General features: G+C 37.4%; 1 long non-coding RNA gene across 3 annotated transcripts; it reads right to left on the minus strand.

Moving 5' to 3' along the window:
- Positions 1–12,127: 12,127 nt before the first annotated feature.
- Positions 12,128–53,870, minus strand: LOC131423026 (uncharacterized). Of its 3 annotated transcripts, none has more exons than XR_009224184.1 (5): positions 53,747–53,870; positions 31,418–31,518; positions 13,616–13,738; positions 12,890–12,983; positions 12,128–12,366 (listed from the first exon to the last, which is right to left on the minus strand). It is a non-coding gene; the product is annotated as an uncharacterized LOC131423026 (long non-coding RNA). The 3 variants fall into 3 exon arrangements; XR_009224185.1 differs by having other exon boundaries at positions 31,414–31,518; XR_009224183.1 differs by having other exon boundaries at positions 13,616–13,743; positions 31,414–31,518.
- Positions 53,871–72,089: the final 18,219 nt, after the last annotated feature.

Consider the following 72,089-nt stretch of genomic DNA (forward strand, 5'->3'; position numbering starts at 1 on the left):
ATAATCCCCAAAAAGTTCACAGTATAAAATTCTTTCTGCATTTACAAATATGTAATTCCCTTTGGCACTGTGCAAAGTTATCACCTTCACGGTTCTGGAATCCAGAGAATTTATGCTAGATTGTTTGCAATGCTAGACAGAAGTATGGAAGAAACAGATGGCCACCCTCAGGCCTAGAAAGGAGAAAATGGACCCTGACTAGGGAGAAAAATCAGTATTATTTCATGTAATAAAAAAGGCTGATACTGTTTCCCTGACTCAAACACATTCTAAACAAAGTAAACCTAGGATTTTTCTCATCTTTTTCTAATTTGGCGCTATCATGAAGTAGAGTTGTCTTTTAATTTGATTATAGATAGAGTCAGTTTGCAAAGGATTAGTGATATTTCATTACTTTTAAATTCTGGCTCAGTTGTTTCTATGCAAAAGCATTTATCTGAGGAATAATATGTGAGTTTCATTTTGGTAAAAGACAGCAAAATTTATTTTTAATAACGGCTAATAGGTTGACATATAAAACGAAAACCTACTTTGTAAGATATGTGGAAATTTCTTCAAATTTTTTCCTTCTTTTGTTCCTGGCCCAGAGGTTCTTAGATAGCTTTTAAAGGTGAGTTCGCCACCTGTATTGGACACCTGTTGTGCCCCGCTTCACATCCATTCAGCTCACTTTTTCTCCAGTCCTCGCTACAGAAACCAGCTGTAAACAGGTATAACCTGACAGCACCAGGTCTCCACTGCACCACAAATCTCTCACTTTTTGCCCTGGGACTTTTTGATCACAGCTCAGACGCTTGTGGGAACCTGCCGTTACCCAGATATGGGCAGCCTGGGTATGCAAAGGAGTCCACATTCTTGACCAGTGAGTAAAAAGGTGTGGATAAATGCTGTCCTCTTCTATCACTGAGGTGGGGAATTCTGAGGCAAATTCTGCAAGGCTTCTTCGAGGGTCCTGATGGAAGGGAGCCCCCTCTGCCCTCAGGGTGACCAAAAGGAGAGCACTCTTTTGCATCTGCTTGACCTCCTCCCCTGGTTCACTCTCCCCAGCCCCCACTCCTGTTCCCTGGAATCACTCTCTAAAGTAAACTCCCGTACACAATCCCCGGCTCAAGCTCTGCTTTCTGGGGGAACCTGGACTAAGATAGCTGGTTTTGCAAGTGACCCTAGAAAGCAGACCCTCAGGATGGGATCTGGATTGGGACGTCTTCTCAGTTAGATGGGGATAAGGGCTGTATTGCTGATGTAGGCCTCCTAGCCTGGCCTACTCCTGGCCTGCAGTAGTGACACAATTCCTAGAGTCTCAGGGTGGTGGAAGGGGAGAAGGTACAGTTACCAGTGAAGCCTTGGCCTGTGGTACTTGAATGGTACTAGAACAGAGATTATCATGGGATTGTGGAGTTGGCTGGCTTCCATTAGTTTCTTTTAAAACCTTAAAAAATATAAATAAAATATACAAGATAGCCAATGATCAACTCAAAACATTCTATCAAATCAGAAGGCCTCCATGGTAGCATTTTAAGAGATCTTCATTTTTGTAGCAGCAAGGCAGGCTCTGCTGAAAATCAGGCTGAGGATTTAATTATTAGGTTAGCAGAACAAAAAGGGGACTGAATATATCTCCTCAATAGGTCGCCTTTGCAAAATCAGGATTTAGGAGCCCTGAGGGGAAAAGAGTGGAACCCTAAGACCTAGGATAGAGACACTTGGGTGGATGAGCCTGAACAAATTGAACCTCCACATTCCCATGTAACCTCTAGGCCAGCAGAGGCAGCTTATTTCCCCTTCCTAGAGAACAGCAGCCTTCTCTTTCCCAGCGACCCTGCAAAGACTCACGTGGGGCAGTTATTTGTCCTACTTAAAATCTCCTCATTCCTCTCTTTGGTTCTTATAGGTTGTAGCACAGCCCTAGCTGAGAAATGTAGCTCCTTCTCTGGGAATAACTTGCACATACACCCAGAGAATTGCAAGACCTAATTACTATTTAACAGTAGGAACCTGAGAAACACATATGGCAGTGGGTCTTTAGGGTGCTGAAATAGGGAGGGGTCAACTATAATCCTGGGTAGGGAAGAATTATGATATGGCGTACTCTCCTGTCACTTGGGCTTTAATATCCCAACAAAGACACCTGGTTGCTTCTAATACATAGGAGGAATGGCTTTTCAAAGCTTGGACACATTGATGGCTAGAGAAAATGAGGTAGAAATGGCAGAACTGTCATGTACATTATTGACACAAAGGGGTCAGAAGGCTCAGGGAGGGGGGAATATGAGAATGCAGTTGTTATGTGAGATAGAGAAGCCATGCTTGGGTTCTTTCAGAAGCTCAATGGTGTCTGTTTGTAGGCCAGGGTGATGGTAGGTGATACTGGGACCCTTGGTATTAATGAGTATGTCAGGATTCTGAAAGGCAGAGGCCAGTTGGTGACACGACCAAAAGAGGTAATATAGGCATAATCATCATAGTGGCCCCAAGACATTCATCTGTAGAATGGTGATAATTCTTGGACCATGGTGTTCTGAGAGGTAACATAGGTAAGAAGTTGACTAGCATTACTAGAAAAAAATTGAGAGTTAGAGGGCAGAGGGCTGATGTCATCCACTGCAATGGAAATGTATATTCTTCTGCTCAGTTTCCAAATGTAAGGCAGTTCACAGACCCAGAACCTTGGCTTAAGGGAAATTTAGGTCCCCTTGAGAATGGACCCTGCCATGATATCACAAGTGTATACAATAAATATAGCCCCAGTTTTTCCCAAAGGGACCTGTGTCCCAAGAATAAACAATTTGGGACTCAAGGAGTAGAAGAAGGATTTGTCCTTCTCACTATGACTCCTGTGACCCATCCACCTGTGACCCACCTGTGGCATATGTGCTCCCATCTGTGCTACTTCAGGCTCTGTGGGGTGAGGGAGGAATACTTCCACCTGGGGATGCTGTAAGAGGTCGACTCACCTAAGGCTGTGACTGCTGCCTGGTCATTTTGGGCTCATCATGCCAACAGAGCAGCAGACCAAGAAAGGAACTGCCATATTGGAGGAGGTAAGTGGCCTCACTACCACGAACAGTGAGAGTTCCTATGACACAGTGAAGGTATGAAGCAGCTCATCTAGAACCCAGGGGGTTGCTGCAGTGCCTCTTGCTGCTTCCAGGCCTCTTGATAATTGTAAATGGGCAACTGCAGCAAGCATGGTCAGGCAAGGTGACTGGTAAGGGACTAAGCCTCTTAGGCGTGAAGATCTGTGTCTCCCCATCCGGAAAGCAACCTAGATCAGCTGAACTGTGGGGGCAAGAATGAGGGAAACCTAGAATGAGCAGTAGTGTAGCGAGATAGTAAAGTTTCAGGGTTAGTTGTAGCAGATCAGATAGAGTGCGCAGCATTAACCTTCCTGTCTTAAGGTTTTTCACAGAACGTGGCTGGCTGCCACCTTGAAAACTTGATGATGGGTTGGGCTTAATGGGAAGCACAAGTGGCTCTAAGCAGTGCAAAGTATGGCCAGCACTGGCCCCTCTGTGCCCCAGGGCCTCCTGTCTTCAAGACCCATGGCTTGCTCTCACTATTGTTATGGCAACCAACTTCACACAGATATAACCTGACAGCAGCCCACCTCAGCTGCACCTTGTACTTCGAGCTTTCTGCCTGGAGCTGCTCTGACACTGTGAGGTGGACTCTTGGGGACCCCTTTGGCACTTACACACACACGGCCTGGAATTGTGAGGGAGTTACAGCTGCACGGGACAACTCTTGACAACTCAGCAGTAGACAATGCTCCACCCTTCCCTCTCTTGAACAGACAGTTCTGAGCCATATTTCAACAGTTGCCTTAGAAAGTCCTGGCGGGGGCGAGCCCTCGTTGACCTCAGTGGTGACCAATCTGAGAACAATTCCTTGTATTGGTTTTACTTTGTCCCTTATTTTCCTCTTCCCTGTGCTTCACTCCTGATCCCTGGATCACCTCCCCAGAAACAAACTACCTGCACACAAACCCTTATCTAGTCTCAGCCAAGGGAAACCCAGGCTAAGACACCACTTAATATATTGCTGTGTCCTGTGTCAAGTGATGCCAACCCAGAGATAACAGAAACATGCTTAAGTCAAATTTGATTTTCCTGATAGTGGGCACCCACCCACACACACTGTCCTTCACTCACACTCCTACGGTATCTTTGCAGATTTTTCATTTTAAACTGTAAATGGGAATTTTTTAGGTGGGTTTTCATGGGTGCAAGACTCAAAGGTTAAAGTGGTCCCTATTGATCACAGGTGGAACCTTACACTTTGAATCACTGGCAGGTCTCAGATAATCAGGTGTCCAAGCCTGCCTTTCATCTGCCATATATTGTCCCTAGTTCTCCTTTATGAAATAGACAACTAGGGTTTGCTGACTAAACCTGGCATGGCATGGAATCTGCCGTGTAAAGATCACATAATTTCATAGTTGAGCCTGCATTCGCTGTGTAAGATAATAACATAGGAAGATATAGCTTTGTTACATATTCTGCTATGCACAAGACTGTTTTATAATTTTTCAAGGCAACAAAACATGGTAGATAAGAACAGGTATGCTGAAATGGGAAAGAAGCAAAAAATGCAATAAGTTTTTTTTTTCTTTTTATTATTATTGCTTTCAGTAATATGCTTAGAGTAAACTGGCCCTATTTAATAGCATAATGAGATAGCTCACAACGGCCCATATTTTATCTGTTTCTTGAAAAATTTCTCCTAATGCTTGCTAAAAAATAGAAAAAAATACTTATTTTCATCTCAGATTTTGCATTCTTAGAACCTACTTTCTGACATAACATCAGACAAGCAAAACAGATATTTTGCTTAAAAGCTTCCCTCCACATCCAGAACTCTCATGACTATCACCTTGTGCTATCTCCTAGGATGTCTTGGAGGTGCTGATGTGGGTCATGATGCCATCACGTAATAGAATCAATGGCCAGTTATTTGTACCTAGGTTACTTGAGACAGGATGGTATGCAATCAATGATTCAGTCGAGATCAGGAAGAAGAATTAGCCATGAAATTGAACTTGTCCATCATACAAAGCATATATTACAACAAAAATTTATAAATGGAAATATTAGTTGGCTATTATATTTATTTCCTAAGGCGACCATAACAAAATACCACAAAGTGGGTGTCTTAAGACAACAGAAATTTATTCTGTCATAGTTCTGGAGTCCAGAAGTCCAAAATCAAGGTGTTGGCAGGGCCATGCTCTTTCTGAAGCCTCTGGGAGGATCCTTCCTTGCCTATTCCAGTTTCTGGTAGCCCTAGGCATTCCTTAGCTGTGGCAGTATCACTCCAATCTCTGCCTCAATTATCACTTAACTGTCTTCTCCCTGTGTGTCTCTGCATCACCTTCCCTCTATGCATGCCTGTCTCTGGGTCCAAATTTCCCCTTCTTATAAGGACACCAGTCATATTGGATTAGCACCCACCCTAATGACCTCATCTTAAGTAATTACAGCTGACCCCATTTCTAAATAACATCACATTTTGAGGTACTGAGGATTAAGACTTCAACATATCTTTTGAGGGGACACAATTCTGCCCATAATAGCTATAATCTTTGCAAGCATCTTAGAAACAATCCTTGCAGTTTGAAGTTCTCACAATGAACTCCTCTCAACCTGTGAGGACTCCACTGTTCACATGAGAGGCTCTATGTGAAGATACTTTGAAGGGCCATGGGAATGCCAGAAATTAGGGTACCATGATTGTCCTTGGTCATGAGTTTATGTGCTGCCTGGCATCTCTACCCAATGAAACAGAGACCATTCTATTGATGCAATAACTTGTATTTTATTGCCAGAGAACAAATATTACTACGAGTTTACTTCTAATTCCTCATTTCTTGTCTGTTGTGTGGCTCTTGCATTAGCTACACTTTAATGCCAGTGGATCTGAAGATAAGAAGAAATCACTGATAATGTGATGGCACTCTAAAGAAAAAGAAAAAAACTCAAGTCTGTGGTTGCATCAAGACAGAAGAGTTTCAAGGTGAACTGACTGGACATCAATACCTATGCACAAAGACAGAGTTACCAGAATGTAAGTGAATTCAGATTTTTAAAAATGAATTTCAGTGAAAAAGTAAGGAAACTTTAAGCATCTTATTGATACAATTGCAATGATGTTTGTACTTATGATATTGTCATATTTTTTCTCCTTCAATTTCTTTTTTCTACTGGATCTCACTCACAATGAGTTTCTTGTGGTATGAGGATTAGTGAATGCTCATTCTGGGACCTTCGGATTTCTTATATAGATCATAGAGGTCTTTGGTAGAATGTACTGGGTATACAGTCATAGCAGAAGGAAAGAAGTCTGCACTAAACCCAAATTCAACTTTAACCCTAAACAAGTGACAAGAATCACCATTAGATAGTTTGTTGGAAGATTTCTGAAAAACCCAAACCATGTATGAAATGTAGTGGAAAATGGAAATATAAACACGATAAACTGTGTAAGAAGGACACTTCAGAAAATATATATATGAACATATGTGTATATATGTATCTATACATACATACACACACATTTATATACATATACACATTATACACACACACCCACTAATATACGGGGTTGTGAGTGCCAATTCTCAGAAAACAAGCAAACAGAGTCATGGCCTATTCTTTTCTTTCCCAGTAGTGTCAAAACTTGTTTGCTTGCTTTTAGAGTTGAATGGAGCTTGACATATTTTTTTGAGAAGGGTCCTGGGCTGAGGCAAGCATTAAGGTTCCTAATTTTGAGAAGAATTAATTACTAAAAAATAATTGGGACTACTGCAATGCACCAGGAAACAGTCAATACGAACTGTTCTGAGATATTGTCATGTATATTTATCCTCTGATTCAACTTATTGAGGAAGCAGTGTGAATAAGGCAACTATACTTCCCAGGGCAGTTTGCTCAGGGCTGTCCCCATTTATGCTTGTTGTCCTGGCATAATTATCAATAGCACCCTGCTTTACTTCTAAAAGTGTCCCAATCTGGACAATAAATCATTGGTTACCCAACAGATACAGAATGTGAAGGCAAACTGCTTGAGTTAAAATTCCACCTCATCCACACACCAAATAGATCAATTAAACTCTAAACCTCAGTTTCCTTATCTGTAAAACAGAAATACTCATAATAACTATCCTTACATCCTAGGGTTGTTGTAAGGACTACATGCATTGGTTAATTAACAAAGTACCTAGCATCGTGCGTGGTTCAGTTATTGCCCAATAAATATTAGCTGTTATTTTTACATCACTGTGTGATGCTTTCTTGATTTAAAAAAGGTTAGTACAAGAGCTCATCCTCCCATTCCAAAGCCACATCTTGAAGATGTACCTCTACGCATCCCCTCCACATCAAGCCAACATTCTCAGGACCTCTCTTAGGGTATCCCCAAAGGATTTATAATCTGGGTCTCTATCCTTTGTCAGAAGTACAGCCATTTGGCTTCTCTTCCAGTTGTAGTTTTAAGCATGTCACTTTTGAAACAAACCCCATAGTTGCCCACTAATTTTAAACTGAATTTTTGAAAATAGCTTATTGTTAGATTTCACAGGAAGTCACATCCGTCACTCTGGGATTGCCAAGGAGGGTGCTGGAACTATTCCTAATCTGTCTTCTATTCTTTTCTGAGTGGGCTTTCATGCTTGTACAGCCTGCATCTTGGCCAGGAAGGCTTACCTCTAGCGGGAAGGTTAGGTGGGAAAGCAGTGAAATTGTAGCTGGGAGCGAATGCCAGTGTGGTGGTGGCACAATGGTCCTGCAATATCAGAGTTCCCGCCGAGAGAGATGGCAGTGGAAATGACGCTTTAATTGTCCTCGACACCGCAGCTCAGTTCATGGACAACAGAAAACTATTATTTAAACAGATGGCAAACCTGCCCATCCATAACCAGGCATTTAATGAGATAAAACAGAGCAGCCAGGGCTGTAGGTTTGTGAGTCCGGACCATTTTGGAAGACATCAATTTAATTGCTCTTCTATTTTTGTGAAAGCTATTCCCAAATGCCTACCTTGTCCTTTATTCTACCTTCCCTCTTCTCTTTATTTTTATCTTTATTGCCTTTCTGGTGTTTGGATCACAGTCAGATGGATGGTTTCCTTCCTTGACTCCCAGTGCCACACTTTTTAAATTGTGAATATAACTGGGGCAGCCTGGTGAAGGTGAAGGCATATGGACTCTGATGCCAGAGAGACCTGGGTGTGAATCTCTGCTCAGCTATTTAGTGGAACTTTCCTCTTCCATAAAATGGCGATAGCACTTTTGTGAAGTTTGAAAAACGAAATATAAGAAAAAAATGTCAAGTATAGTTCCTAACCTTTAGTGGGTGCTCCATAAAAAAAACAGTGGCTGCTATTATTATTATGTCCAATTTTTCTCACATGATGTTGAATTTAGGCTCTCCTGAGTCACTCTTCTCGATTCATTTTAGGCCTTCGGCATAACACCTAGGATCAAAGCTCAAGGAAATATAGTTATACAGTAGTCACGACAACTTATTATTTTTACTCATTGCCCCATCTGAATTTCTCCTGCCCCCACATAAAAGCATTGCCCTTTGTACTGCCTCAGAGGGTAGAAAACCTACTAATTGATCCCAATCAGTGAATAAGTCCTATATATTCAATTCAAGTCAATTAGGTTTAATTCTATGAATGTCTACATGTGTAAAAATTGAATGCTACAGATGCAGTGAGCTAGGCATAAGTTATGGCCCCTGCATTTTAGGTACTACCAGTCAAACAGCTATACCTGAATAAATATAAAATAAAATATACCTAAATGATCCTCTCTTGAAAAAACAAGACCTTTCCTGTTTCTATTCTGTCTTTGGAGTTTTATAATCCCAAAGGTACCCTATGATGTTTCTGAAGTATTCTAGCATCATTTCTGAAGTATTCTATGTCAGTCTGTAGAGAAGAAGCTCTTCCATCATGGAGATTTAGTACAGCTAGGAACAAATAACTAGCTATACTCTATTTTCCAAAGCATAAAAATAAAATTATAAAGCAAATCAGAAGTCAAAGGGAAAAAGAAGTGATAATATATGACAGTTTACAAAGTGCCCATCTGGGAAGAGCTAGGCTAAAAATGACGCACAGGTCAAGGTTAGGAATCAACTGCGTAACATGGGTCACCAAAGGAAAGCCTGAATCAGGAGGAGGGGCAGAGGGAAGAGGGAGGAGACCTAGGGTTCAGGGCTGTTTGATCATGAGCGGCTCAGTGCCTGCAGGTTGAACGGTGTTGTTACCCCACAAGAAGGCAAACTGGGCACAGGGACTCCTCCTGGGCAGGAGAGAAAGCAAGGGGAGGGGAGCATACAGCACAGGTGCGAGGTCAGCACTGCATGTTTTGGACAGCGGGCTGCTGCGGGGGCTCCTTTTTGAACACCCACTCACTGACCTGGCTGGTGTGCCTCTGCTGGTCTTCATTAGTTGCTACTCTCAGGCTGTGTCTCACCCAGAAAGAGTGCCATGGTCTGTCCACTCCTAGTGAATGTGGCCTCTGATTCTCCCAATTTGCACCATCTCTAACTAGCAAAGCAGGACCCTATCACAAGGTTCTAATTTAAGAGATGACTTTATTTTAGCAATAGTGAGTGCTATAGATAAAATATTGATTAAAAAACCTTACAGTTTTATTAATATTTTAAGAGTTCAAAGAATTACAGTTTTTAACATCCAGATTTTTTCTCTTTTATGTTTATTGTAGGGAAGGGATTTGTGTGTATGTCCTCTCTTTCCAAATCTTGATCTAAATCAAACCACAGAACTTTCCTCAGAGCAAATCAGCTATAACTCTAATTAGCTATAGCTTTATCTTAACAGTTTCAGGCTAATGCTGAGTTCTCTCTGAAACGGGACAGCTTTTTGCCCTAAGGCAGAGAGGAACTTGTAAGGCACCAGACCCAAATGCAAATGCTTTTAGGGATCAGACAGCAACACAAATGGCAGAATTTAAGATAATAGGGAAGAGTTGGTGGCTAAACAAGAGAATGCAGGCCCTACCTAAGGAGATTCAAATCCAATTTTTTTTTTAATGTGAAAAATAAAACTCTTCTGCAGGCTGAATTTGGTCAAAGGCTTTCATTTGCAAACCTTACTTAAATGATTCAATATATTGCTTACAATCTAAATTGCTAGGCACTTTAAGCTTTGTTTATAAAACACAAAATGCTGTTTCCTTTTCAAAATTTTCTGATTTCAGTAGATCCAACTTAATGTTCATAAACTTAGAACTATTTTTGCAAACCTCTATATGAACTCTATTGTTTCCACTGACTTTTTCACACTGAAATGCTGAGTGTAGCCTATTGAGTAGAAGGGCAGTAGGTTCAGGGACAACTTGCTTATTTATATATGTTCAAGTATTTGAAATTTACTTGAAAGCATAATGTACACATCTCAACATTGAGCGAACTCATTCATTAAATCAGTTTTCTATTAACTCTTAATTCACCAAACATTTAAAGAATACCTCCTGTGTAGGGACACTGGGTGACTTAAGGGTGGGGGCCCTTAAGTGACTTTTAACACAATGTGATAAATTCTATAAAAGAGAAGTGGATAATTTGATATGATTAAAGAAGAGGTATTTTATTTAGGGGAATTGAGAAAGATTAAGCTGAATGAATGAGACTCAAAATTGCTTTTGAACAAAGAGGAGTTTGCCAGGCTGGCAAGTGGGAGAAAAATATTCCATCGATCTCCAGAAAATACTATAAATCAATATCTTAGCATATAAAATTTGATTAAATTCTTGGTCTTCATGCATAACCCTTGTTTGTAATGGAAATTGGTGCTGTGGTTTCTAAGATCGGAGAGTATAGTTTCAAAAGTTAGGCATTTCTTTTGGAACAATAATGAAATGTTCTACCCCAGTGTCTAGAACAGTACCTAGCATATGGTAGATATTCAATCAATACTTGTTGAATAACTAGGTAAATGGATTGTTCAAGGTTCAGTTAAGAGGACTGGAGGGCTTTGTCTTGTATTTGACACATAAAACCCCTGAGAAATACACTGGGCAGTTTTCACAGTGTCTGATAGGCATCATTGAGCTCATCAGGCTGCTTCCATTTGTGAAGAGATACCTCCATAATTATTTGACTCAGGTTAGGCAGATGGTCAGTAATAAATACAAGTTTTGGGGGAGTTCATTTTTCCCTTTCAATAACATAAATGCTTCAACCTATGAAATTAAACTGGCTGATTAGCATTAGACTGTTCAGTGCATCCCAGAATAGCTATTTTAAGTACAGTGTGCATCCAAGTTTTAGAGTGGTAGGGTTGATTCAGTTACTTAGTGTTAGTTTTTGAAATTGAATTTACAATGTACATGCTTTCCAAATTTCTTTAAGAGAATATTTGGCTTACACCAATACTAAACATGCAATGTTGGTATTCAGTAACAATAAGAGAGAGATGATATCAACCAAGTCATGTAATAGCTAAAAAGCACATAACTATGGATTCCGGGCTGTTAGGAGGCAGTTAAGATTCAAACATTCTGTTCTGACCTTCTCATAATATGTTGATATTAGCTATCATTGATTGAGCACCTATTCTTTGTGAGGCCCATGTCAGGGGCTTCATTTGTATTGTCTCTCATTTAAAGTAGCTATTGTTATATACGTGTTCTGATAAAATAACCAATGTACAAAGAGAAAAGGAGCTTGCCCCATACCACAAACAAAGTGTCAAAATCCTTGTGGACATTTGCACTTCACTGATTTTGTGCTTCGGTTTCAAGTCCAGAAATTGTGGTTACTCTGTACTTCATTTATTCATCACACATAGTTACAGCTATATAAAAGGTATAAAATAAAACAGAAGTTAAGAAAAAAAAGCACAACAGGATTCCACCACAGTTCTCCTCTGGTGTTTACACTTACAGGCACACAAGCCTTCTGTCAGATTTCTCCATACAAAAACTCTTTCTACTTTCGCACATGTTGTTCCTTCTGCCTAGAGCACTGTTCCCTAAATCATCATCATCTTTCTATGACACCCCAATTTAATCAGGTCATTCTCTTATTTTTCCTTGGCACCCTGTTATTTTTCTTTATAACACTTTCTACAGTTTCATTTTGTATTTAATTTTCTGTTTATTTCATTAATGTTTATTTCTACCACAAAGGCAGGCACTACATTTGTTCATGTCTTAGTCAGCTCAGGTTGCTATAACAAAATACCGTAAACTGGGCAGCTTAAACAACAGACATTTATTTCTCACTGTTCTGGAGGCTGGGAAGTCTGAGACTAGGGTGCTAGCATGTTTGGGTTCTGGTAAGAGCCCTCTTCCTGGCTTGCAGATGGCTGCCTTCTTGCTGTGTCCTCACATGACTGGGAAAGAGACAGAGAAAGAGATAATGAGAGAGAGATTATGAAATGGAGAGAGTGCTCTCTGGTCTCTTTTTATAAGGGCAGTAATCCTATCATGAGGATCCTACCCTCGTGACCCCATCAAACCTAGTTACCTCCTAAAGGACCTATCTCCAAATACCATCACACTGGGGATTAGGGCTTCAACATATCAATTTTGAAAGGACACAATTCAGCCCATAGCAGTTCACATAGGAGAGTGCTTGGCATATCACAGGCTCTGAGTATATACTTAGTGAATGCATGAATGCAAAATGTCCAGAGATCTCTAGGTCCCTTGGGAAGTTGCTAAATTACAACTAGAATCCAGAGTAGAGGGAGTGCTCCAGCATCAAAGAAAGTAGGGCCTCTCTAAGCAAAGAGCTAAGGAGCTCAGGAGCTGCTGAGAAATCAAGGCTATAAGTGAAGAGGGCAGGAGAATGGCACCTAGAAAACTCTGAAGAGATACAGAAGCCAGTGGGTTACAGCCCACTTCTGGGCCTACCATAGTGGAGTTCTGATTTTTCCTTTGTCTTCTCTCTCAGCAGGGCCAGCTACATGATTTGTGCGGCTCAGTGCAAAATGAGAATGCAGGACACCTTGTTCAAAAAGCAGGAAAAAGTGCCATTACAAGTACTAAAATATAAAGTCTTTTCCTTTTCTCCAATCTCTCTTGACTTATTGTGTTGTTTTTATTTGCTATTCAATGTTGCTCTAAAGTAAGGAAAAATTAAACATTTTACTTATTAGCATGAATTTTACCATTGTGCAATGAGAGTTTTAGATGCAAATATAAGAGCATTTAACTCTTATTTTCGAAATCCCCAAAATTACGAAATTCATATTCCATAACTAACACGTTCATATGTATTTCATTCTTACCAGAACAGTAGAAATGCTACACAAAACTAACTCAACTATTCTTATTTTATTTTTTGATATGTGCACATTTTACCAACACTCTCTACCTTTGGCTTATTGATGAGTAAGGAAAGACAGAAAAGAAAAAGATCTATAGGTTGCCCTATTTTTCCCTTTCCTTCTATGCCATCATTTTCAGTGTAAGTGGTTGGCTACTACAAGGAAGTACCAGGAATAAGAAACGATATGATAAGATCCCTTATTGTTTGTGTCTTAAAATGCCATATTACTTTCTTTCTGGTTTGAGGAGAAAGCACGGCCTCTTGTGGCTATCAATGCCTCCACTTAGCTGTAAACATAACATACTTACCTTGTTCACACGATGAGCCTCATCAAACTCCCCCACATGTGGGTCAACTGGAATTCTGTGCCCATGGAGCATCTGAATGTGAATGGGGAGGTAAGGGACTCATCATCATGATCCATGGTCCCACTGGACTTACAAAACAGAAGTTCACAATGAATGATGGCAGGAAGGAGAAGAACATGGAGAAGATGGTGGAGGGAGATGAGTGGGGAAGGGATGACCAAGACTAAGCCAGCTATCTGAAATTCCATATATCCCTTCTTCTTTGTCTCCATTTTTTTCCCTATCGTTTTTCATTTTTCAGTGGAAACAGAGAGCACTCTTGTTTCTATTTCATAACTGAATCACACTGTGCAAAGCAGCCTGCAATGGCCACGAAAAGCTGATACCTTTTGCTCACTTTTCTAGCTAAGATCAATAAAGCAAAAGCAGTAATGGGGCTGATAGAGACAGGGCACCCAGGAGCTGGCTGCTCACCGTGGTCTTACAAGACTCACCCTTTGTAAAGCCGCACATCTTCTCTTAATGGTTTAAACTAATTTTTTTAAAGGTCACATGAATTTAGGCATTAAACAAATTATTAGACTAGCAAACATCAGAACCTTATTTTAACAACAACGAAAGGCTCTTATAGTTAACACCCCTAAATAAAGAAGTATTTTAAATTAAAGATTCATGGTTTAAAAATTCTGCCCTATAAATAATAATCATTGATAATTATTCCTCACCAGAAACTAAAGAATTGGTGTATTTTCCATGCATAAATATTGACAACTAGTCTATTTGCACAAATAGCATTACATAAGCAGAAATAGTTTCATTATTTAAACATTATATTAAAAAATCCTTTTAAAAAAAAAGGATTCCACTATACTTTACATCACATAAAAATGTAAGGTAGCATGTGCAAACTGTTTAAAGAGCTTGTTAAAGATTCTTATAATAAGAAAGGCTGGGAAAAGTAGAGTCATATCTTATCAAAACAATCTAAGAAATCTTAAGAATGCTGCTTTTCTAGTAATACATAAATATACACGAACATGAGCAAGAATCCAAGTAAAGAAACAGTTCTTATTCATAGGATTGACAGTTTTATTATTACACCAGCCTGAAATAACATATAATGGTGTGTGAGTGTGCACTGGAGTTTCTAAAAGCAGCTTTTAAGATAGGCTTAATGGGAGAAGGGTTCAACTTTCTTCTTTAAATTCTGGAGGATGGGGTCTCCTGGGGATAAAGGGGAAAAGTGGAGATAAACTTTTAATGCAATCTCTATTCTTGCCACAGTTTGTTGTATTTATTTGTTCAGCTATATTTATTGTATAGCCACCATATGCCAGGTTCTGTGGATACAGTGAGGGCCTTGACAAATACACACTCTGCCTTCAGGAAGCTCAGCGCACAGGCAAGAAACAGTAATAGCGTGGAGAATGTCAGAAGGAAGTACTTGGTGGGGGAACCTAACAAGACCAAGGGTGGGTGGTCAGGGAATTTTTCCAGGAGAAAGAGACATCAAAACTAAGGGCCCAGGGATAAGTAAGGCATAACCAGTTCCGCAGTGGAGGAGTGGAGAATGCTCAATCAGTAGGAATTCTGAGAAATTCCTTTTGGATCTGGCTCCCTCGCTTTTTATTAACTTTGAGCTGAGATTCCTTTTAGATGATCAGCATAGGATTGGCTAAATTAGTAGAAATTTCCAGGACTAAAAAAATTAAGTGCTTGTTATGATATTGTAAGTGTTGGTTTGAATTTTTAATATGTATAAATAACGGATGAAGTTGAATCAGAGAGGTAAACCAGCTGGGCACATTTAGTGGGGACCAATAGGAACGACAGCTTTCCCAGTGAGCTGCACAGAAAGGAAGTGCAGTCCTTCTTCTTTGGGCCACACCTTCTGGCTCCAGGGAACTCCTTCCTCTCTGGGTGAAGGAGCTGGCAGTAAAAGCAGCTTATGAGTTGGACCTGTGTGTGTGAGTGTTTCTTGGTGTTACATACAACTAAAGGAACCTAAGACACATTTGTATTGAGGTTTGTGACTGTATTAGGGTTCTCCAGAGAAACAGAACCAATAGGAGATACATATATATAGAGAGAGAGAGAAAGAGATAGAGAGATCTATATCTATCTATCTATCTATCTATCTACCTACCTACCTACCTACCTATCATCTATTCAGAAATTTATTATAGGAATTGGGTCACACAATTACAGAGGCTGAGAAGTTCAGCCTACTGGCTGCAAGCTGGAGAACCAGGAAAACCAGTAGTATAATTCAATCCCAGTCTGAAGGCCTGAGAACTAGGGGAGCTAATAGTATAAGCCCTAGTCCAAGTCCAAGTCCAAAAGCCGGAGAGCCAGGAGTGCCTATGTCCAAAGGCAGGAGAAGATGGATGTCCCAGCTAAGAGAGCAAATTCACTTTTCCTTAGCCTTCTTGTTCTATTCAGGCCCTCAACCTATTTGATGATGCCCACCCACATTGGCAAGCGTAGTTTTCTTTACCCAGTCTACCAATTCAATGCTAATCTCTTCCAGAAACTCCCCACAGACACACCCAGAAATAATGTTTTACCATCTGGGCATCCCTTAGCACAATCAAGTTAGCACATAAAATTCACCATCACAATGACCCAAATGACAATCCTTGGCCATCAGAATACTGTGTTCCAGGCAAAGGAAACAGCACATGAAAAGACCCAGAGGCTAAGAGGCACCAGCATCTTCAGGTGACAGGAAGTATTTAAATAAGGGTGGGGACAAGCATAAGAGGGCCAACAGAGAAGGGGTAAGTCAGAGAGGTAAGCAAGCAATTTCAAGTATGCTGAGATTTTTGAATGCTAGAAATGGAAAGCCATTTAATATTTTAAGCAGGGAAATGATATGATCAGACTTGCATTTTCAGAAGAATACTCTGGCTGCAGTGTGGAGGACAGACTTGAGTGAGGACAAGACTGGAAGGAAGAAAAGTAATCTAGCAGGTAGATGAGAGTGTCCCGGAGTTGGAGAGTGGCAGTGGGCATGGAAAGATCTTGGACTGAAGCACCTTGGTGAATTAATGGGTAAGTATGTGTGTCTGTGTCTATGTCTGTGTGTGTATGTGTGTTTGTGTGAGAAAAAAACAGAGAGGTGAGGTTGACTTCATGTTTTCTGTTATGAAGACTGGGTGAATGGCCGGTGCAATCACAAAGAAAAGGTATATAGAAAGAGGAGTTGATGTCTGTAGGGTTATTCCAGAGATTACTACAACCTGACATGTCTACTTATGTGTGAAATGGCACTGAATATTCCCAGAATAATGATCACAGCCATTTGAGGGGAGTGTTTTGGAAAATAAAAACATTTTTTTAAGAGAGAATGCACTGAGAGACTTTACAGCTAGAAGTGACCTTGAGCCTGACTTCAGTCCTTCCCATGTCAATATCCATCCTCAATCTCACCCATCTTAATCTTGTCCCTTTCTGAGCTCTAGGTATGAATCAAATCACTATGAAACATGGCAGAACCTTTGAAAGGAAATGGCTTTTCTTTCCCCAGTGTAAAGCATAATGGACCTCCAAGGACAACCAACTTCAAACAGATCTAAGAAAAAGATTCAGCCTCAACCAAAACTCATTATTACTCATTTTATTAATAGCCTTTTTTTCAACACCAAAACTTAAGCCTAATATCCTGAGAAAGGAAGATTCATGCACATACTCTCAAAATCAAAAAGTATTTTTTGAATCAATTGACAAGAAAGTGTTGTCATAACAACACTAATAATGATAATACTTTTATCTGCCTTTATTTATTATCTACTATGTGTTAGTTACTTCATTAACTTTATTTCTGAACTCACATAAACCCTACAGGTTTATTATCTCCATTTGCCAGATGAGCAACATGAGACCAAGCTAAGTGGACGACAAAAGGAGTGCAGAATTTTGTTTTGGCCTCCTTTGTATGGTCTAACCAATTGACCTATACCTATAAGACAATAAGAGCATATTTTGGAAAGAGATCATTTGAAGTAAATAGATGTGGGCAGTGCTTTTAGTACTGTTTTAATCTCTCCTTTAAGCCTAGGAGTTTCTACATAAAAGGCTTATTATGATTGTTCAACTATATACCACAATTTTTCATTTACCTGTTGATGGACATTGGGAATGATCTATTGATACAAATAATAACATATTAACTATTCATTCCATTTTATTGATGAGTCAGACTCTATTGTATGGATATGCCAGAATTTCTTGGTCAGTAGGCAGCCTTCTTGAATGCAGTGAGGCCCAAGTCTTTTCATTTTGAGACTCCACAAAATGTCCCCAGGTCTGATGCTTATGCATCCAGTTGGCAACACTTGTAGAGAATGAGGAGCTCCATAGTCACCTTGGCCCAGAAGTAACTCCTTCACATACTCATACTCCTTTGGTGAGAAACACTCATGTGGCCTCACCTTGATGCAAGCATGTTGGAAATGTAGCTGGATCGACAGATGCTTCCCAGCAATCACTCAATACTATGCAAAGAGGAGGTTGAGATTGGTGGATAGTTACATGTCACTGCCATGGATGTTTAACCCATCAGTCTTTTCCTTTATGTTTTTAAACTTTGGAGTTATGCTTTAAAAAAAGTTCTTCACTCAGGGATTAGAGAAATATTCACCAATATTTTTCTAACATTTACATGATTTTTTTCACCAGGTAGCCAAAACTTAACACTATCCAGATGAATAATGCATTATTTCTCCCCACCAATTTGAAAGGACACTTTAATCAAATACTAAAATAATACTAACACACATGTACACTTGGTGCTCTTTCTGAACTTTGTCGTGTTCTATTTCTTTTTTGTCCTGGGCTCATATCAGCACTAGAATATTTTAATTATAAAAGTTCTATAATTTAAAAAAAAAATTCTCTGTGCCTCCCCCTCAGAAATTAGTCTCATTTTTTCAAAAAACATTCATATTATATGCTCACTTATTCTTCTATATTAATCTTTCTCCAATCTCTACCTCAACTCTAAGATAATCAGTGTTAGAATTTAATTAGTAGATAGAGGATAGATAGATGGATGGATGGATGGATGGATGGATGGAGGGATGGATGCACAGACAGACAAACAGATGGGGAAGAACTGATATATTTTCAATGCTGATTTTTCCCATTTAGGAACCTAGTGTTCATTTATTCAAATTTTCTTATGTGTCCCTTAATTATGTTCCCACTGTTGGAAACTCAGTATTAAATATTTGCTGAATGGATGATATTACCATATTGTGATGCCTCTCATTAAATGTATTCCTAGATATTTTACTTTATACTTTTGTTGCCTAATAAAAATATCTTTTTCTATTATAGTTTTAACTGGTTACTGTTGGTATATGAGAAAGTTAATTACTTACTTTGGAGCATTTGGCTTGTAATCACTTAGAAGAAATACAATACTTTGTAAAACCTTCATGACTGAGAATGTGTTTCTGTTGCTTTCACACAAGAATGGTAGTTTCAATGGGTATAGAATTCTGGGTTCAGAATATTTTTTTATTGAAAACTGCAGGCATGACTTCTACGGTCTAATGGCATTTATTGTTACCGAGATGTCTGACACTAACCCAACTTTTTCCTCCTTTTGTCTAGTAACTTATTTTTCTTTCCGTTGGATGCTTATACAATTTTTACATTATCAGAAAGGAAAATATTTGACCCAAATATGTTTATGTCCAACACTCTTCATTAATTTTTTCCTCTGCTATATCCTAAAAATCAAATTTTTAACTCGGGGAATTTTTTTTTCTATGATTTAATAATTTTTGCTCCTTTTTCACGAAACTTGTGAATAATAAGAATTTTTATTATAAGTATGCTGATCTCCTAGGTATTTCCTTCTTGTCTCTTATCTTTTCTCCATCAAAATTATTTCAAACTTTCCCTCTAAGTTACAGAAAACTTTTGAGAGCTAGACATCTATTTCACTAGTTTATTTTTCTGAAGTATTGAGTCTACTTTTCATTGCCTCTATTGCATTTTAATTTGGGGAATTTTAAAAAATCTAAAGGCAAGTTTTATTTTATGCAATTGATGTAGTTATGCATCAATTAAAAAAACAATAAGATATTTTTAAAACATTTTCCTGTAAATCTTTTAGTAGGTTTATTTCCTAGGGGGATATTTGCTTTAAATTCCTTAGATTGGTGCCTGTATTTGGAACTAATAAATGTTTTCAGAAGAATGATGTTTTTATAACTAAAAGTTTGTACCGTTTTATCAACCTCTCCCTATTTCCTCCAAACCCAAGCCCCTGGCAACCACTTTTCTAGAAGTTCAATTTTTTTTTAGATTCCACATATAAGTGATACCATGCAGTATTTGTCTTTCTCTGAGGATCTAATAGATAACATAGTGACTATATTTGATAACACTGCATTGTATAATTGAAATTTGATGAGAGTAGAATTTAAATGTTCTCACACACACAAAAAGTAAATATGTGAAGTAATGTATGTGTTAACTTCATGGGAGGAATCCTTTCAAAATGAATATGTGTATCAAATCATCATGTTGTATACTTTAAATATCTTACAAATTTATTTGTCAATTATACCTTAATACAGCTGGAGAGGGGAAAAGAATGATGTTTATTTTTCTTGCAGTTAACTCATCCTTAACATGGCAATCTATGTTTGTTTAGTTCTGTTAGTTAAAATGAATTGTACCAGAAATTCTCCCAGTATACAACATATAGTCCAAAACAAAAGCAGAGGGCCACTACTTTTATTATTATTATTATTGTTATTTTTTAACTTGGCAAAATTTTTATTCATTTTTTTATTGAGGTAACATTGCTTTATAACATTATATAAATTTCAGGTATACATCATTATATTTTGGCTTCTGTATTGACTGCATCCTGTTCACCACCAAAAGTCTAGCTGCCATCCGTCACCACGCGTATGTGCCCCTTTACCCCTTTTGCCTTCTTCCCACTCCCTTCTCCTCTGGTAACCACCAATCTATTCTTTGTATCTATGTGTTTGTTTGTTGTTGTTTATCTTCCACATGAGTGAAATCAGACAGTACCTGGCTTTCTCCGTCTGATTTATTTCACTTAGCATAATACCCTCAAGGTCCATCCATGTTGTCGCAAATGGCAAGACTTCATGTTTGTTTATGGCTGAGTGGTATTCCATTGGATATATATACCACATCTTCTTTATCCATTTGTCTGTCGATGGACACTTAGGTTGTTTTCAAGTCTTGGCTATTGTGAATAATGCTGCAATAAACATAGGGATGCATATATCTTTTTGAATTAGCGTTTTCATATTCTTTGGATAAAAACCCAGAAATGGAATAGCTGGATCAAAGAGTAGTTCTATTTTTAATTTTTTGAAGAATCTCCATACAGTTTTCCAAAGTGCTGCGCCCTTTTCTCCACATCCCCTCCAATACTTGTTATTTCTTATCTTTTTAATAATAACCATTCTGACAGGTGTGAGGTGATATCTTGTTGTGGTTTTCATTTGCACTTCCCTAATAATTACTGCTGTTGAACATCTTTTTATGTGCCTGTTGGCCATCTGTATATCTTCTTTGGAAAAACGTCTGTTCAAATCCTCTGCCCATTTTTTAATTGGGATGTTTGTTTTTTTTGTTGTTAAGTTGTATGAGTTCTTTATATATTTTGGATATTAACGCCTTATCTGATATATGATTTGCAAATATTTTCTACCAGTTGGTGGCTTGTCTTTTTGTTTTGTTGATGGTTTCCTTTGCCACGCAGAAGCTTTTTAGTTTGATGTCATCCTATTTCTTACTTTTTCTTTTGTTTCCCTTTCCTGGGGAGACATGATATTCAAAAAGATACTGCTAAGACTGATGTCAAAGAGAGTACTGCCCAGGTTTTCCTCTAGGAGTTTTATGGTTTCAGGTCTTACATTCAAGTCTGTAATCCATTTGGAGTTAATTTTTGTATATGGTGTAAGATAATGGTCTGCTTTCATTCTTTTGCATGCGTCTGCTCACGTTTTATTTATTTACAACTTTTACTTTTAACAGCTTAATTTTATTCAACATCCATTTTCCATTTGTGATTAGTAGTGAGGGAACTATAACCAGAAGAATGCATTGCTACAACTCATGGTGGGGACCCAGAGTTAGCTGGGCACCACCCACTTCTCTAACCAGTGTGACTGTGTTAGTGAGCAGACCCTGTACAAAGGTCCCTCTTCACTCAACAGGCCTTCCTCACCAAATGAAAGGCAGAGTTCCCACTTCCTAAAGTTTTGGGTAAAAGAAAGTTACCTTAATTTTTTTTTTTTAATCATATTTCTTGCATATTTCATATTTCTAAATAGAGGAAGGATTTTATACCATGAATCTAAAGAAAAGAAAAAAACAAAGGGAGGGAAGAAAGGAAAGAAGAAAAGAAGGAAGGAAGAAAGGGCGGGAAGGAAGGGAGGGAAAGAGGGAAGGACGGGACGGAAGGGAGGGAGGGAGGGAGGAAGGAAGGAGAAAGTACCTAGACAGTAAAGCTGTCAAAACACCACAGTGACTGGCAAATTTACAATGATTAACTTTTTCTGACAATAGTTTGATAGCCAATAAAAGCAGTGGTGGACACCTCGTAATATTAAAACATTTTGAAGGAAAAATTACAGTGAAAAGAAAGGTACTAATGTATATCTAATTTCACTATCCAAGATAAACCCTTCAATCTGCCAAATTCATCCTCTGGGTTTAGAACAAACCGAAGTCAATGCTGACCTTTGAGTAACCTCATGTTGACATCCTTGGTCTTTGTGGAAAACACTGTACCTTTACTTTAAAAGTTTCTCTTTCCACAGCATGACAACTTGTTGAGGTGTTGCAGACCAAGTCAATCCCTCCAGCTTTACAATGCAATATTTTAGATTACAAAACTGCACTTAAAAACGAATGAAGCAATTCTGGGCACTCTTACTCAGCTCTGTGGTCTGCTGGCACGAGAACTCTTGGAAGACAGATTGGTGTCCTGCAGCAGTTCACTGTGCTGGATGGACTCAAACACTCCCCAGCACTTGCTCCAGCTGTCCTCCCTTCACACATGGCTACCTGGCCCTGCCCCCAGAACTCTTCCTGCATTCCCAGTTACCTGGTATACCCTTTATTCACTTGCCTCTTAAAGAATTCCCATTTTACACAGTCAAATGGAATAAACCCTCCCAAAGTTTACTTGTAAGCAAACACCATTAAAAAATTAAGTTCCATATAGTTTACGAAATTATGTTATGCTATGATGCAACCATTAAAAACACTTATGAAGAGATTTTTAATGTAAAATTTTAATGATATGGGAAATCCTGTAACATAAATCAAAAATAAAGTGTATACAGGGCCGGCCCGGTGGCACAAGCAGTTAAGTGTGCGTGCTCCACTGCGGCGGCCCAGGGTTCGCTGGTTCGGATCCCGGGCGCGCACCGATGCACCGCTTGTCAAGCCATGCTGTGGCAGCATCCCATATAAAGTGGAGGAAGATGGGCATGGATGTTAGCCCAGTCTTCCTCAGCAAAAAGAGGAGGATTGGCAGATGTTAGCTCAGGGCCAATCTTCCTCACAAATAAATAAATTAAAAATTAAAAATAATAAAGTGTATACAGGGAAGTATACAATATTATATCAACTGTGGAAAAGGAAAATGTATTCAAAAAAGTTAAAGAGAATATACTAACATGCTAATAGTTGTTGCCTCAGGATGGTAGTATTATGCACAATAGTTTATTTTTTTAAATATCTCCAAATTTCTATAAAGTGTAGTTTTTGGACAATTTGTATTTTTTAATAAGTTACGTTTTTAATAACTTGAAATGTCAAGTGTATAAAATTGTCTACATAGTATGGTTTTAACTAAAAATAATGTATGGATAAGAGAATTGATGAAAATATGGGAAAATGTTAATAGGCATTCTCTCCTCCAGGTGAAATGAGGGATTGCTATTTTCATTTCATCTCAAAATATGTCTCTATTTTCAGACTGTGCTCATTGGTGATGTATTAATTTTATATTAGAAAACAATGCTTAAGTAAGACATAAGAGAAACAAGAAAACCACTATGCTCCTAATATTCATAATAAACCAGTGTGCTCCAAATACTTTGGATAAAAGTTACAGACTTGTCTTCAGAAATTAAAGATTTTCATTTCTCATATCTTAAGATAACATATTTCACACTCCCTAATTCACAACTGGCAAATAGTTTCTCACAAATATTCTTATCCTAAAGTGAAGTCAACCCAAATAAGAGGAAATCCTGTGAGAAAAGGAAAAAAAAAAAAAAGATCTAGTCAAAAGCTCATCATAGAAGAAGGATCTTGGCAGGACTCTGGGATGGAAGGAAGAGTTACTATGAATACATGAAGTTAGAATACTGGCCCCCACTGCCTTCCTTTTCTACTGATTTTTGTTTGTTTGTTTGTTTACAGCCTTTGGGAAGACATTTTGATCCACAGAGGCAGATGAAGACCTGGATCATCCGTAATTCTTTCAGAAATGGAGATGGGTACGCTCTCCGCTTCCACCGTCCAGGGAATTCATTGGTAACGAACTGTGTATGTGCCTTTCACCCGGATAGGTGTTGTGGTGTGTGTTTGGGTGGGTGAGGGAGCAAGGTGAAGGAATGACCCAAATTAGGAAATACTGTTGCTATTACCAAAAAAAGGAAGTGTGAACATCTGGTAGAGCTACCAAACCATCAAAGTTAGACATTATTCCAGATATTTGCAAAACCTTGTGGTGACTTGACCATTTGTGTGGAACTATACACAGCCTCTATCTAAAACAGAAGAAATAGCTGATTTATCCACTCGGGAAGACCAAGACATGATATTCAGAGGATGAAGATAAGATGCAAACAATTAAGTATATTAGGAGATGTCGGGTGTAGACCATAACTTAACTATGTCTATACAAAGCAGGAAAGGAGAAAATAAATAATAAGTCCACTTCTTTATCTTGTCATAACCCTCAAAGTAAAGAAATTAAAATCTTTATTTCATTCTGAGTAATTTCTTTTGGAAAGAGATGTTTTAAGAAAATACTGAGAGTAAAGCTAAAATTTCTTTTCCATCTTAAATGAGAATTTGTTTCCTGATTCATTTTAAACAATTTGACTCTAAATTGTTCCTTTATTTTTGTATTTTCTTTTTGTGTGTGTGGGAGGAAGATTTGCCCTGAGCTAACATCCGTTGGCAATCTTCCTCTTTTTTTGCTTGAGGAAGATTAGCCCTGAGCTAACATCTATGCCAATCTTCCTCTATTTTGTATGTGGGATGCCTCCACAGCATGGCTGATGAGTGGAGTAGGTGCATGCCCAGGATCTGAACCTGTGAACCCAAGACACTGAAGCAGAGCGCACGGAACTTGAACCACTCGAACCACTGGGTCGTGGGGCCGACCCCAGTATTTTCTTTTTAAAACAGGAATTAATACATTTAGACCTGGGAAAATATGACAAGTCACATTTTACTATTTTCTGCTTTCATATACAGAACACTATTTTTTTTTAATTCCAAAGACATTTCACCATCCAAAACATAAATAAAAATATATTTAAATACATAGAGAATTAAATAATGAAACTGACAAAGCAAACACTTGCTAATGTGCACATCCTACACACTTAAAAGTTCCATACTACTTGAAGGATGTCATCTATATTGTATATTACTATAAATGAGAAAACTTAATATGGCTTAGTTTTTTTCAAATTTGAGAAATATACAGAGGGAATATGGTGAAACATTAAGTGTACAACAGAGTAGTTGATTTTTATTGTCAAAATAATCTGTTCATTTGCTTCAAAATTGCCAATTTTCAGCTACAGATCTTAAGGGAGCTCAAGGTTGCTTTTTCTGTTATACTTTTAACCAAAATCAGAAAAAAAACCCAAACCAAAACAAAACCATGAAACCTTCAATACTTTCAAGCTGAAATTTCAGCCTAATGTTTATTTTTCTTTGTGCTCCCACTAAGCTAATTAAAGAGCTTGACATTCAAAGCTGGTTTGGGAAAAGAAAGAAGGGGCACAACCAGCTGAGATTTGGTCCAACTACCAATAAGTATGAAAGACAACAGTCATCATGATGGCTTTCAGTATGACTTTATATTTATTCACCAAACTTTTCAAGATAGTAAATGGATTAGTGGGGAAGGGGAAAAAAGAAAATCTCATAATTATCTCATTTAGTGTTTAGGTTAGAGAAATCACACCTATTTAAAACAAAAATTCAAAATGATTACATTTCAAAATCCATGAGTTTTCAAAGAGGGATATTCATTTACTGTTTATTTTCAAATTGAATTCTACTGCTCTATATTTTTTCTTAATACATTAATTTTTCTACTTTGTACCCCACCCCCCCAAATCATAAATACACTCAAATAAATGATTTAGGAAGCTTTTTATTTCTTTCTAATATTATACTTAAAAGAGTTTGTGCTAAATTGAGACAAACATAATATTTGTGAAACATTTCATCAAGAGAAGCTACACATTTTCTTCTCACTCCCTTTTAGTTCTCTAACTTTTGCTTTAATATTTTAAAATAAAATACTGAATTAAAAAATTAATATATTCTTATTATTCAAACATTCAAATGATACAGAAGTTTTAAAAAAATTCCTATCCTTCATTTCTTCTCCTTTCAAATCTAAGAGTTAGCTGTGTGTCTGTCCACATTTCTTTTTATAGTATAGAAAAAAATATATATACATATATATACACACATACACACACACACACACACACAGATAGGCGTATGTATTTTTATAGGTAATGCTCTATACATGATTCCACAACTAAATTTCTTCATCTCTTTTCTCATCCTTTCATCATGGACATACTTCTGTATCAGAATAAATAGATCAATCCTATGCTTCCAGTGGAGGTCAAGTATTCCATTTTATGATTGTACCATAATTTATTTAACCAAATCCCTATTGATGAGTGTCAAATTTAGTCTTAAATGAGTACATGTGCACATCTAAAAGTTCAAACCACATGAAATAGTCTAAAACAAAATGTTAAGCCCTCCTATTCCTCCACTAAAAGATAATCAATTTTAATCAGTTTGTGGGTTTGCGAGGAAGATCAGCCCTGAGCTAACATCCGATGCCAATCCTCCTCTTTTTTGCTGAGGAAGACTGGCTGTGGGCTAACATAGGGGTGATGTGGAAAAAGCAGAAACAGTTATTGCAAATTAGCTGTCTGGCCTCAGATGCTGCTAAAGCTAAAGAGAAGGAGGAAGAAGCTGGTGAGGAAAAGTAGCAGGAGAAAATAAACCGATTAAAAAAGAAAACAGTATAGAGAGGCATACCAAAAATGGAAACCAAAAAGAGACATTTTTGCAACTAGAAAAATGTCAACCTCAGATATTGTGAATGTAGTAAAAAATCCTTCCCTATGGCCCATTTGTACTAGGACTAACATTGTTTAAATATGAAATCATAGGAAAGGGAGAGACCAACTTTGGGACAGAAATCATATGTGACCAGTCTTGGTTATGATAGACTTCTGGTTCAGGCCTTATTTAAATTTGTCAACTGAGGTTGAAAATACCTAATTTGAGGCCAGCCCAGTGGTGTAGCAGTTAAGTTTGTGTGCTCTGCTTCGGCGGTCCAGGGATCGCTGGTTCAGATCCTGAGCGTGGACCTACACACCGCTCATCAAGCCATGCTGAGGCAGCGTCCCACATAGAGCAACTAGAAGGATGTACAACTATGACATACAACTACCTACTGGGGCTTGGTGGAGAAAAAAGGAAAAAAGGAGGAAGTCCGGCAACAGATGTTAGCTTAGGGCCAATCTTCCTCAAAAAGAAAGAAAGAAAGAAAATACCTAATTTGCCTTGCTCCCTAGAGTTGTTAATGACTTCCAATGAGTTGCTGACTGTTCAAATGCTTGGAAACTCTGAAATATTCTACCAACATAAGAGTTCATCATCTTCTCTTGATTTTATCATTATCAATACTTAATATGCTTCTCTTTCACTCTCCCAATATCCTTTGAACTATTTTTGGAAAATTCTCTTTTTTCCATTAATTACAGGATATTTGGACTCATATATTTTTCTCACAGGAACAACTGAGATTTATAATCAAACAAGGCTAGATAACTTTTATCTGTCATAGTTATTACCACTAGAAATGAAACAAAGTTGGAACCTAATTCAATTCAAATATCTCTACCTACATTTAATCAAAAATTTCTGTATGCTGTATATTGATGGATTTCTTTTTCTCTGAACTAAAATGCCCAGGGGACAAAAAAGCAAAACAAGGAAAGATAAAATATATATTGTATAAATGTGTGTAAAAGCATAACAGTATAGCTGAAAATGACTTTTGGGATCAACTAGTACAATGTTTTTTACACTTTAATTTGAGATGGGTCATCTGGTGATCGTGTTAAAATACAGATTCTGATCTGGAAGGTCCAGGGTGCAGCAAAACTGCAGTTCTAAAAAGTTTCCAGGTATGCTGATACTATAGGTCCTTGAGAAGTAAGGTCTATTACAGTGGTTTTCAAAGATTTTGAGTTGTACATCACTTTCTTTCAAAAAAAATCTGATAAAACAAACCTTACACCTAAAGGAACTAGAAAAAGAAGAATAAACAAAGCCCAAAGTTAGTAGAAGGAAGAAAATAATAAAGGTCAGAGTGCAAATAAATGAAATAGAGACTAAAAATGCAATAGAAAAGATCAATGAAACTAAAAGCTGGTTCTTTGAAAAGATAAACAAAATTGATAAACTTTTAGCCAGACTCATCAAGAAAGAGAGAGGGCCCAAATAAATAAAATCAGAAATGAAAGAGAAGTTACAACTGACACCACAGAAATACAAAGGATCATAAGAGACTACTATGAACGATTATATGCCAACAAATTGGAAAACCTAGAAAAAAGGATAATTTCCTAGAAATACACAACCTTCCAAGACTGAATCATGAAGAACTAGAAAACATGAATAAACTAATTACAAGTAATAAAATTGAATCTCTAATTTAAAAACTCCCAAAAAACAAAAGTCCAGGACCAGATGGCTCCACAGCTGAATTCTATCAAACATTTAAAGAGGAGTTAATACCTATCCTCAATTTACTCCAGAAAATTGAAGAAGAAGGAATGCTTCCAAACTCATTTTATGAGGCCAGCATTACTGTGATATCAAAACCAGACAAAGACACCACAAAAAAAAAGAAAATTACAGGTCAATATCCCTGATGAATGTAGATGCAAAAATCTTCAACAAAATATTAGCAAACTAAATTCAACAGTACATTAAAAGGATTCCACCATACATCAAGTGGGATTTATTCCAGGGATGCAAGGATGGTTCGACATCCACAAATCAATAGATGTGATACACCACATTAACAAAACAAGGGATAAAAATCAAATGATCATCTCAATACACATAGAAAAAGCACTTGACAAAATGCAACATCCATTTATGATAAAAACTCTCAACAAAGTGGGTACAGAAGGAAGATACCTCAACATCATAAGGCCATATATGACAAACCCACAGCTAACATCATACTCAATGGTGAAAAGCTAAAAGCTTTTCCTCTAAGATCAGGAACAAGACAGAGATGCCCACTCTTACCACTTTTATTCAACATAGTATTGGAAGTCCTAGGCACAGCAATTAGGCAAGAAAAATAAATAAAAGGCACAAAATTGGGAAGGAAGAAGTAAAACTGTCACTAATTGCAGATGACATGATACTATATAGATAAAACCCTAAAGACTCCACCAAAAATATATCAGAATAAATGTATTCACTAAAGTTGCAGGATACAAGATTAATATACAGAAATCAGTTGAATTTTTATACACTAATAACAAGCTTTCAGAAAGAAAAATTAAGAAAACCATCCCATTTACAACTGCATCAAAAAGAATAAAATACCTGGGAATAAATTTAACCAAGGAGGTGCAAGATCTCCATTCTGAAAACTATAAGACATTGATGAAAGAAATTGAAGACGACACAAATAAATGGAAAGATATACCATGCTCATGGATTGGAAGAATTAATATTGTTAAAATGTCCACACTACTGAAAAGCAATCTGCATATTCAATGTAATCCCCCTAAAAATATCAATGGCATTTTTCACAGAACTAGAACAAAAAATCCTAAAATTTGTATGGAACCACAAAAAGTCCAGAATAGCCAAAGCAATACGGAGAAAGAAGAACAATGCTGGAGGTATCATGCTCCCTGATTTCCAATTATACTACAAAGCTATAGTAATGAAAATAGTATGGCACTGGCACAAAAACAGACACATAAATAAATGGAATAGAAGAGAGCCCAGAAATAAACCTATGCATATATGGTCAATTCATCTATGACAAGGGAGGCAAGAATATATAATGGGGAAAAGACAGTCTTTTCAATAAATGGTTTTGGGAAAACTGGACAGCTACATGCAAAAGAATGAAACTGGATTAATATCTTACACCATATACAAAAATAAATTCAAAACAGATAAAGACTTGAATGTAAGATCTGAAACCATAAAACTCCTAGAAGAAAGCATAGGCAGTCAGCTCTTTGACATGAGTCTTAGCAATATCTTTTTGGACTAGTCTCCTCAGGGAAGGGCAACAAAGGCAAAAATAAACAAATGGGATTATATCAAACTAAAAAGCTTTCACATAGCAAAGGAAACCATCAACAAAACGAAAAGACAACCTACTGAATGGGAGAAGATATTTGCAAATCATATATCTGATAAGGGGTTAATATAGAAATATATAAGGAACTTACACAACCTAATATCAAAACTACCTGATTAAAAAATGGGCACACAACTTGAATAGACATTTTTCCAAAGAAGAAATACAGATGACCAATAGGCATATGAAAAGATACTCAACATCACTAATCATCAGGAAAATGCAAATCAAAACCATAATGACATACCACCTCATACCTGTCAGAATGGCTATTATCAAAAAGACAAAAAATAACAAGTGTTGGCAAGGATGTGGAGAAAAGGGAACCTTTGTACACTGTTGGTGGAAATGTAAATTGGTACAGCCACTATGGAAAACAGTATGGCAGTTCCTCAAAAAATTAAAAATAGAACTACCATATGATCCAGCAATTCCATTTCTGGGTATTTATCTGAAGAAAACAAAAACACTAATCCGAAGAGATATGCGCCACTATGTTCACTGCAGCATTATTTACGATAGCCAAGACGTGGAAGCAAACTAAGTGTTCACTGACAGATAAATGGATAAAGCAGATGTGGTGTCTATATACACAATGGAATATTAATCATCCATAAAAAAGAATGAAATCTTGCCATTTGCAACAATATGGAGGGACCTAGAAGATACTAACTGAAATAAGTCAGAGAAAGACAAATATTGTATGATTTCACTTATATGTGGAATCTAATGAACAAAACAAACAAAACAAAACAAAAGAGAAACAGACTTACAGATACAAAGGAAAAACTGATGATGACCAGTGTGGGGAGGGGTTGGGTGGTGGGAGAAATAGGTGAAGGAGATTAAGAGGTACAGACTTCCAGTCACAAAATAAGTCATGGGGATGTAATGTACAACATAGGGAATACAGTCAATATTATTGTAATAATTTTGTATAGTGACAAATGGTAACTAGACTTATTATGTTGACAATTTATAATGTATATAAATATCAAATCACTATGACATACACCTGAAACTAATATGATATTATACATCAATTATACTTCAATTAAAAAAAATCTGATAAAACAACTAAAAGTACACCTACGCACACTGAAGCAATGGTGGTGGGCTCAGAGACCTGGCCGTCCTCTCACAGTCCCCAGAGGCTTTTGAGTCGTTTTCTAGGCACTTCCATGGAAAATCTTGAAATCTGTGGAACATGAAATGAAATGCACAGTCTAATCTAAAAACTTCTTTTAATCATAAGGAAACAGGGACTCAGGCGAGTTTAAATATCAATAAATGAATTCATAATATTCTATATCATAAACATGGACCCAATATACATACATTTAAAACGTTCACACGAAGACATTTGTATATGCATTGTAGAGAACAGTTGCTGCTTTTCAGCATCCAAACTCTACTTGGGAGGAAGCCAACCAAAGGTTAAAGCTGACAGTCCCTTCTCTATCCATTGGCAGGTAAACTGAGAGCAAGTGACTTAGGCTCATCCAATCAAAAGCTCATTCCAGTGACATCTGATCTAGATGGAATGAAGCTAAAATTCAGCAACAGCTAGATATAATTTATGGTGGTGAAATTGGAAGAAAAAGCTTAAAAATGGAGGTTTGAGGAGTTCCTATTCCAGGTTAATCATGGGAAATGATTATAAATAAAACAGAGTGGCCAACATGATGGAAGCAGAAAGACATACCAAGTGGAACAAATAGAATATAAAAAAGTGGGAGAGCAGAAGAGCTTAAGATAATCGGAGAAAAGATTTCATATCGCTAAGTACACAGAAACGAGGCACACATTTGGGTTGTGTGGGTAGCCCAGCTGCTACAGGGGCTTAAATGATAACTTGGCACATTACTTTGGATAGTCTCTAAATTCCACAAGGGCTGGATTTATACCCAATCCTAGGCAAAAAGTAAGCCTTTAACATTTGCCAAATGAATGATCGATAAATATGTATCTAAACAAACATATATTCAGCATTTCCTATATGGTGCCCCTTAGAAACATGTAGGACAAGTAGAAGTTTACAAGGTGAGATTAGGACAATGATTAAAAGATCATGAACTTCAGAAGTAAAAAGAAATGGAAGTCAGAAAAATCCTTCCTAAAATATCTATGACTTTTTGACTGCTGTTGGTAATCTTGAGGGTAACAGAAGTAGAATTATGGAGAACTGTGGAATTGGAATGTATTGTTTCCCTCAAGCGGCTTTCCAAATAAAAGGAAATATAAAATGTATCAAATTTGAAATAAAGACATATGGTTGCTAAGGAATTAAGGGGAGAAGATCATTGTATTTAGTTTTTAGTAAGGGGAGTGAGTTGGGGCCAGAAGTAAAAATTCATCAAATTTTAGCCACGTTATTTACTTACGTGTTTCATTTTATTTTTATTTTTATTTTTATTTAGATTTTCAGTTTTATTTTAATGATTCATCGAAAAAAGTTTTTGCTTGTTATTTTATTTGTATGTTTTCATATTTTTCCTTACATATCCAAGTTTTGTTTCTTTTACTTCTTATAATTTGGAAATCATTTTTCCCAACTAATGGTTAATTTACATCTAAAATACCTTTATATATCTTTTATTTAATTCTATCTCTATATATCTTTATCACTTCAAAAATAAAATACATGTATTTGAGAACCCACACCCACACATAAAATGAAACATTTTGCAAGCAATTATTCACACTCCTACTCTAAGATTTTGTTGGTGTAATTTGGAATTTCATATCCAGAATATTATCATTTTTAACATTTTTAGTTTCTTTTAGAAGAATTAACATTTTTCTATTGTTTTTAACTTCTCACTATATTAACAACAGTGATTTAAATATTGATTCTTTGATTGGTTTTAATTACTCACTATTCTTTCTTTTACAACATAATCTAATCCCCATTGGTTTTCATTACTCATCGTACTATCTTTTATGACACACAATCCTCACTATTTAGTTCTTCAGTTTGATTCATTCCTCAGTCAGCTGGAATACTTTTTCAAGTTTTTTTCTTAATCTTTTTTTTTTTCCAGAAAAGGAATGTGGGTAAAAACATTTGGAGTCCTTTTATGTCTATTAATATCTTTCTATTACTCTCAAATATGAATGATAGCCTGTCTGGCTATAACATTCTCAGCTATAACATTCTTGAGTTTCAATATATTTCTCTCAAGAGTCTTGTGTTCATTTTTCTTCTGTATTTTTCAAATTGCAGAGAGTCTGACGTCAATTTGATTTGTTTCCTTTTATAAACAAAATTTTTCCCGTCATCTTGATGCTTTAATTTTTTTTTTTAATTCAGGACTTTCACCATCATATTTTTAGATAAGTGATTCTCCCTGGGTTTTAAGTCCCTACCACCAAGAAAACATTCTTCCATTATTTCTTTGGGAATTGCTTTTCCTGTAACTGGTCTGTTTTCTCCTCTATGTACTTTGACTTCTTAGAGTTGTCATTGATGTCCTTTATATTTCTGATTAGTACATTTATCTCCCTATTCTTTTATTCTAAATTATGGGACAATTTCTCAATCTGCTATAGGAATTCACTGATTCAGTTTTCTGAAATATTCAACGTATATTTTCTGCCTGTGTGCCGTTACAAACCTTTGTTAATCATCCTTTTCATTCTGAGAGCTATCTTTTCTGATAGGTGCCTTGTTCAGAGACACAACAGCTCCCTGAATCAGAGAAATTTTAAAAGATTTTCTCTCATTTCTTGCAGTAAATCTGTTCTATAGATTTTCAGAAGTATTTATTCTTCTACAAGTTTTCTTCTTTTGAATTACTGGCTGTTTCATATATCTGGTCACATTTCTCTGTTTGCTCATCTTTACAGTTGGTTGTTTATGTATTTCTATTTTGTTTTTCAGTACTAAGAGACTAAGATGGTAAGTAAAATACATTGTGCTACTCTTTTATACCATATTAGTGAGAAAAGAAAAGTTTAGGGTTGTAGAAGATTTATTTTGTCACTTTAGACTTTCCCTTGACTGTGGGACAAAGGAAGGTTCAATTAGGGAAGTCATGCCAGGTGGACAGTATCCATCCACACTATTCCAGAGGATTTCTTCCCTGTAACTCTTGCAGGAGCCCTTTCCTCTAAGTTGTATGACTATATTCATTAGGCACTGGAGGAAGCAGCATGTGTCACAAAGCATGAGGTCAATGCCACACATCGCTGAGAGAGAACACTGCACTGGTGCGTCAGTGAGCTAGTATCATTGCACTTTCCCAGGAATGTCAGTACTGCCCATTGACTTCTCAATGGCTCACCTCTGCCTCTGGCACCCATTGCAAATTTCCTGAAACCTGTGGGGTTTTCCCATCATCTCAAATTCTTATTCCTTAGGCAAATTTCTCTATTGTATCTGTTGACTCATAGATTGATCAGTCCTATCTCAAGTCTGTCTCTTCTACACTATGTTTTATGAAAATTCCTCCCAGTATCTGACATAAAACTGTTATCTTCCCCTCACTTTTAGTTCTTTATGGGTTTTACTCAACGTACATTATCTTTTTGGTCATCTTAATGGTAAATGGTTGAGTTACATAGCGGATGAAGACTGTCATCTTCATCCTGATTTTTTTGTTTCTCTCTTTTTTTTGCACATTTCTGACAGTAAGAAAACAAACTAATGCTGTTTTTTAAAGCTGATTAGTGTACTTCTGAGATTAAATTGGGATCTTGGAATCTCCTAGATATGTTCTGTCCAATAGAAGTTTCTACAATGAGGGAAATGTTCTTCTGAGCTGTTCAATTCAGAAGCCACTAGGTTCATGTAGTTATTGAGCACTTGAAATGTGGCTCATGCAACTGAGGAACTGAATTTTAAATTTCATTTAATTTACATTTAAATAGCCACATGTGCCTAGTGGTTAGTGTATTGGACAGCACAGTCCTGGATAAACATCATTTAAGGTTCAACATCTTTGAAAATGAAAGTCTCTAGACCTCGTGCTAAACTCATAAAATCACAATCCTGTGTGTGTTGGCACGGGGGAGGAGGGCTGCATTTTAAAAAAGTTCTCTCCATGATTCTTAGTGTACACTAAGATGGTCTTAGATGGTTCGTTTGGCACCAGGAATAATGGAAATGAGGATTGGAAGGGTGATGACCTTGTGTTCTACTGAGCTTTAAAACAAACTCAGTAGCAATGGATTATGTATGTTAGAAGAAGTTTGACTGGAAAATGCTGAACCTGTGCCATCCCCCTCCCTTGTCTGAGACAGACATTGCCTGTCAATCACTGTGGACTTTTCTACCCAACCCACAAACAGAATCCTTCTCACAAAGAGAATCCTTCTCAAACAGGGTCTTAGCAACCCCTGAGGATCAATCCCAGAGAGTAAACATATTTGCTATCTAGATCAGGGGTCTACAAACTTCTTCTGTAAAGGTCCAGATAAATATTTCAGGTGTTGTGGTCCATACGCTCTTTGTCATAACTACTCAATCTGGAACATGAAAGCTTTCACAGACAATACATAAACAAATGGGTGTGGTTGTTTTAATAAAACTTTATGGACAGTGAAATTAGAATTTCATATAATTTTCACATATATTGAAATATTATTCTTATTTTTACTTTTTCAACCATTTAAAAATATAAAAACTATTCTTAGCTCTTGGGCATAAATAAATAGACATTGGGCTGGATTTGGTCCCAGGTGGTAGTTTGCCAACCCTCATCTAGATGACAGCTAAGGTCTCTTCCATTTCTAATATTTTATAAGTCAGAGACTTTTTGCTATACATTTTTTGGAGTAGCACATTAGTATAATATGTTTTGGCTGTTTATATCTCCTTATAACATAATATCAGGATCTGTGCAATTCAGTATATGTAACACAGACATAATAGTGATAATTACCTAAGGTAAAATCTCTACAACATGAGTGGTTAGACTGTATAACAGGTGTAAAGAAAAATATAGTGATGTCTTAGATTTTGCTCGTCAATCTACTTAAAATTTTTAAAAAGATTTTCAAGTAAATTTCTACTGAATTTTATTTCAACAAAACAGATCAACAAAACTTTTAATTTGAAAAAGTTCTAGTCATGCTATTTTTTAAAAAGAACAAAGATTCTATTTATATCTAAATTGCATTTATGTTCTAAGTTGGAACAATATTTATTTCTACAACTCTACTAAATTTTAGTTAACATTTAACTTCCTTCTATGCATATTAAAGTGGATGAATAAACACCAAAAACAAAAGCTTCTTATAGATGTACTGGGAGATTATTGTGAAGATTCCCCCAAACATCAGCTGCTATCACCCAATAACCCCTCTCTACCTTACCCTCCCATGTCACTCACGTTTCTAGGTCAGAACATGTTATTGTGACAGAGCATCAATCTCAGCAGGGCTCTGAAGCCAGGAACCACATACACTTCACACTTCCCAAACACCTATACATTTTCCACTTCGGTTATTTGGTTACCATTATTATTATTGTCTCCACCTACATTTATACTTCTCTTCATATTTCACTTATTACATAGTCAGGATAAGAGTGGGCAGTTAAATATCAATATATAATTCCTATGCATTCAAATTTTTTAAATAAGGACATTCTACTCTTTTTCAACTATTATTGTGGATTTTTAAATTTTGTTTTGTTTTGATTTGTTTTTCTAACTAAAGACTTGAAACATTCTCTCACACATTGGGAGGTCAACATTAGTCTTTTCTATAAAGTTTGTCTTCTTTTGAAAACTCCTATTTTCTTAAGTTCAAGACTTGAATTTTAATTTTATTTTGCTCATTTTCTTTGTTATATATACTACTATGTTGAACACAATTTCAAAAGTCTTCTCTACCTAATACTCAAGATTCCAACTTTTATAAAATCTTCTTTCCAAATAAATGGGAAATTAATAGCAACCTCTGACTGGGCTGTTAATTACTATCCTGGGGCCAAGTTGACGCAGCATTGTCAACAATACTAAAAAAAACAAAACAAAATGAAACACGAATGAAACATACCTACAGATTTTAAAATAAATACACCAAAGTTATAATAAAAAAATTTTCATGTATACTTATTATTCAGCATTTTTCTTAAATAAAATTTGCTAAAGGACTGAAAATGCTCAAGCAGAAAAATCTTCATTAAAAGAAAAATACAGAAGCAACACTTCTCTCCTTCACTACAAATTCCAAACATAAAAAAAGACTTAAGCATTATATAAAAATAAGAGGAAGAAACCATCATTATATTTTAAGTAAAAATGCTTAATGTTTTGCCCCATCTTGATTAATCTACAAGGCGATATTTATGGGTTCAAGATAAGAATTTTATAGCTTAAAGAGACTTTAAAATTCTCTTTATTTTATAGATAAAAAATAAAGTTTGGAAAAGCTGGAGGATTGGTGTTCATTAGCGAGTAGAATCAGTACAGCAAAGCTTACAAATAGTTCCTTGGCCTGCTTGTACTGGTCAATGAGTTCCATTAAGATGATGTGATTTCAGGTGGCTTTTTTGGGGTCAGTAATAAGTTTGATATAAAAAATAGCTCACATTTGTGGTACGTCTGCTGTTTATATTACTTGTAGACTGAGATAACCAATATGTTAATATTTCACCCTAAAGCCCAGAATATAAGTAGCAGCACTCATATGGAATTATTCTATTTGACCCATCCATTGGGTCAAGAAATATGAACAGATGACAACCATTCATCATCATCATCATCTTCAAATTTTTTTAAAATAGGAAGTAGACTTTGCTACAAACCAATATGCTGATATACAAGTGACCAAGACTATGAGAATATTTTCACTTGAGTAATAGGTATGGTAAGTCGACATTGAGTAAAATGGGGAAATGGTGCAGACTTCAGAATCTCAAATATCCAGGTCTAAAATGAATGCTTTCCAACACAGCCTATGGGCTTGTGAATCTTTCTCACGTGTCAAATAAATTTATAATAAAAGATAGTATAGTACTGTTTGTGACGATGAGTGAAATTGTAGGTAAAATACCTGGTAGAGCATGCAAAGTAATATTCATTCAATGACACTATTCTTTCTCCTGTCTGTTACTTCCTGTAGAAGGTCCTGTAGTAATTTGCTAAATATTACCATTTCGGTCTGACAGAATTATTACAACTTTACATACCTAACTGCTACAGTTACTTAAACAAGGATGATATATAATTGCTGAATTATAAAACCGTTAGCCCAAGAGATTAAAAACCATCACAAGAAACTCAAACTTCTCATCTCTCAAGATCACTGAGCCAAGTGTGGAATGAGTGATTTCCCTTCTGCATGTTATGAGAAGCACAGAAATAGAAGTTTGGAAGAGTCAGACTTCAGACTTATGATGAAATGAAACTAGTAGGCTACTTTTTTTTTTCTTTTTAGAAAGAAGAGGTTGGGGATTTGTGCTCTGACAGCTCTTTCAATGATTCTCCAGAAAGCGGTAGGGAAAGAATTCGAAAATTTAAACTTCAAAGGGAAATAATATGAACATATCTCAATGCAATAAATAAGTAGCCCTGCTTTACACACCAACCCTGACAGCTATAATTAGACCCCACTGGTTAATTAGACAAACATATTTGGCTAATTTCCCTTCAAATTCACCATCGATGTCAACACATTTGGATAATCCTAAAAGGCTGGGAATTTACAAGTCATAAACATTTAACAAAATAGCTAAGCTTCTTAAAATACTTTTCCCATCTGTGTTAAACCACATAAAATCTAACTGGAACAGCATTATATCTCCCAGCCTACATGAGTTTTTATTAGAGATAGTAAGTCACTTAAAGCTCTATGCTTTAAGTATAGGGGGAGAAACACAACACAACACACTACAAAAAACCCAGGTTTTGGTTATGTTAATAACCTAAGATTAGTAGGAAAAAGCATGTATTGGCTTCAAGTTAAGTGGCCATTTTTCACTGGGCCAAAATATACATACTAAACGCTTAACATCTTAGTTTTTGTTCAACGACCCAATTGGGAATCGTGAGTCAATAAGGTTCTCTACAGTCTGGCTCCCACTCTCTCTGTGCGGAAGCCAGCCTTGCCTCTACGCTTTTCACCAGCTCTTTCCCTCCCTGGGGACTTCACATATGCCTGGAACTCTCTTTGTCTAAATGCTCCTTCTTCGATCACATCTTTGCTTAGATGCCACAATCTCAAAGGGGCCCTCTCTGATTAGTCTTTCCCAGGAGGTTCCTCCTCCCTGGGAATTCTTTGTCGCTGCACCATATTCAGTTCTTTATTGCACATCCCATAACTTGTAATTATACATTATTAATTTGTTTTCTTGTTCAATGTCTGTGCCCCACTGATCAGTCTATTTTATTTACCAATGTTCACTCAAACCCTAGCACAGTGTCTGGTGCATGGACAGGTGCTCAGCAGAGATCTATTTAATGGATCAATGCACAAAGAACACAATGGACGAAAGAATGAATGGATGAGTCCCTGCTCTGCAACCATTTTCATTTTAAATCAGTACAAATTACCAAATGTCATCATCCTGTCAAACTCTGCTATAGACATTATCTCTATAAAAATCTAACATGCGATTATTTAGATTTCTGGTGAGTTTGAGATTCTTCTGTTTAAATATGATTTTTTTTTTGAATTAGGAGAGCTGAAATGTCCAGTGTATAAGTAAATATGGCACATTACACAATAAGAAAAATAATTGTTTATTAGACGCTCCATGGTATTTAGAGTTGATTTATTTTGTAAAACCTCCCTTTGGCAAATATGCATACAGTCTGCTTTTACAGTCTGGAAGAAGCCACACACCATTACTTCTACTACAGCTTTCTAAGTGCTCAACTATCTCTGCTCCTCTAAACCTTAGCTTCCTAAACGTCATTCTCATGGCCACACTTACGGCTCCTGCCTAACTATCCCCTAACCGCCAAACCAACAACCAAACACCTACTTTCCTCTATTCTCTTTCCAACCTAATTCAATCCCACATATTCACACTCTCCACCTTTGCTCTTCTCTTTTTGACCCAACTTCTCGTACCTTTTATTAAGTTCCTTAGAAGTCTTGTTCATTTATTAGCAAGTTTATTTTTATCTGTAAATGTTTTTTCACTGTCTCCTTTCAACACTCTTAAGGATACTTTTATTCCCCTACTCTTCTTAATGCACTAGAAGTCTGGGCCTTGCTCCCCAGTTCTGCTTTCTGATCACTGATCAACTCCCATTGTTTCACTTTTGTACACTGGAAGCCCATAGGATGTATTTTTATCAGCTTCTTCACCACCATTTTTCATCCTTCACAACTCACCATTACCTTCCCCAACCATTTCTGTGCCTGATTCACCATTTTCCTTTCTGCCCCTTCTCTTTTGTCATCATTAGTGACTTAAACATTACAGTTGATATTCTGACTCATCACTGTTTACCTTCCACCAGTGCTTTGACCTTTGACTCTAGCAACCATCAGCCTCTAATGAGTACAGTCATATCCTGGATCTTGACCCAGCACCTCCAGGATCTCAAACATTCTTATCTTCTGTGAGCATGATCTGATTACAGATCACAGGAACCTTGATCTCTATTTCTTGAATTATCTTTTTGCTTTCACTGAGCTCTCTGCTTACTCATTTTCTAACAACCCCTGCGAGCAATGCCTCTTGCCCATTTGGGGCCCGCTGGTTAGTCACTTCAATACTGACCTCACTATCACATTCGGCACCATATTTCTTGGCCTCCTTTCACATACACATTGCTTTTCCCAACCTTTTATTGCTTATGTCTCCTGAAGGATTCTTCTGGAAGAGTGTCTAGGGGGCTATCTCCTGGTTCTCCCAAAGTGCAGAGTCCCCATGGAGCTCAGCTTGATGGGAAAGTGGGAAGACGCCCTTCTACTCACTGTTCTGAACTGTCCTTTGTCACTTAGTTCTCAAATTGACAAGACTTCAGGCTCAAAGTTCCACGAATTCTCACAAGAGAGCTCTCATTTTTTCCTCCCTTGTACAAACTCATCTGCTATATATATTCTCCAGGAGACACCTCTCACCACACATAAGCAAACAACAAATACATATGCAAAGTAAACTAACAATCTCATATCAACAACATCATAAGCGACAGTCTTCCACCTCATCAGTCCTCCGTAAAATATCCTCCCTCCTCCTCCTCTCCCCAGAAACTTCAGTTTGCTCTGTGAATAGATATTGACATTGCATTTCTGTTTTTTCTGGGAAACCACCCTCCTACACCACACACACACACGCACTCACAAACACACCTCCCCCCGACAAGAAAAAAGAATACTATGTCCCAAAATTGATTTTAAATATGTTTGGTATTCCCCTTATACTGAATGCCAGCCAGTGAGTACAAACTAGTTGCTTTCTCTAGCGTTAATCCATCCTAAGAGCAAAACAATTCCATGAGTCAATGCAGATTCCTGGCTCCCAGTCATAGCAATTCTGATTTAGTAGGTCTGGAGTGGGGACTTGACTCTTTGTTTTAACAAGCACCCTAGATGCTTCTGATTCATACTTTTTAGAATACTGTTTGCCATACCCCAACTGCTATCTGAGGACTAGCTTGAATGAGACATCGATCAATCAGAGCTGTGATACTATGAATCTGCTCTTTGGGACATCTGCTCTACCCACCAGATTTGTGATAGGAAAGCCTTCTAGAAGAAAGACCAACTTTCTTACATTCCTCTTAATATTGCATTAGACTAACCAACTCTAGAAACTCATTGCTGACTCCAGCAATGTCCCTGCCAGGATCCGCTTCCTCTACTTTGGTGGTACAGAAGGCAGAGTGTGCCTAGAGGCTGAGGCTGAGCTCATGGTAAAATTTCCTCTGCATGCCACAGTGATATAGTGATATATTATATGTTTCTTTCTGATGTTTACACTTCTATTCACAGTTCAAATGTTATTGCATTTATTAGAACATTCAAAATAATATTAACAATAATGGCAATAATGAGCAATCTGTTTTCTCATTAATATTATTCCTTCTTAAAAAGAGTTCACTTCTAGTGCACAAAGTACCACTTTGATACCACCTGTATCAAAATGTCATAGGATTCTTGTTAAATACTCAGATTCCTGGGTCCCACTAAGTGGTATTAAATAGGCTCTCTAGAAATCTGCAAATCTGCACTTTAACACCCACTCTCAAGTGGCTCCAATGTCTACACACAGTTCCCTTGTACCAGCACTAGCCTCAGGGAGCTAATCAGAATCACCTGGAGAACTTTTACAACCTCCTCAATTAAGCTCATCCTTGGACTTAAAAATCAAAATCTGATGGGATGAAGAGAAAGAGATAAAGGTGCTGTTTGAAGAAGCTCCTCAGATAATTTTTTTTTAATATGGAATTCGGGGATAGAAGGTTAAGTTAATATAGTTCATGGCACATTATCATTATTGACCTGTGCAAGGCCCCCTTTTATTTGGTTTATTTTTTTTCCCCTTCAAGCCACTCGCCCTACTCCCATTCCATATCCTTTGATATGTACAGTTATTATAAAATATGCAGGGCTGTTTTGTGATCTATGGGCTTTTAATTTACATAAACATGTCATATAATAGATTTTTTTTTTACTTTTTCATTCAGTAATGTTTCTTAACACTTATACATGTTGTTGCATGTTCAGAGCAATTCATTTGCTAATTCATTGTTTCTAACTGCTGTGTAGTATTACATGGCATGCATTCACATCCAAGACATTTCATTTATCCATTTATTCCTTCCCTTGGGAAGCGACATCTAGGTTGCCTCTAGTGCCCTACTACCATAAACAACTATAAACAAGTATTTCTCTGAACAATATGCTGAGGAGAGAGACTACTGTGTATTATGAAAATTTTTCCTACTTAGTTTCACATAGAACTGCCAGATTGCCCCCTAAACTGGTGGCATGAGCTTACACACCTACTAGCAAGTAAGGCTGAGCACTTCTTCAAGTACTTGTTAGTCACTCAAGACTCCCCTCTTGTGATTCGCCTATCCATATATACAGACCACTATTCTATGGGAGCATGTATTTTTCTCTTTTTGATTTTCTTTCTTTTAAAACCATTTTACTGAGGTTATGATTGACATATAAAAAGCTGTACATATTTAATGTATACAACTTGATGAGTTTGGAGATTGTGAAACCATCACCACAATCTATGCCATAAACACATCCATCACCTCCAAAAGTTTCCTCCTGCCCTCTTTATTATCATTTTTTGTGATAAGAACTCTTAACATAAGATTTACTCTCTTAGTAAATTTTTAAGTATACAATACAGTATTATTAACTACAGGCTCTATGCTACACAAGAGATCTCTACAACTTATTCATCTTGCATAACTGAAACTTTGTATGTATCCTTTGACCATCACTTCTCCATTTCCCCCTCCCCCCAGTGCCTGGCAACCATCATTCTACTCTCTGCTTCTGTGAATTTGACTATTTTAGGTACCTCATATAAGTGGTATTTTGTAGTATTTGTCATTCTGTGTTTGGCTTATTTAGCATAATGTCCTCCAGATTCATCTACACTGTCACAAATGGCAGAATTTCCTTTTTTTTTTTTTTTGGCTGAATAATATTCCATTACATGTATATACACATTTTTAAAAATAAATTTCTTTGTCCATGTAAACTTTTTAGTTTTAGATGCTGCAAATTCAGTATGTCACTTCTGTTTGCTTATAAAGATTTTATTAAACAGAAACTCTGAATATCATGACAAATACATTCTTTTCTCCCCTCATTGTTTGTGCATTTGGGTTCATTTAGGTGTTTAAAGTCCTTCTCCACACCACGATACAAAACCATTAGCTTACATTTTTATAGTAGATTTATATTTTTATCTATCATATTTAAGTATTTAATCCTCCTGTCCTTTTCCTTTTTTTTTAATGTAAGACTCTAACCCTATTTTTCTCTAGAAAGTGAGCTAGTTTCAACAACACTATCTACTAAATAATCCTTACTTTCTCAACTGAGGTTTGTGCTACTACTTCATATGCTAAGTTTCCACATGTACACAGATTCGTCTCATTGAGCTGTGTGTTCTTGTGCCAGCCTTTTACTCTTTATTAATATGGATTTACACTTTGTCTAGAATCCTTGTAGTGCACTTTGTCTAGAATCCTTGTAGAATCTTTATTTTTCCTTTTCAAGATTGATTTAGCTATTTGTGATTCTGTATCATCCATATTAATTTTACAGTGAGTTTGTAGAGTTCTTAAAAACACCTTATCATAGTTTTTATCAGAATTGACTTGAATTTATAGATAAATCAGTATTAATTCATTCCAACCATGAACATGTTCTCTCTCTCCATTTATTTAGATATTCTTTTCTGTTGTTTAATATATTTTTAAGCTTATTTCTTACTTACCTTACAGATGCGTTATATTTTCTATTCTATTTATGATAATGCTGTTGTTGGAATAGAACATAATATTTCTAAGTTAATCTTGTGTAGATAGTTATTTTGCTGACCTCTTTTTTGTTCTAAAGGTTGTCTGTTGCTTTTGAGGGATCTTCTTTTGTAAATTATCATATAATCTATATATACTTAGAGTTTGCATCACCAATTCAGATATTTACCTCTTGTTTCTTTTTCTCACCTTATTGTATTATTCAGGACTTTTGAAAACATCTTGAATGATAGTGATGACAGTGGGCATCTTCACTGGTCTCTCATCGTAAAATAGGTTCATCCAAACTTTCTTATTAAGTTAAATGTTTGATCCAAGTTTTTGATAAAAGACTTATTAAATAATAGTTTTCTTTTGTCTTTGATTTTTTATTATAAATACGTGTTTTTAATCAAATTTTATCAAATGCTTTTTCTCAGTTTTTAGGATAATCAGGTGTTCTTTCATGGTCCATTAGTGTGGCAAACTATGTTGATTGATTTTTGATGATAAAACATACTTGCCTTTTTGGGATAAACCTGAACGTGATATATTCCAATATTATGTATAATTATATTTATACCATACATTTATATATAAAATACGTATTATATAGAATATATATAGTACAGATTTAATAAGCTAACATTTATATAGGAGTTTGCATGTATTTTAATAAATGAAATGGACTCTATATTTCATTTCCTTATATTACCTTTATCTACAGTTGGTATCAAAGTAATATAAGCCATGTAAAATAAGTTGAGAAATTTTCCCTATTTATGTGTTTTCTCAAACCACTTGTATAAAATGAAGATTATCTAATTCTTGCAAGTTTGAAAGAATATACATAAAATACAACTTGAGCTTCTACATTAGGGAAAAAAGGAAGTTGAATAGGATTTCAATTGATTTAATGGCTTTTCTATTTTCTCGTGTCATGTAGCAATACTATGATAGAGAAAAATATATGTTTTAACAAGATTTTAAGATGTAGTCTCATATAATTTGTTCACAGAATTCTTTTATTTTAAAACTATTGCGTATATAGTTGTTTTCTTTCTTATTCTTTTTATATTTCCACTGTCTACGTTTTTTTTTCAATGCCAGATTTTTCCATCTTATTTATCTTTAAAAAAGGATTTTCCTTAGCTAATCTTCCATATTGTTTTTATTCTCTATGTCATTAATTTCTTCCATTATCTTTAATATTTTTTCTTATATCTTTGGGTTTATTCTGAAACTCTTCCTTGCATTGAGTTGAAAGCTTTGCTCATATACTTTCTAATTTTTCCAATTGGTTCTTGATGACTGTTCACTTCTGTTTCTTTTTCTCAGTATTCTCTCTTACATCTTTGAGAAATTTATTGTGCCGACTTAAAAAAATTATTCTCTCTAGACAGTTCTACTTCATGGAGAATAGGCTATTCAGTTTTTTGTCTCTCTCTTAAAGGAGTTATAGTCCTCAAAGGTTTTGTTATTATTCCCCAGAATCTCATATTTCCTTACCTGGCAATATATATCCACAGGGAGGGACTGAAGTCCAGACCCTAACTTATGCCCCTTCTGATAAGGCGAGGGGGTGGGTCAGGGCTCACTGAAAAAAACCCTGTCATGACAATCTAGGTTCCATTGTTCTTTGTTGACCAAACCCTCAACAGATGACCCAGCCCCACAGAAAATCCCCCTTATGGGCATCCAGGTGCTGCTTCTTTCCCAGAGCTATGTCCCTTGCTTGTAATCAGGTAGACCCTGGGGTAGATTAGGAGGAAATGCACACTCACAAGCTGATGGGGTCACTTGTATCCACTCACTAACTGCAGAGAGTGAAGGGAACAATCCCTGGACTGCTCTTGGCAACCTTGGCCTGCTTTCTGTCTCACAGTGGAATGAGAGAGGGCAGCAGTTCACCCAGTATGTATGTGGGAGTGGGGGTTGCAAGAACACACATATACATCCACAATGAAAAGTCTTACCCTGCCCTTGGCCCCGGGACTTTCTTCCCTCTGGACTGCTGCATCACCCTTCACTCAATTCCACCTTCTCTTTCCCAGTGGTTTCTCAGGATGTAGCAACATGACTCTTGTTTCTACTGCATATGTAGCATTTACAGGGTTGGGTTGAGAAGCGAATCAGGGGTTATGTTTTGTTCGCTATTTTGCCAGAGATTAAAATCCATTCCCAGGTATTTCTGATAGGTGCATTTCCTTCCATGTTGAAAACTTTAATCTAATATTTGTCTACTACAAATAATTTTGGCTACTAGTTTATAAAAGATAGTGTTTCTTTTACTAAAAAATAAGTGTCAAAGTGCTTTTATAATTATCTGAAATCTATGTTTTTTAGGAACGTATATGTAATTTTTCAAGGCATCTATAGTACTTATGCAGATAATATTAATAGGGTCTCATATTTAAACATCTATATTACTGGATATATTTTATTTGGTTATGATGGATCATTATTTTGTTGTATTATTCACTTTTTCATATTTCATTTAAGGCTTTCTCATCTAGTTTTATAAGTGAAATTTATCTCTATTTTCTCAAATTATTTTTATGAAATGTTATTATTTAAGAACTGTCACATTTTCTTCTAAGAATAAAAGAGATGGCCACCTATATCTATTCCTCGAATGTTGAAGGAATTAACCAGTTAATCTATCTGTGGATTGGACCATATGGAATTTCCAATATCTAACTAGTTTTGACCTTCAAAAACAGACATATAACATGGCTTTATCCATATGCATATTAGGGGGAACCCTCATTAATGTTCTAATCAAGTTTTTACTTCACTGGGAGTAAACATTGACATACTGGTATTGTTTTTTTCATTAAGCAGAAAAATATTCTTAATTTCTCTCCCAAACCTACCACACACATTTGGAATTACATACAGATGTATACTTTAAGAACAATTCTAGAAAAATAAAAACCCATCCCTTTACTTATTAATCTTCTGGCCTATGATGTTCTAGACAAACAACACAGCAAAATTAGTTTCATCTATCTACTCGTTGTCTTGTTCACTCTGGCCTTTCTTTCAAGGCAAAATACATGGGAAAAACAAAACAAAACAGTGAACCAAGAACTCCTAGGAGAGTCTTTCAGTTCACTTTCTGGGTGAATGCTTCTCTACCTGACCACCAGAACAGAGGAGCTTCCAGGAAGTTAGAGAATTGAAAAATAGGGAAAAAGAATGAGTCACAAGAGGGTCTTACCCTTTTACTAACAGGGAGATTGGATGAAGGTCTTGGAAAACTACTGTAACTTATGCATACGTGTGCAGTTATCATGGAGTATTCTGTTCCTTTTTTTTTGGTGAAGAAGACCAGCCCTTAGCTAACATCCAATACCAATCCTCCTCTTTTTTGCTGAGGAAGACTTGACCTGGGCTAACATCCGTGCCCATCTTCCTGTACTTTATATGGGACGCTGCCACAGCATGGCTTGATAAGTGGTGTGTTGGTGCGCGCCAGGGATCCGAACCGGCGAACCCCAGGCCGCCGCAGCAGAGTGCACGCACTTAACAGCTTGCGCCACGAGGCCAGCCCCAGTATTCTATTTCTTAAATTAAGCATACACTGTAATTCATTATTTTACGAGGCTATGAAATTCATCTAGAAAAAAACAACATTAAAATGCCACAGGTCACATTAATGTTGTAAAATAATTTTTTTTGTCTTATAAATGAAACTTTATGATAGAAATTTGGGGATTTTAATAATGAAGTCTCCTTGGAAAGAGTCCAAGAAAGGCCTTCTACATAAAACGCTGTGTTCTAAAAGTGAAAGACAGAACAGTAAGTTTCCAGGGCAAAATATCGAAAAACTATGTGACCCTTGTGTTCACCTCTATTTGCTTTTTGTGTATGGAAGACAATTTTGAAAGGTAAGATAGTGAAGAGAACTAAGTATTCACTCATTTTATCTTCAGAAAATATCTTCCAGAATATACTCACTGATTCCAGGATTGTTTGGGTTCACTAGAGATAAGTGTGTGTTCTAGGAACTCTCCTCTCTGCTACCTTTGCTGTTGCTCTTCTTGCAGTTACAACGGCTCCCAGAACCTCCTGCTCTGAGAATTCAAATCTATTGCTTGTTTCATGACCTGTTTCAAAGCTCATCTTTTAAAGAAGGCTCTCCTAAATTTTCACCAAATATATTTCTTACACTATTAACCATTCTTAGGTTGGAAAGTTGATATTATTTCTAGGAGAGTGAGCCATACTCTCTATAGTCCACAAAACTCTCTCTCACTCCTTAAATTTTCATTATTCAAGACTCTTTTTGTGTGTTATACATTAACCTCTCCTTGATATCCTCTTTTTAAAATACAAGTATCTGGGGAAGATCTAACATTAGACCCTTCATACTTTAGTATGAATAAGATTATCAGACTATGTCCCTTTGCCAGAGATCTCAGCAGAGTTCTAGGTGTCTAGAGGAAAGAATGGATGGTGAAAGAAAAGAGAGACAAAGTCCATAGTGAGACCAGCTTGCCATTTTTTCTTTGGTCTTCCTAATTTAGCACATAACTGTATTTTGGTTTAGTGTAAAAAGCAAGATTATGGGGTCTATAATCAAACCGCCTAGGTTCAAATCCAGGCTTTACCACTCACTATATTTGTGACTTCGGGCAAAGTACTTCATTTTTCTATCCTGCAGTTTCCTCCTCTGTAGAATGAAAACAATGTACCTAACTCACAAGGTTATTGTGAGCATTCAATGAGGTAGTGCATATAAACTCTTAGAAATAGTGCATGGCACAGAATAGACATTCAAGGTTATCTTCCTTTGCTTTTCTCTGCCGTGTCTCATTCAATATGTGCAGCTCTAAGAACCAGGGTCTTGATGTTTTAATGGATTCACAGTTGAAATCCTCACTTGGCTCTCTCTTTATATATCATAATAGTCCACACATTTATCAATGAGTAGGATAGCTATTGCCTAGGACACCTGTTCTGCCTCTTCGCAAACATGTTTTTCCAAAGACCAAGATCTCTCTTAAGTCACAGCCTAGTTGTTATTAGCTTAAGACAGTGAGAAACTGGAGAACAAAGAGTGTTCTTTACCTCTACATCTCAGTGCCTCACACAGCATCTGGAAAATGAGAACCAAGGGAAATACTGGTTGGATTGAAAATATATTATTATGCTAATAAGAGTAACAGTTGGGGTTTACCTTGAGATCTTAGCTTTATAATACCATCTTTCTGATAAACTGAAAGCACTCTATAAATCTTGCCAACTACATGATATTATACTTGTTTCATATGTTTTTTAATTGGGAAATTATTCCCACTTCAGATGAAAACATTTTTTAAAGGCCTTAGGTGCTGGGCAGTGTGCCCCATGTTTGAAAATGATTGAAAAAAAGGAAAGACACAGTTCCAATTCTCTATCCTTACCTCCCTCTCTCAAGTACAGCTGGGGTTCCCTTCCTAAGTACTACATTTTTTCCCTATCTGGTCTTATGGCACCATTCTCATTCTCCATGTTATCTACATGCAAAGTAAGAATGATCCCATAATCACATACACAAGTTTTGTTCATACTTGACTGCAAAACTTATCAAAACTTTTCTTAGTGCTATTTTATTCTACTCTTTCTTACCCTGAATAGCAATAACCTCTTAATAATGCTTGCTATAGAATTTTAATTTGAAAGGCTGTTTACCTCAGTGAAAAAGATAAAAGCAAATAGGGGTTAAACCACATTATCTTTTCTTTAAATGGTGTGATGCTATACCTTCTCTGAACAACAGGGCTATGCTTTGCCCACTTTCTTATATCAAGCATATGTGCAATAAGCTTACTTATATATCTATTTATTTAGTTGTGTTTAACAGGTGTATAAATATGAGCTTATTTTGAGCTTTTCCTGGTACCATCCTTAGGGCTACCTGACACTCTTTAGCCTTCCTTTGTGGTTAAATACACATTTTCTTTGAAATCTGAGTGCATAAGAAAATTTTCTTCCCAGAAGCCACATGCTCTAAAGGATCTTTCTGCTTTCTTCTCACTGGAATGACATGAACATTTATTTCCCAAGGTTCTCCTCATTTCCTAATTACCAGCCACTGAAGGATAGCATGGTGCATCCAATAGAGTATGGACTCTGAAGCCAGAGTTTCCATTCTAACCCCCTGCATTAATAATTATTGCCTATCACACAGTTATTACTCTGAGTGTTTATTTCCTCATCTGAAAAATAGGGCTAATAAATGCTCCTTCAATTGGATTTTATGAAGACTCAATGAGATGATGGCTGCAGAATGCTTGGGAGTATTTGACGAATGCTAGCTCTTCTATCTTCTGTTTTGTTGAGTGGATTCAAGGCCAGAGTAACCATTCCCCTGTGGATTCTTCTAGCTTTTCAGTCACAAAAGATTCTTCTGGGTACATCAAGAATACATGAACTGTTCAGCATTCAGAAGAAAGACACTGCCAATAGAAGACTAATCTCAATTCAAAAAGCATTTTGCTAGAATCTAAGGGGGATTCAAAGATGAGGGAGATAAAGTTTCTGACACTAATAGCCTGAAATACTAGAGTTATAATCTATACTAGGAAAGCATCAGTTGTATCTTTTCTCTCTTTCCTTGAGCAGTCTGTAGTATCTCTCAGCAACATCATTTATTTTTTGATCCCCTCTTATTTTTCAATATCCTTTTTAACATACTGTTGAACATACCAATGTACTTTTAATGCACAGTCCACTTTGTACATTAGATATCTTTCCTTTAAGACAGATCTCATCTCCTTTTCCACTGTTCCACACATCCCTAAGACCATCCCACCAAACCTTAGTGATAGCCATGGTATGGATTTTACTTAATAAAAGTGACTATATTAGCCAAATGCCAGATGCTGAGTGGTCATGTCAAAACTCAAAAGTATAATTTAGACTCTGTGGGGTTATACAGGTGCTTAAGATGAATGCCATATAGTGATAAAGGAGGCAGAAATGTACCTAAGAGAAGAAGGACTCAGTAGCAGGAGACAAGATACCACAATTAGTGGGGAGGGGTAGATAAAAGAATAAAGAATGCATTTTTAGCTAGGTCACCAGGCTAAAGAGATGAACCAGGAAAACCGGTGTCATCACAAGCTGAGGACTCAGGGGAATTACGAAATCAGAAGGAAATCAGAAATACAGGAGTCAGCGTTGGTCAGAGGAAGCAAGGAGATCAACATATTTAGACAAATCAGATACTTTCTGAGGTAGTCACTTTAATATTCCCCTGCTCTGCCTAGTTTTTAAGGTGTACTCTCACTCCAGATTGACTGAGGATTTGTATGACTCCTGACAAGCTCAGCTGAAGTTATGAATACTGCTCAGTAACTATCTATAGCACTTCTGAGAACTGTACTGTAATGTCCTATTCTACATCTTAGGTTGTAATTCACCTTCCTCCACAAATTTCCAGTTTAAGACTTGCTTGATTAGTTTGGGCAACATATTTTTTTCCTCACATATTTTTCCATCAAGTTGATGTGAGCTAATAATATGGTATGGTCATTAAGAAAGTGAACATAATTGCAGATACATTTTTTATATTAATATAAATTTACTATACAGGTAATAGAACTCATGGAATTTATGGTTTTCATATATCATCCAAACTACTTTGTGAAATTTTGAGCTGTACTTTTAAGGAATCTTTGAGAAACTGGAAAAGGACAACCAGAATGGTAAAAGTTCTACAGATTATTTTGTAATTGAAATGTTTGATAAACTTGGTTTTTATTGAAGAACACTAAAAGGAGAGATGCTAGCTGATCTTGATATTTGAAATATTCACGTTAAGAGAATAGGTTTATTCTGCGGTGTGTCAGAAGGTGCAACTACGAAAAAATGGATGAATATTATAAGGAAGGAGATTAGAGATTTATACATCAGTGATACAGGTGACAAATCTATCCAACAAAGGCTGGTGCCTTGAGATAGCTTGCATTCTCACTTTAGTCTTCAGTTCAACATCACTCCTTAAAGCTCTTACACATGCCTTCAAGAGGCCTGGTGCTGCACTAAAAAAAGACATTCTGATTCCTCCTTACCTATCCTCATTACATTTGCTCTTAACTGTCATTTCAGTCCTTGCCTTGCTCTTCATATCTAAAGCATAGTTTTTTTGTTTGTTTGTTTTTCTTCCCAGCTACAATTTTCTCTCTTCTTGACACTGATTCTTCTTTCTTCAGGCTCCTTCAAGTCTGACCCATCAACTCTGACACTACTCCCCTCTAATCAGCATTTGGTATTCAAGCAAAAGAAAGGAAACTACACATCAGAAATTATATAAAAGGGGCCTGCACTGAGGAGGAAATTTTACCACATAAGATTTGTAGTCCCTTTCAAAGTTTACATCCTGTCTTATAAAATACATTAAAATTATTGCCATCGCCAGAGAAACAAATTTCTTCTTCTGGGATAATAAGGAGAAAATCTTTAAATTTTTAGTTGTTTTCACCCAAGTAAAACTATATTCTTTGGGTAATCATTGTGAATTAACACTTACTGAGACAAAAATGAAAAAAAATCAAGCATATTAGGATTTTTACTAATGGCATGGTGATTCCACACAGGCTGCACATTGTTGAACAGGGGTTTTCAGTCTTATTTTGCACTCATTTGCAGGTAAAGAACAAGCAATCTATAAATAATATTTAAATTTTGTTGATAAAATACACTCTTGTACCCTCACTCACAGTCTAGGCTGCTTTCTTGAGTACGGGTAATAGGATGGGATTAGAACAAGAGTAATGGCACTGTATTCAATCTTGGACAAGAGGGCTTGTTTCTTCTGTATGTGGTGGTGAAAGAAAATCAAGGTCTTATCCTTGCTCTAGTTCAGATCACGCACTATCTGTGTCACCTTGAAACAGTCGGTTATTCTCATTGGCACTGCTTAAATAAGGATTCTGTTTAAATCAGGGTAATCCAGAGTGCAAGAAAAAGCTGTAGAAACCGTGTGGAAGGAGGCCAAGGGGGTAGGGCCAGGCGGGGCGGAAAAAGACCAACCTCTACTTTCCAGGTTCCAAGGCGCGCGTGGCGCTCGCCCTTCGTTCCCAGGGACTCCGGGCGGCCTGAAGGACAGCAAAAACCACGTGGCGAAGCCGCGCGAGAGCACACGAGCAGCAACAGCTCCTACTGATAGCCCCCGCGGGAGCTGGGTGGGTGAGGCGGGGCGGGCGCGCGCAGGGGCTGCCGGGACGTGGGCGCGGGTGTGCGCGGGGGCTGCCGGGACGCGGGCGCGGGTGTGCGCGGGGGCTCCTGGGGCGCGGGCCTGCCCGGGCCCTCTGCCAGGAGCTCGGCCCTTTGGCGAGTTGGCGCCCGGGAGGGCTTAGTTTGCTCCAGGTCAGCTGGAGCAACCCGGGTTTCACCTGGACTGTGAACAGAGGGCCCCATTCCAGGCCGCAGCGCCAGGCCAAGTCCTTTGGCCTTGCGAGGCCTCCCCCGCTTGGGGATAATGGCAGGAGCAAAGCCGTGACTGACTGCGGCAGATTGAGGCCCGGCCGCGTCTGGATTCGGTGAGCCTGGGTCTCCTGGTGTATTAAAAGTTGGAGAAGAAATGAAAACGATTGAAAAGAGCAGTACGCTTCAAGTTGAAGGAAGCTGATATGCAAAACCAAGCAGTAGGGTGAGTCTAAGAAACAAATTGCACAAAGAAAAGGACCTCTCCCAGTCTCCTCTGAAACTCTTCACTTACACCCCAGATGCTGTAGTGTATATCCCGGGTTCATTTGATTCTTCTTACAGCCGTTTATATAAGTTTATGCTGTAGTATATACCAAGGATGGAGAGTTAGGGACCAATTATAGTGGGAATTTCTTGTCATACCCATTCTGCTTTCTTTGTGTTGTGTGTAGCTTTTGTTTTGCGTATGCGTAGCCAAGAGGATCTTATATCCGAATGCAATGTGCTTATATCTGAATGATTGCTCTGCTAGAGCTGCTAGAACTACATTTTTTGATGAAACAGTATTTGTTGTGGTTAGCATTTGGTTTTAGTCAGGTGATGAGAAATTAGATACTAATATTCCAGCGAAGCCTATGTTTTGAAATCCTGCCTCTGGAATTAGAGAGAAAGCTCTGTTCATATTGATACAAACTTCCAAAATGCATAAAGGTTCGTAACATATCTGCCTCCACCTGTTTATTCACTGTTCGTGATTCTTCCTCTTCACATGGGCTCTAAATAAGTGTTTCCTCTTGCTAGCTTAGTGGACTTTGCTGAACAACTCGGGGACACAGAGGAAACCATTATAGTGAATTGAAAAGGCATGAACTGTTCAGTAATATTTAATAGCATATGTGGCTCTGTTGAGACACATTCGGGACAAAATTTCTAGTTCTGTCCTGTTCTTCATTTTAAGGTTCCTTGGTGTCATTTATGTTATTTATGCCCCTTACCCTCAAAGGTTTAGCTGACTTAGAAAATGAGTAATATGTAGGGTAAGTGGAAATTCTCAGAAGAATTCTTGCATTTTTCACAGATGAAAAACATGACTATCTTTGGACATCTTCAGTAATTTAAAAAGTACGCCCCACTGGTTGAGAAAAATAATTTAAATGATGGTCCCAAGCATGTTTAGACATTGGAACATGAGGCAAGTTTTAAGGAATTGCAAAATAGCTCTGAAATTTTTATTTTTATTTTTACAAAGTGTTTTTTTGTTTTTCAATTAAATACTCCCTGTCCTGCACCCCATTCCACCTCATTTTTAGAACGTTCTCTTGTAGTGACAGTTAGCACTGCAGTTACATATGGCCAAGGGGCTAACAAAATATTCCACTGGGGTTTTAGGAGCTTAATTTGTGGCATAAATCTCTGTTCTCAGGCCTTTGCTCTCAGAACCCACGAGGCTGTCAAGTGTTGCCAGAGGGCAGTAGGACTTAGTTCTAAGTTTTAACTTTTATAGCGTTTCACATGACTCTCAAACAATTGTTTTCCACTGGATTTCAGATGAAGCTGTTAGTTCCTCAGGAGTCCCCCATCTGGGTTTCCATTAATCTCGGTAACAGGCTCAAATCCTTTCACACTCAGATGCTTTGTTTGCATCTGTAACAGAGTGATGGTGGATGGAATAAATTACTATCATTGTTTTTTGGTATCCTTACTCATTGCAAAATCTTCCATAAAAGCTGGTACCTTGTGGGTGGGATTTGTTAAAAGAGCAAAACAGGAATTGGTTAAAAAGATTAAGACAGAAGCACTCAGTTTCGTATTAAAATTAATTTTTCTAGAAAGACCTTTTGCTTGTGTGTGGGGGTGTGTGTTAAATAAGGATTATTGAGGTTAACTTACATATAGAGAAAATCACATTTTGTAGGTATACAGTGCTATGCATTTTTAAATAAGGTATACTTTACATAAACCAAAATCCATCCTTTTTGGTGAATAGTGCAAGTACAGGTTTTTCCAAACATGAACAGTCATGTAGCCACCACTGAAATCAAGATATAGGATATTACTGCCACTCCAAAAAGTTTTCTAGTGCTCCTTTGTAGTTAGTTCCCTTCTTTCGCCCTAGCCTCTAGCAACCGGTGATCTGATTTCTGCCCCCATAGTTTGGCCTTTTCCAGAAAGTTCTGTAAATGAATCATACATGTATGTAGCCTTTTGTGTCTGGCTTCTTTCGTTTAGCATAATGCTTTTGAGATTCCTCCATCTTTTTACATGTATCAGTAATTTGTTCCTTATGACTTTTGAGTTTCATTCCATTGTATGAATATATATATATACACTCATGCATTATTGTATGGATGGACCACAGTTTACTTACTCACTAATAGATGGACTTTTAAGTTATTTCTGGTTTTTGGTTATTATGAAGAAAGCTACATAAACATTCACATACAGGTCTTGGTATGAACAATGTTTTCATTTACGTTATATATAAAATACCTAGAAGTGGGGTTAGTGGATTTTATAATTGTGTATTTAATATTATAATGGACTGTCAGACTTTACCAGTGTGGCTGCACCATTGTTGCATTCCCACCAGCAAGATGTGAGCATTCCAGTTGCTCCAGATCTTCTCTGGTGCTTGGTGTTGTCAGGTTTTCGTTTTTTGTTTGTTTTTTCTTTACCGTTCTGTGTGTGTAGTGATAGCTCATTGTGGTTTCAGTTAGAATTTGCCTAACGACTAATGATGCTTATATGTGTGTATGTGTGTCTATGTATAATGATGATATATGTATATATTTATTTTAGGGTGAGTGTTACAGTGCAGGTACTGTTTTATACAGCAAGGACATGTATCATAATCCCCCTTTGGGGGATTAAGTTTGACATAGTGAGAAAAGTGAGAACTTTGGAATCAGGCAGATAAGGGTTTGAACTGTGACTAGTTGTGTAGACCTCTGTGTTCCTGTTTCCTCATTTTTTAGGTAACAATAAGAATACCAGCCTCACACAGTTATTAGGAGAATTACATAAGACAACATATCCAATACAGCTAGCAGAATGCTGCAGTCTCTTTTTCCTCTAGGACAATGCTGGCCTTAACATATGTGAATCTTCTGCAACAATACCCTGTATAGAGGTCTGATGTCTGAAATTTCAGGAGTCGAAAACTTCATCTCTTGAATGCCATAGGTGGACGAGAAGGTCTTGGGAAGGTGAAGGGAAATAAATAAAGATTCTCCAAAGAGTCACTTAGTCCTCTGGGGTGTTCTGCATCATTCAGCTCATATATTCACCATCGTCCAGCTTTTTAATTATATGGTATATTAGCTGCCTCACTAGACCATGTGCTTCATGGAGAGAAGGACTATGTGTTACTTACCTCTGTATCCCTCTTGCTGAAGGCTGTGTCTGGCTTGAGGTCACCTGGTGCCTTAGCAATGTTGTACTTAACAGCCTGAAGATTGGTAGAAGGAAACAATGGTTTGTCATGGGACTGACAGCGGCCAGTGTTTGGACCTTTAAATTTATGTGTTGTCAGGGGGTTAAGTTGAGTGTCAGGTTTACGTTCTCTCTAGCTGGTGTTTATGTACTCAGCTTGGCAAGCTTAGCTGGAGAGCTCCATGAAACTGTGGGAGAGTATATATTTCTCCTTTTTCTTGCTCAAGCCAAGAGCACGCGTAGTTCTGCTGCCCCAAAACTCAAGTAGCCCAGGTATTCCAAGGAAACCTGTCCTTTGAGATGCAGGATGTAACTGACTTAAATCCTAAACCCAATGCAGAGGGGGAGCTTGGATTTTGCTGATTTGTTTTGATTTATGGATTATCATTGCTATACCGTGTATGCTCTTCCTTTGTCAAACCCAGCCTAGTTCCTTTATTTCCTCAGAATGGCAAACAAAATAAACAACTGCAAACCTAAAATCCACCACATTAATATCACAGCAACACAAATCACTTAAAAATAAATATTAGAATCCCTATGCTCATAAAAATCCCTGTTTCTTCAAATTCAGTCCTGCATCCTGATATGTTGCCCAGATTTATTTCTTCTGCCTCTTTATCTAGAGTAAACTAATAAAACAGCAAAACTTTCCCTTATAAGAAATAAAAGAGTGTTTCCATGTTCTTATAAATGGCATTTCGTTCCTCTCTTTATTCTTACCTCTTCTGTACATCAATTTCCATTTCCATGGTTCTGGTTCTAGAGCCCATCATCTCTTCTCAGACTTTCCTATAGCCCCTTCTTTACATCCTTTTAATACGACCAGATATCTTTCTAAAGTATAGATATAGTCATAGACTCCTTGGGAGGAGAGGGGGTACCTCATGTCCCTTGCTTATAAAATAATTACAAATTTCTTGCTAATAATATCTAAGACCCTTCACAGTCTGGCCACAAATTAACTTTTTCCAATGAACTTTTCAACTTAAATATGTGAAAATTATTCAAAACTCTTTAAATATGTCCCTAAGCTACTTCATTTCGTGAGTTAGGATGATTCCAAATACATTGAGCTATTCCTCATGGATGTCTCTTAGAAACATTTCAGAATGTCCCAAATCAAATTAATTATTTTTGTTATTTTATCCTCCTAAAACAATCCTTTAAGGATTAGTAAGTGATAGCCATGTTGTAAGAAGAGATAGGTATAACTTAACAGTGAGCATATAAAAAGACTTTGCTTTCTAATGGCCCAGGAATGAATGGCTGTGGGAATTGAAGATAATTCTGATATTATTAACTAGAATATTTTTTGTTGGATCTTGCATATTATTTGGGATGGGAAGAGTTATCTGGTTAAGCAGATTTTACATTTTTATCATTGATTGATTGAAACTGTCATATAATTTGCCAGTTAATGCTAGGTCTAAATTGGAAGCATCACTTGAGTGGCCTTTCTAAATTAAGAGAATGACAGGCAAGTTGTTATGCATTGCTTTAATACCAGATGTTGTAGCTTGACAAATGGTATCCTTCTCAATACTCCTTGTATGCAGAGCTGGTTGCTGGGAAGAGGTGGGTATGAATTTGCCTAGAGACCAAGGGACCTTCAGGGAATAAATGGATTGAGACCATAACTCCTTCTGTTTTGAATTTTTATATCATTAGATATTTTCCGACTGATTTTGATGTATGCAAATGAAATTCATTGACAAGAAATGAATGCTTTCCCATGTGCCTCGCCCCTCCCCAACCTAAAACAGTGACAAAAGTGGGGTGTTATGATGAAAGGAGAGGAGTGTGGACTGAAGACTGGACTCAAAGCCAGAGCCTATCTTGTCTGTTGTGTGAAGAGGTTGGTCTGAATGTAGCATGTGATTGAGTCCTGACTCTTCCTGTGACCCAGCGAGGCTGGCATAGTGGTTGTGTTTGGCAACAGTGGCTTAGTCCCACGTATCATGGGAATGTAAATTAATGGGGTAACATACATTAGTAATTAAGCACATAGAGTCTGCGGCCAGATTGCTCACTTCAAAACCCATTTTGGGCAAGTTACTTGTCCATGCTTCAGTTAACCCACCTGTACTATGAGGATACTAATATTATATATTTCCCTGGATTGTTATGAGGATTAAATGAGTTAATATTTGTAAAGTGCTTAGAATAATCTCTTGTACACATAGTAAGTACTAAGTGTTTGTTAAATAAAACAAAATCCCAGGAAGCCAGGGGCATAGCAACTTTGATCCTTTATCCTCTCTCTAGGATCTAGATTTGTTTTGTAGGGATTAAAATATCTAGCACTTCAGTTAACTAATAAATAATACACTGTTCTCCTAAAATATAGTTTCATTTTAATTTTGTTTCCTTGTGTATGCATAGATATTTTAAAAATTAGAATGCATGATAGCTCTGATATTTTATTTAAAAATCCATAACTGAGTATTCTCTAACAATTCAAACAATTTTTCTCGGTAATGGCTTTTAAACCAATTATATAAATGTAAATGCAGTTGTTTTGCTACTGTTACATAAGGCTGTGTCTTTGGGCTTGTGTGTACAAGTAGTCAGATGTATGTTAAGTCTGGCAAATTGCAATCCCTGTTTATAATCAACACCAAAATAGAAAAGTAGACTGTTTTCAGAGTCCTACTCCATTAGAAATGGCATATTACATTCATTCCTCTGTCTTGTTTTGTGGCCTGAAACTGAGCATCGTCCCATCTTGTTAACGTCAGAGATTCTGTCAGACATTTGGTCATCCCCTTTCACTAAAAGTAAAAATTACTTTTCATTAAAAAAAAAAAAAAAAGAAAGGCATTGTTGACCCCTCCCAGTAACCATGATGAAATAGCAACACCGAGGAAATAAATGGTATTAGCAAATTCAAACACAGTGTTGCCTTTAATTGCTTCAGGCATCTGAAAGACTAAAGGAACTGTTACATTCCTAGACAAGGTTGGCCTCTGTAGGAAAGCTAGAGACTTTTAAACTTGTGAGATTTCTGCATTTGGTAATCATTCTTAGCAGGTTATTGTTATAAAATAAAATGGGGTATCATGGGTTATCTTTTACAATTGAAACATAAATGAAATGACATGTTATTTTTGCAAAATATCTAAATTATAGCAAAAACTTATTCTGTTATCTCACTTATCCACAAGTCACTTAATTAACAGTTCACACTTTGGAATATGACCACAAATCTGAAATTAAACAAAAGGAGGCCAATAATGACTACAAAGTCCGTATGCTTTTTTCAGGTCCCCATTTAGCATCTATTTAGTCTTACTTTAAATCCAATTCCAACAAGTTGGAAAGCCTGGTTTCTCAACCCATGCAGATTAGAGTTTGTGTGTTTTAAGAGGGTTGGGGCAGAAGACATAAATGTAGTCAAGTCGTCATCTGATTGGGCTTGACAATGCAGGGAAACCATAAAAAACAAATACAGAATCTCACAAAAAGCAGGAGGTCATTGAGTTTAAGGGCAAGTAGCCGTTTATACTTCAATAACACTGAAGAATACCAAGTATTTTTTATGTCATTAAAAATTGGTTAAATTATGCTTAGAATAATTTTAACATGTTTTAAGAAGTTTCCATTAAAAAATATTTGGCAAGGGGGGCGTTTAAAGTACCTAACTCTTAAGTCAAAAATCCACATATTTTCCACGCTCATTCTCTGTAGCTATCTCGTATCTGTGGTTCTAACCTAGAAACACCATAAAACATATTTATCCAATGTTTTCTAATATTTTATCCCCATTTTTAAGTCAGAAAAGTTAGGAATAAGATCCATATACCATATAGAATATTTTGACAGAATAAGCTGAATTCTAGTGTGAGTTCATGAAGTTGTTTTAGGAAGACTCAGTTTTATTTAGAATTTCCTCTATTTTCAGTGTTACAGAAGAGAGCAAGGGGATGGAAGATGATTTTCCTCCTCCTCTTGTACCATCTTCTTCATTTTGCAACTAACACATAGTTGAGAAGCTCTCTGTAGTGCCTTATTCTTTCTATAAGTCCACCCTTGCTCGATAGAACAGAAAAACTTGAAAAGGCACAGCTTAAGTGCAGAGACAGCTAGAAGCATGGGAACTAAAAAAGAAGCCAATTGCTGTCCTTTCTAGAATGTACCGGAAAGAAAGATGTGAACGAAGTGATGACAATGTGGGACATTTGCCAATTGAAGCCAGATTTCAATGATTATGCCTCAATAATATAAATAGGTGCTGGGATGCCCAGTTTTGTATGGCCCAGAAGTCCAGACAATTTGTTGCCAGCATATCACAAACTAATACAAGTGATTTATATTTCTTCCACCAGTGTATATTGTAGCAAATAGCACTCCAAAAAGTTCAAGGGCAAGACAATGCAAACTAGTGATGTATTCAGATTTGCCATTGGTCTTATCGTTGCTCTAGCTTCTCACAAGTGTCCTTATTACATCTAGGTAGTATGTTCTTTCCTGGGGTCAGCTGTGGGCTTTAGAACACAAATGAACATCAGTAGACAGAGTAAACTCATTTTGTTTTGTAAAACTTAAAATTGTCCTGCCCTCAAGATATGAAAATATCTTATACAAAGCACTTGATTCCTCACTGATTTTATTTATAGTTATTAATATCATCCTACATCCAAATTACTCCTTCACAGGAATCATCAAACTAACCCTTTGTAGTTGTATGAACATGATAATCACGTCCTTTCTCCATTGTCATTTTTAATGTACTTGGAGAAAACACCAAAGATGATTTGGAGTGTGAGGCCTGTGGCATATAGTCTCATCATATTCACTTTCATTCTGAAAGATGATTTTGATTTGAGTTCTTATTACTTTGTTAATATTTCTTGTTTATAGAATTTTCATTGTTTTGAACTAAACTTAAGGATGTTTTTAGGCATTTACAACTGATTTGTTGGAGAAGGTTTAAATTTGATTGCAGGGAATCAGAATGTAAATTTCTTACTATAATTTTTATGAAGTTTATATTTGATTATAATTTTAATATCTTTAACCTTTAACAGCACAAGCTGCCAGCATAAGAAGCATGTTTTACATCACAGGGTCGTTGAGTAGGTTGTAAAGTTTCATTAGCACAAGCCTTGGGTAAAACTGGCATGGGTGATATTTGGCATTGCTATTCATAACCTCATCTTATTTTGCTTTCTCTGAAACTTGGTACAGCTGGTGTTCCTTCTGGCCTCGAGCACCCCTGTGTGCTCTCTTTGCTTCTATCGACCCATACTTGCTGCCTTAGGAAATGTCTGATTTCAGTTTTCTTCTCTTTGTATGAATTTAGGTCTAGGTGTTACTCATATTGTGGAGGCAAAATTGATTGATTGGTCTCCTACTTAAAGTATTTCAGGCATCACTGAAGGTGGGAGAGGGGGCAGAGGGCCTTCCCAGTAACCTAGGGGTAAGGTCTGCCTTGATGACAGGAGCTCAAGTGGTACAAGAGGAAAAAACATAAAAAAAGAAAGAAATCTGAACTAAACTTATCAAACATGAATGAGTTGGGTAGAATTGAATTTTTCATAGAATTTATGGCACTAAAATTGGCAGGCTGAAAGTCAGATTCTGATTTATCTCTTTCCTGTTACAGACGCTAATTTGATCCAGGCAAACAAGTTTTGCTTACCACCCAGCATTTCTGTGTTTTCAAACTGAAGTTGATCGTCGTTTCCACCTGCCCACCATTAGGCTAGGCAACTGCACCAAGGACATGGGTTAAGGAGTGGTTTTACATCCTTGAGTCAGATGTGACTGCATGTGTGCAAGCAATAGAGAGATTAGTGAGGAAAAAATTAATGGCCGAAGGAGGAAAAGACATCATTATCATTAGGAAAGGGTTGATCAGATAACCTATTTTTATTGATATGACCAAGTACTTTGCATAATTAGTATTTCAAAACACATATTACATGAAAAGATTATTTTGTTAACTTTATAAAAATCGATCTGACCCAATTACCTCATTGATCTGAATCCTTCGTAAACTAAACCTAGCTTCCATTTTTAGCTTTATCTCTAGACATGTATTTATTTGAGCCCATACTTCTCAAATGAGGTAGAGTGGCATAAACTCTGGAGTGGGAGTAATTAGGGCATACGCAAAGTTTATGACATAACCAGGACACACACAAAGCCGCAGGATGTACTTGATACATCTTCCTGGGGCTTCAAATATTCCTCAAGGAAATATTAATTCACATAGTAAGCAATTTTAAAACATTATGTATAAACAAATACAGGAATAGTTTGCAATAGAATTCCAGATATTAATTTTTAAAAGAAAGCAAGAAACTAGAGAAATTCTACTTTGGTAAGATTATTTCCATCCTTACCCTTGCATAAAAACTTTCAGTGTACTCCTTAGGGGTATTTAGGAACAGATATCTGAGAAGTACTTCATTAGCTACACCAGATAGTCACAGGTTCCAGAACATTCCAGACGCTTGCCTCTGTACCTTTGCTCATGAGTTTCTTCTGGAACCCTTGGCCCGTCTTACTACCCTGGAGTGTCCTTACTCAACCATTCGTCTGGATCAAAAAGTCTTTTTCTTTTTTTTCTTTTTTTTTTTTAAATTTTCTTTGAACACATGCCATCCTGACTTCCAAAATAAATCCTTCCTTAGGTATATCCTGGCCCCTTAGCATTTTTATGGACAACTATTATTATATTATACCATATTATAATTACTTAATTTTCTTTCCACTAGACTGAGAGAATTTTAAGAGAAGGCAGCATGACTTTTTTCTTCTTCAGATCTTCTATAACATCTATGCCTGAAGCATATATCAGGTGTTTCTTGAATGAGTAATGAATTTGCTTAATCTAATAACAATGGCCTGTATATTGGTCCTCACATATGGATCCAGGCAAGAAGGTAGGCTGGTAACTTCTGTGAGAGTACGGTTAATGTATTAGAGGTAGCAAATATTTTGAAATCAGATCTAGTTTGAATCCCAGCTCTGCTAGTTCCTATTTGTATAAATTTGGGAAATTATTTATCTAAGCCTTAGTTTCTCAAGTTCAATGTGGGAATAATAACAACTACCTCATGGTGTGGTTGTATGGATTCTGAAATGATCCATGCAAAGTATCTGGCACCTAGTAGGTGCTAAATATTGTTTCCTTCTCCATTACCTATCAGTCCCTCCCTAAGTGATATAATATGAAGGGTGCTAAATAAAGCCCTAGCTGTATAATCACCCATTCCCAATGAGTTGAAGTCTCAGAAACTGGGGTCAAGAGAGGGAGTGGGCTGGTTAAGTCAAAGGCTGGGCAACTGGGACAAAGGGATGAAGTAAATGAAACATTATGTCCACAGTGGGAGGCAAAAAATAAGAACAAATCCAAAGATAAAGATCTATAACTAAGCATCCTGACTAGAGATCCTAAGCAAGACAGAATGGGTTGGCTTGAGCAGCAGGTGTGCAGATTCCCCTTGAAGCAATCAGTAGGGGTAGAGAGTCAGCTTTCCCTGGAGCAGCTTTCACTGACCCCACAAGAAAAGAGGGGTCTCTTAAAGCTTTTGAGATATTTACAGACTTATCCAAAAATACATCCCCAAAACTTTAAATCACCCATCATATTTCCTCTTTGGGTGATTTGTGGAGGTGGGCATTTTTTTTTTTTTTTTACCTGAATTAGTAGAATCTGGCTTAAGAACAGCTTGGCATTTGATCAGATTGTTGTATCAAATTTACAAACATGACAACGCCAAGTCTCAGTCAAACAGAAAGCAGGAGCCTAATGAAATAAGAAAGAGAATAGGTGAATTTTGAGGGAAAAGGAAGTTAGGGAGCAATTGAAAAATGAGACGCTGCCTGAATTCTGATGAGACATTATCCAAAGATGGGTAGGAAAAGGTGAGCCCTGAGCTACAATGAGTACCTGGAGAAATTAAAAGGAGAGGAGTGTGGGATTGGGCAACTGAAGGACAGATATTGGAAAAAACATATTTTGCCAAGGTCCTTTCAGTTCATTCAACCCCTTATGAGATTGGGAGGCTCTGCTTGGACCCAATATTCCATTCATTTGGTTGAAAATAAGAGGAATGGTTCATCCACTTGTAGCAAATGGATTAAAAGAAAGAGTTCAATGAGAGAGTTTTTGAAGGGTCATTCGTACATGTTCCTGCCCTTTCTCTCTCTAGTCTCGCAGATAAACCCAAACTGTAGGCAGTTTGGTGGAATCCTATTTCTACACTTCTCTCTTTCATTTGGTTTCTCTTTTCTCCCTCCTGCTTCACAACATTGGCACACTGATAATGTCACAGGATGAAGCTGTGTTCTTTTCCAAATATCATGGCGCAAAATGGAATGTAGAGAAACAACTTCCCTTTTCTGACTTTTCCGTTTCCTAACTCCACACTCGGAATTCCTCTTTATCCTTTTCCCATCTCCACTAACCCTGGTGGTTTTAATAGAAGGTTCACTAACATCTGATATTTAAATCCCCCTTCTGAAAATGTGTAAACTTCACTTGATTAATATAATATAAAGTTCACAGGCACCATTTTGGGACTGGATAAGAACATTATTCCACAGAATAAGGATAAACTTGCTCTTCAACCATAATTCTCCCAGTAAAATTCCCACATGGGATCTCTGTAACTGATGTATTCCTTTGGTTTGAGGTAGAGGTGCTTTGACGCAACATGTTGAGCCATGAAGGACTAGTTACTCATAAGAGCTAAGGAAAATGTACTCTGTCTGTTACTGACACACAGGCTAAAGTCAGGGAACTCTTCAATAAAACTAATTAATGCTGTTTTGATTCCACCTATGAATGGCACTGGCATAACATTTGTGGTCATCTTAAGAAAATGTAGTCATTCTAAGCATGGAAAAACAAAATAAAGTACTTGTGAATTAAATAGCAAAGTAATTCAGTAAGATACATTTCTTGAAAACACGTTTGCTGAAAAATCTCATGTTACATAGAAGTTAGTGATAACTTGGTACAATTTTACGTAATCATTTATTAACTTCAGAGGACTTTTATTAGGTCATCTCATTGAACTCCCTCTCTTCAACTGTGGAAGTACCCAAGATAGAGTTCTATCGTTCTGCTAAACATATTTGAGACCAGAGATTTTGCAGCTTCCTTCAGTAACACAATGTGAGGTAGCTGAGTCATTCCTTGACTTGACTGAGTAGCATTGGATCTGCACTGCAGAGGTTGGAATTGGTCTATACCCTCCGTGCTGCAGAAAATATCAGGGAGGAGGAGAATGGGCTGCAAGAAGGAAAGGTGTGGCTGTCCCCTGTGGAAAAGGCTTAGTTTTACTTGAGCTGTTGGAGTTTATTACTTGAGAGAGTTAACAACATGCTTGGCACTTATCGGGGATAAATTGATCTGATTTAATGTATGAGCACTGCCACCCACTGTTACTACTACCCACTGTTGTTAGGGGATGTGGTTCCACATCCAGGCAGCTCATGCCTCCTGTGTATAATTTCGTGAAATTACTGTTACATGCAAAACTACAGTTTGGATCAGTAGGACTTAACTGGTAGCTTGAAATTCTTCCTGCTAGGGGATCTTGGTTCAGTTTGTGTGACTGTGACCTCTGAGTGTCCCATGACAGGCTTGATACTCTATGACAAGGGTTCTTCCTCTTCTTTGGAGCATAGCCTCCTTGAGAAAGAAAGGAATGCTATGAACATATGTACATAATACACAGGAAACAACGCAGACAGTTACAGGAGGTGTGCAGACCTCTTGATGCCAATTGGTGAATGCCTGAGTCACCTCCACCCACTGACATTACAGAAAGTAGCAAGTGCAGCTGGCTGGACTGAAGGCCTCATGTTTTTTCTTCTTTTTTCTTTCTTTCTCTAATTTTAGAAACAGCACCACCAGGAGCAGGGACTTTTGCATATACTGTACATTTTTCCTGTACAGTATCGTCAATGCAAAGTTGGACGGGTTCCAACCCCCTCCCCCTCCCCACCCAAAAGCATCTTCATTTGAATTTAAAGGGGTGGATGAGTGACAGCAAGACTCTGTTCTCCTTCTGACAGGGCTTTGGCAGATCATTGGTTGTCATCAAACCTATTCCATTTCTTGCTCCCTGCCAGAAATTCCACCTACATGCCTGATGGCAATTAGTCCCTCGTAGGTGCTAATGAATAAAACGCAGCACGTAGACTTCATGAGGATGAAAAAGCCTACGATCCATATCCAGAGAGTCACTCCAAGTATCAGTCCCTCACCCCAGTCCCCATTCAAATGTACCTCGCACGCTGTCCGGCACATGCTGGGGCCAGGCAGCCCTCTGTGCACTTGGGCATGGGAAATAGAAAAAAGCTATCTGATGAGCACACCACTCAGCAGAAATTATGATTTTAGAACTGAAGTGCTACCTGTTTTTCTGTTACTGTCACAGGTTGTGATGCTACCAGTTTAGGACAGTCTTTATTGGGGCATGCAAGCTGAATCTCCAAACACAAATGTGCTTTGGAAGAAGCTTTTAGAGACCTTGTTAGAGAGCATTCTGCACTGAGTGGGAGGTTGTATTATCAGTGGTTCCCAACTTGCTGATAATTAGACTTCCTAAGCAGCCTTTAAAAGTACAGATTCCTTCGTCCTGTCTCTGGAGCTTCTCAGTTGGGAGGGCTACAACAGAGCCTGAAAAACCTAAATTTTTTTTTTTGTGAGGGAGGTCAGCCCTGAGCTAACATCCATGCTAATCCCCCTTTTTTTGCTGAGGAAGACCAGCTCTGAGCTAACATCTATTGCCAATCCTTCTCCTTTTTTTCTTCCCCAAAGGCCCAGTAGATAGTTCTATGTCATAGTTGCACATCCTTCTAGTTACTGTATGTGGGACACGGCCTCAGCATGGCCGGAGAAGCAGTGCGTCGGTGTGCGCCCGGGATCCGAACCCGGGCCACCAGTAGCGGAGCACGCGCACTTAACCGCTAAGCCACTGGGCTGGCCCTCAAAAACCTAAATTTTAAAAAATCTTCCCGTATGAATCTGACACTCATGCCAGGTTTGGTACTCTGGGATTAGATAAGCTGCTGTGTCCCATTCAATTAGAAAACTCCAGGACTAGGTGTCGATTGAAAGGTTCTCAATGATTGTGCTCACTATTCATCTGTACCTTTACTATGTTTTGAGCCTTTAAAACAAGCAAACAATTCTCTTTTGTAATCTGACTACCTATCAGAGATGACTCATTGTTGAAATGAAGCTGTAGTTGATGTTTAAATTTTTCTGTATACTTTTATTATAATTTTCAAATATACCTTTACTGAATAATGCATATGTATTTTGTAACAAACAAGGCAGCAAATGTTACTTTTAAAGATCTTTCTGCATCCTGAGAGAAACTAATTTGCTTACAGAGAAAACTGTATTACGATTGGTGTTCTTTAAATCCTATGTTTTAATTTATGCGTTTAAAAACATTACTTAGAAAAGGGGTCCATAGACCTCACCAGACTGTTACCTTGACAGTCTGAAGGGATAAAAAAGGTTTAGAACCCCTGATACGCCAATGACCAGTTTATTATTCATATTTTGCATGTACACAAACATTGTCTTCCTAGGATCTCAAAACACATTATAAAACAATTGCAGCTAAAGCCTTGGAATGATACATGCTTGCAGTTTGGTCTCCTCTGATGGTAGCAAACCAAAGAAAGTGGCAAGAAAGAAGTTTTTCTTTCAGTTTTCATGGGCTCCAGAAGTTAAGATAGTTTGAATAGGATTCCCTGGAGCATTCAAACTCCATCATGTTTATCAGAAAGAGAACTTAATCCAAACCTTTGAGGTTTGTCCTTCTCTAGTCAATATCTATTTCAGGAAAACAATCATGGTTCTAAAGTATAACAGTGAAGCAAGGAAGAAAAGAGAGATTTTTCTTTCTGATAGTGAAATGGGCAGGTGCAGTTGAGACTGAAAGGCCATAATTAAAACATTGTTCAGCTGAGGCACTGTAGAAGTTCATGCAAGACTGCACAGATCCTCCCCCTGCCTCACATGCCGGAGTTCAAGTTTTGGCACTAAAGGAACCTGAAAGTGCACTGCCATTCAGGAAACAGAGCCCTGGAGCCTGAACTTTAGTACCCTTGAGGGACACATGGAAGAAATTCTACACTGCTGGACCAGTGAAATTGGCTTGTTTAAATCCACACATTTTAGACCACATAAGAAAGAAAAGGAAAACAAACGCTTTTTAATTGAACATATAGTTATGGGCAGGACTTATGCATATATTGGATTTTTAGAGATCTAATGAAATAAGTATTATTATTTCTATTATATAGGTGAGAAATTAAGCCTAGAAAGGTACACAACTTGTCGAATGTCAGACTCGAAAGTATTTTGACTGGCTGAATCCTAGGATAGACATTGACTACGTCTGTCTATGATCTGTCTATGATCATATTAGAACATGCAGACTAGAAAAGTGACTAGGACAGGGTTGGAAAATTCTTGGCACATCCTCTCAACCCATACCTGTGGCAGACGTCATAAATCAATAACTGCATTTTTTTCATTTCCAGCCCAGAAACCTGCCCAATGAAACATTCAAGGAAATTACTACAGATGAACTGGAGTTAGCACATAGGTGACACCTAGTGCTTGGGCAGCCAGGAGCAATGGGCAGGGTGGAACTCTAGAGGAGACAGGCAGGGGCTGATTAATGGAGGCCCCTGGTCTTTCCCGCAGGCTCTGTGGAGGCGCAGTTCTACAGGAACTTCTTACACCCCCTAAAAGATCACCTAAATAATTGAGAAGATACTATCCTCTGATAATAGTTGATTGTGTTAACTGTCCCTTAGAATCATTTACAGGCTCTGGATTCAAAAGAAATAGATTGCTTTAGCACAAAAGATTTAATCTCTGGCGGCCCGGGTTCGGATCCCAGGCACACACTGACTCACTGCTTCTCCGGCCATGCTGAGGCCGTGTCCCACATACAGCAACTAGAAGGATGTGCAGCTATGACATACAACTATCTACTGGGGCTTTGGGGGAAAAATAAATAAATAAAATTATAAAAAAAAAAAAGACACTCTCTCAAAAAAGATTTAATCTCTGTGGAAGAAATGACTTACTCCTTGACTAGAGGTTAAGGCAGCCTTCTTTCTTTCCTTTTGTTTTTTATTTTTTTTGAATTTGGTAGAGCTTTCCCACATACCTTTGTGGGTAGCTGCCTCCTCTGCATATGTGTAAACCAGCTGTCCTTTGGAATGACACAGGCCCCCACAGTGTCATGGGGTAAGACTGGTGGGAGTTGACTGAGAACCTTGAACAGCAATGGTGGGTGGGGCTATTAGCAGTTTTGGGCTAGGTAATTCTTTGCCAGAGTTCAAAGCCAAAAGGCCAAGACCTTTGACCTGGACCACCATCTTTCAGGCTGTAGGGCAAGGATTGCTGAGGCCTAATATAAGCAGGGAGTCAATCAGGAGAACTTAAGAGGGGAAAAAAAAAGACTCTGCCTTTGCTTAGTTCTCCAGATTGGCTCTCCAGATGGCCCTCTTTTCTCTGGTAAATTATGCAACAAGCTGCTTCATCCGAGTTTTGCAGACCTGGATGATCTTGAACTGATTTCAACAAACGGGCAGACTCATGGGGTTGCAGAGCTTTCTCCTAGTCCTTTTATCTGAGGAAGAACACTGGAGAAAGAAAACTGGATAATTTCTGGTACCAGTCACGGAAACAGAGTAATACACATACACAAAATACCATTGCTTTGTGTCTGCGTTTTTAAAAGAAATGATTTTGAAGAAGCTAAGAGGCTGTCTTATTAGGAAAGGTTAGACTTCGTTGTGGTTACTCCTCAAAGAGGAATTTGGCCTTGCATACTAGAGAATGCCAGAAGCCTTCTCTAGTAGTACTGCTAGAATTAAAAAGGTAGAAGGGTTGCTTTTCAGCAGAAAGAGGTATGAGGGTCTCACTCTCTGCTGCTATTAACATATCCTGGAACCAAAATCAGTAATGTGTGCAAATGAGTCTCTGATAATTTCTTTGATTTGCAGAATGTCTCCTCCCACTGTAGCCTCCTGGTTGAGGTGGAATGGATTAGCTCATCAAGCCCTGGTACTGCTCCTAGTGCTGAAGAAGATGAGGTGAGGGAGGGGGCAGTGGGTAGCAGGGCCACTCTGTGCCTTCCCACCCCCAGAAGCAGGATTAGAGCCCTGACACAGCTTCTTTCTGTCCCTGCAGAAAGTAGAGGCGCTGGGGCCAGATTTGCCACTGAGCAGGGAGAAAGGCAGACTGAGAACAGGAGGCAGAGTCAATAGGCGAGGTGGCAGGGGGAGCAGATGGGTAGGTGGTGGCTGATCTCAAAGCTACAAAATGAAGAGTTATAGGAAAGAAGCACAACCCACTAAGAAATGCAGTTCAGGAACTAAAAGGAAAGAGGAAACACATGGAAGTTTCCGCAGCAAAATTATTTCTTGAGGTGATGAAAGTGGGCAAAAAGCCAAATTACAATTCACCCAGTCATCCATTCAACGCAAGCTTATTAAGCACCTTTCAGCCCCT

This window comes from Diceros bicornis, chromosome 3 (genome assembly GCF_020826845.1).
Source record: "Diceros bicornis minor isolate mBicDic1 chromosome 3, mDicBic1.mat.cur, whole genome shotgun sequence".
NCBI lineage: Eukaryota > Metazoa > Chordata > Mammalia > Perissodactyla > Rhinocerotidae > Diceros > Diceros bicornis.